This window comes from Bos mutus, chromosome 15, assembly GCF_027580195.1.
Source record: "Bos mutus isolate GX-2022 chromosome 15, NWIPB_WYAK_1.1, whole genome shotgun sequence".
NCBI classification, from domain to species: domain Eukaryota; kingdom Metazoa; phylum Chordata; class Mammalia; order Artiodactyla; family Bovidae; genus Bos; species Bos mutus.
In genome coordinates this window covers 2,977,943-3,047,368 of record NC_091631.1, presented here as the reverse complement: position 1 = coordinate 3,047,368, position 69,426 = coordinate 2,977,943, and the positions used below count along the sequence as shown (strand labels likewise).

At 56.8% G+C, this 69,426-nt stretch overlaps 2 protein-coding genes across 8 annotated transcripts; one reads left to right on the top strand and one right to left on the bottom strand.

The window, feature by feature from the left end:
- The first annotated feature begins 13,582 nt into the window (after positions 1 to 13,582).
- On the top strand, positions 13,583 to 25,629 carry RTN4RL2 (reticulon 4 receptor like 2). The gene is given in 5 exon segments (XM_070383241.1): positions 13,583 to 13,623; positions 14,923 to 14,988; positions 16,084 to 16,588; positions 24,306 to 24,864; positions 24,867 to 25,629. Coding segments are annotated over 5 exon segments (1,359 nt in total). The 3' UTR covers positions 25,055 to 25,629.
- Positions 25,630 to 31,957: 6,328 nt separating this feature from the next.
- On the bottom strand, positions 31,958 to 62,331 carry SLC43A1 (solute carrier family 43 member 1). 7 transcript variants are annotated; one of them, XM_070383312.1, is made up of 16 exons: positions 62,010 to 62,325; positions 61,423 to 61,523; positions 60,589 to 60,755; positions 48,775 to 48,952; positions 48,608 to 48,663; positions 48,337 to 48,413; positions 44,965 to 45,057; positions 42,808 to 42,941; positions 41,295 to 41,470; positions 39,131 to 39,277; positions 39,008 to 39,043; positions 38,589 to 38,671; positions 37,423 to 37,564; positions 36,876 to 36,949; positions 34,196 to 34,319; positions 31,958 to 32,640 (listed from the first exon to the last, which is right to left on the bottom strand). In XM_070383312.1, the coding sequence occupies exons 3-16, from the start codon at positions 60,740 to 60,742 to the stop codon at positions 32,387 to 32,389; spliced, it is 1,728 nt and encodes a 575-aa protein (XP_070239413.1). In that variant the 5' UTR covers positions 60,743 to 60,755; positions 61,423 to 61,523; positions 62,010 to 62,325; the 3' UTR covers positions 31,958 to 32,386. The 7 variants fall into 7 exon arrangements, with proteins under 7 accessions (XP_070239413.1, XP_070239412.1, XP_070239415.1 ...); XM_070383311.1 differs by lacking the exon at positions 61,423 to 61,523 and having other exon boundaries at positions 62,010 to 62,324; XM_070383314.1 differs by lacking the exon at positions 61,423 to 61,523 and having other exon boundaries at positions 38,589 to 38,706; positions 62,010 to 62,323.
- Between the last annotated feature and the right edge of the window lie 7,095 nt (positions 62,332 to 69,426).

Below are 69,426 nucleotides of genomic sequence, written 5' to 3'. Positions count from 1 at the left end.
GATGCCCTGAGGCTGGGAGCAGGAAGGGGATGCGGGGCAGGGCTGGGAGGAGCTTGGGGAGCTTGGCAGAGCCCTAGGAGGGGCTCCAGCCTCAGGAATGGCCCTAGCGGAAACAGCGGGAGCTGTGGGGGAAGTAAGACTGGAAGGGGAGACCGGGGCCAACTGTGGCAGAAGGTAGTTCATGTTTTTTTCCCCCAAGAGAGGTTTACAAGATGATCTCAGGTGATTTTTTTTTAATGCGATGAACACTTTTTTGTATTATTGCACATTGGAAAATACAACCAATACCTTTAACAGATGATTCCAAGGGGATTCTTGTTTAGGGAAATACCAGAGTAGGCATTCAAATGTTTAAAAATTGAGTTGATTTACATTTTATTTTTTGGCCACTCAGCAGGGCATGTGGGATCTTCGCTCCTCAGCCAGGGATTGAACCAGCACCCCCCTGCACTGGGAACATGGCGTCTTAACCTCTGGACTGCCGGGAAAGTCCCCTAAATTTTAAAATTAAGTACTTCACAGTACATGACGTATGAGCCACATGTGTGTGTGCTAAGTCAATCCAGTCGTGTCTGACTTTGTGTGACCCCATGGGCTGTAGCCCTCCAGGCTCCTCTGTCCATGGGATTCTCCAGCCAAGAATACTGGAGTGGGTTGCCGTGCCCTCCTCCAGGGGATCTTCCCGACCCAGGGATCGAACCTGCTCTTAAGCAGGACAGTTCTTTACTGCTAGTGCCACCTGGGAAGCCCGTACAAGCCACAGTTATTCCCAAATCATGATGGTGGGACACTAGTGACTGAAGTGCCTCAATACGTGACATACAAAAAGCCAATCAACGGCATTGAGCGCAAGCTGTGGAATCAGAGAGCCCTGGCTGTAAAGTGGTGCAGGTGGCCGAACGTCACAGGATCTCAGGTCCCTAATCTGTAAAGCAAGAATAATACTAGCTTTTATTCACAGGGTTGTCATGAAGCTCCAATGCAACCACATGGATGACTCACTCACTTCACTGCCTGGAATGTAGCAGACAACTAACAAATGTGATCACTATTTTTTAAATTATTTCATTATTAATTAAAATTTTTACATCCATTATTAATATTTAAGCAGTCATTATAGTGAGTGAAGGCTAAAGAGTTCTGGCTTTATTCTATAAGCCATAAAAACGGTTTTGTTTTTATCGTGTTCATTCTGTTGTGAAAACATTTCAACAACATTAACAAAGAATGATTCTTAAACAAAAAGGAAAACCACTCATCATTTCCCCAACCTTAAATAATTTTCAATTTTGCATATTCTCCTACAGACTTCGTCAACATGAATACTTACTATTCGTGGTTGCAATCACAGCGTTCATGCAAATTGTGTATCCTGCTTTTTCTCAACAAACATGATGTTATGAACAGTTTTCATGCTTCTGCGTATTCTTTATAATTATCATTTTTGTGGCAGCAGAATGTTGCATCGACTACATTAGGCATGGTTTTCTTAACCATCTCACTGCCTGGAGAAATACAGGCGAATAATGCCTATGACATGCCTGGAGCTTTTTTCTTCTGTTGAATTGTGCTCTTAAAATCAATTCCCAGGGGTGAGATTAATGGGTCAAAAGGTAATAATGTTTTCAAGGCTCTTGTTACATTGTACTAGATTGTTTTCCAGAGTTTTGCACACTGCTTCCAGAGAGGGAGGAAGACAGACTTCATCGAGCCCTGCCAGCACCGGGGGATGGGGGTTGTAAATTCTGCTAATTTAATAAGTATGAAATGCAATCTCCATACTGTTCTCGTTTGCATCTCTTTGATCACTAACCAGCTGAACTATTTTCCAAGTATTTGTTTACTCTCTGCTTATCCTCTTGGGTGGAGTACTGGTCCACATCCTTCACCAGCTTATCTGTTGGAGGCTTTTCTTATCCATTTGAATGAGCATTTCAGAGTCGATAAATTTAATCATTTGCCAGCCAGACTTGGCCACTGGAGCCTTCTGAGCAGGAGGGTGCGTGATCACACAACACCCTGGGAAGGATTCATTCTGAGATGAGCTGAGGAAAGTGGGCTGGGAGACCGAGAAAGCTGTCCGTGTGTGGGCTGCCGGGGCTTGATCCCAGAGTAGGGGTCTGAACGCCACCACAGGGCTGGGAACGGCACGAGGGTCTGTGTGCCCTGTCCTGGAGCTCATGGTTCCCTGCGTGGTCCCCCACAACGCCCTTCATGCTCCCTCACAAATTCAGTGGCTTTGGCCCACAGAATTGCTGGGGAAAGGGGCTGTTTTCGCTGTGCAGGTAAGTAAAGTGTGTGGTCCGCGGGGGAACACATGGTGAGGGGATGCCACGAACACCTCCCTCACCTGGGGTCCCCAAGGCCGGGGGGGAGCAGTTGGAGAATTAGGGCAACCAGGAAAGGGGAGTCCGGGGAGTCTTCTGTCTACAGCACGGGTGCCCAGGCTGATGGAGTCGAAGGCAACTCAGCCGATAGCCACCCCCCAGGCCAGGCTTCCTAGTCCTTCCCCACAGCCACCCTCCAACCCCGAGTTCTCACCTAAGGGAATGGCACCCCACTCCAGTACTCTTGCCTGGAAAATCCCATGGACGGAGGAGCCTGGTGGGCTGCAGTCCATGAGGTCGCTAAGAGTCGGACACGACTGAGCGACTTAGCAGCACCTGGGTATCAGCCCCGCAGCACCGTGTACCACGAGGGTTTACTAGCATCCACCTCACTAGTCGATGGTCCGACAGACCAGCCACATTTGCCAAGGGCCTCCTCCGGGCCGAGCTGTGCCAGGTGCATGGAACAGACAAAGTCAAAGACGACACGGAGCTCACAGTCTCGTGAGAAAGGGAGGCGCTCTTCACCGGGAAAGGCACTCCAGCAGACACGATGGGACAACCCGCTTTTTCTTTCAATAATTTTGTTTATTTCTTGGCCGTGCTGTGCTGTTGCTTTTCGCTCGTTGCCGTGGGCAGGGGCATCTCATTGTGGTGGCTTCTCTTGTGGAGAGCGGGCTTTAGGGTGTGTGGGCTTCGTAGTTTCTGCACGTGCGCTCAGTAGCTACGGGTCCCGGACTCTGGAACACAGGCTCAATGGTTGTAGTGCACGGGCTTAGCTGCTCTGAGGCCCATGGGATCTTCCCAGACCTGGGATCAAACCTGTGTCTTCTGCCTCGGCAGGTGGATTCTTTACCACTGAGCCAGCAGGGATGCTCAGGACCCAGGTTTCTAACCGAGAGAACCCCAGGGAGCCAACACTCTGACTGTTGCTCGGGACTGGCATGGAGCGTCGTGAAGGAAAGAAAGACTCCCACAGACCTGGATTCAGAGCCTGGCTCCAGGCTTCTTTGTCCTGACACCTCTGATGAAGCCACATGACCTCTTGGTCCAGCTGCCCTTCATCTTTGTAAACAGAGGCTCTGGTACCAAAGACTGGCAGGGTCCACGCCAGGCAGCCCCTGCCCATGAGGTACCCCCAGCCCTCTACCACACCGGTATCACTCTGTCATGTTCTTCAAAAGAACCTGACATTGGACGGCTAAGTTCAAGTTTAGAATGACTGACTTCTCAGAGCTCTCTACATTAATACAGCCAACTCTTCTTCCCAAACACAGCTCCATCCCAAGCCAGGGGCCTCACACAGATGTATCCTAACATTCCTCTTACATGTCCAAGCTCCACCCACAGCCCCTCCAAACAGCTGCCTCCTAGCCAATCTAGGGATACACACAGGGTGCAAAGGCAGATGGAGAAGCTGCCCACACAGGTCCTGGAAGTAGGCTCGGGTCATTTGATCAGGAGATCCCAGGGTTCTGGATACCCAAAGCATGGTTTCAAAGGGGAATCCAGGGAGTTCTCTTGTGGCTCCGCAGTCAGGATTCCAGGCTTTCTCTGCGATGGCCTGGGTTCAACCCCTGGTCAGTGAACTCAGACCCCGTAAGTCACACGGCACAGCTAAATAACTAATAAAAAGTAAAAGGGGAACACAGACTCTCCGAGGACACAGCTGCTTAGTTTCTGGACTTTCCCCCCATGGAAGGATGCTGGCTGGAGGAGGACCACAGCAAAACCCTCTACTGCACGAGACCCAGGGCAAGACCCCTCTCGCCCAGACCTAAAGGTAGTAGCACCTCTCCGAGTTTGTATCTCCATCTGTATAAAGCGGACATCGATAGACTCCCGGTGCATTGAGCTGCTCTGAATCTTAAATGAGCCAGTGCACATAAATTCGTGACACGAAGCAAGTCGTTAGTAAAGGCCAGTTATCAGCACAAGTGATGTAGATGAACAGAGACCCTAGAGGCCAAGCAGGGGAGAAGGCGCACTCTGATACCCTTGCCCTTTAAACAATCTAGTCTAGGTGTTGTCTCCCGTGTTTGTTTTGTGTATTTAGCGACACTGGGTCTTCGCTGAGGCTGAGGACTTCCCCAGTTTCGGTGTGTGGACTCTAGCGTGCACAGGCGCAACAACGTGGGGGATCTTGGTTCCCGGACTAGGGATGCAACCCACACCCCCTGCATTGAAAGGCAGATTCTTAACCTCCGGACCACCAGGGCAGTCTCCTTGTCTCCTGTTCCAGAAAGGATCCCTGTCCCCAGCACGCCAGGCAGAGGAGGACGCGGGACTCATTGGCAAGGGTTCTGGGTGCAAAGGGCAGGGGCAGCGGTTTCTCCCTCCCTCCAGAGTATGCGCTCACCAACCGCCGATCACCGACAGGGTCAGGGCAGGCCAGGCAGCCAGTGGGAGTGCCTGGGGGAGTGGGGATCCCTAGAAACTCTAATCTTCCTCTGGGGCCCCGTCACACCCCCAGGGCTGGGAGAGATGGGGGCAGCACGGAATCTAGCTGAGAGGCTTCATTTTCAGTAGCTTCTGATTCCAGAGTCACAATGGTGGGGTGTCACCCAGTCATGGCTTTGCGAGACTTTTCAAGAGTTCTGAGTCCAAGATGCACCTTTTGAAAGAAGGAGGAGCTGGAAGCCCAGGGACAATAGCCGTCTGTCCCACATCACACAGCCATTCAGAGGCAGGGTCCGAGCTAGAACCTAAGGCTTCTAATGCAGACCGGGCAAACAGCCCTGGTCTGTGGCTGGGGCAGGTGGACAGGCGGAGGTCAGACACGTGGGGTGGGACGTTCGAACTAAGAACTGACTCTCAGACCCGGCTCTGCCACTTGGGACCTCTGAGATTTCAGGTCATAACTTTACTGTCTGCGCCTGAAATGCAGCATCTATGTCTTCCAGTTGTTGTTAGGGAAGCAAGAAAATTAATACGAATGTTTTTAGAATTTATTGAGCATAGGATCAGGCTCTCTGTTAGGTTCTTTCATGCCTTGTCTCATTTAATCCTTAAACAACCCGATGAGCTGGGAGCGGCTATTGTTTTCCTTGTTTTTGTTCAGGTGCTAAATCGTGTCTGACTCTTGATGATCCCATGGATTGCAGCACGCCAGGTTTCCCTGATTTTTTTTTTTCCCATTAATTTCTTCTTTTTTTTTTTTTTTTTATTTTTGGCCGTGCTGGGTATTTGCTGTTGCTCCTGAGCTTTGTCCAGTTGCAGCGAGCAGGGGTCTACCCTCCAGCTGCAGTGTGCGGGCTTCTGATGGTGGTGGCTTCTCTTATTGCAAAGCAGGGCCTCACAGGCTTAGTTGCCACGAGGCATGTGGCATCTCTCCTGACCAGGGATTCAACCTGTGAGGCAGGCAGATTCTTAACCACTGGACCACCAGGGAAGCTCCGGGAACTACAATTGCTTGCTGCCCTCCTCCACCCCCATTTTTCGGAGGAGGAAACGGAAGCTTAGGAAATGTTAACTGCTAGCCCAAGGTCATCTAGCTGTGACTGCAGCAGAGCCAGGACAGCACCTGGCAAAGCTCTGCTCTGGACCACTGAGCCACCCCACCTTGTTGCCAAATAGGTGGAGAAAAAGAACCAGGAAGGTTCTGGTGAACTCACCAGATGGAGTTGCCCAGAAGGGGGATGGGGCCCTGGGGGTCACACTGAGAGTAGGCGTGATGTTGAAAGGAGGGCACTGGTTGATGAAGTCAAGACCCATCTAGTCTGTGTCGGTGTCCTGCTGCTTCTTCCAAGTGACCTCCTAGGTCTCCACCCAGGGAACCCTCCTTCCTGGGGCAGGGCAGAGGGGGTGGGGATCCATCCATCAGCCAATTTGCTTGAGCTCCTGGGTGTCCCTTGGGGCTGCAGATCCACCTAAGGCCACCAGAGGGCGGGCCAGCTCTGTGCCAAGTCCCGGGGACACAGCACCCCGCAGAGCCCTGCCAGGTGTCCAGATCGGCATAAGATGCCCCCTTTCACTTTGCCCCGAGGGCCATCAGCCTGGGCTTCCCCAATGGCTCAGTGAGCAAAGAATCCGCCTGCAAGGAGGGAGACCCGGGTTCCATCCCAAGGTGGGGAAGACCCCTGGAGGAGGAAAATGGCAACGCACTCCAGTATTCTTGCCTGAAAAATCCCATGGACAGAGGATCCTGGTGGGCCACTCATCCAAAAGGTCATAAAGAGTTAGACACCACTGAGCAACTAAGCAAGAGTACCCACATCAGCTTCCATCCCTTAGATCCTCAAACCTCGAACCGCAGAAGTTCAGTTCGATCCCACAGGGTGTCTGATTCTACTGAGATAAAGACCTTAAGGATCACCACCCAAACAGTAACGACAGCTGCTGCCACCACCAACACTAGGCAGAACCTCGTTTCACTAAGCCCTTTCTCATACCTTGACTTGCTGGAGACTTATTGGTAAGCTGAAGCATAACTGTGAGTGGTATACTCCCATCGTACAGATGAGGAAACTGAGGCCCCAGAAGAAGGAAGGCATTCTCTTTGGGTCACCTAGACGACTCTGGTCCTCCGGAAGAGCTGTTTCCAATTTCCTGCCTGTCTGTTAGAGAGGCTGGGGGTTGGGGGGACGGCCTAAGGGATGGGAGGAACAAGAGGTGGGAAAGCTCTCCTGGGAAGATGGTATTTCCTGTAAACTGAGACCCCACTGCCCACCCACGCGCCATTCATCCACCCGACCTGTTCATTGAGCACCTGCTGGGGATGCAAAGATGGATGAGGCGAATTTCCTGCCCTCAAAAAGCTGGAGGTTTAGTAGGGGAAAGTAGTGAGTCAGCAGATAATTATAGGCAACCGACGCCTGGGTAGTGGGGTACGTGAGCACAGGGAATGTTCACCGACTGGGACACACCCAAGTTCTAGGTGTCTCTTGGGGCTCCCAGGCCGGGATCATTGGCAGGGGCTCCCCCTTTCCTGCAAGTCACCCTGGGATGGGAGCTCCCCTCCCAGCTCCGGGACCCGCCAGTGTCGGGGGTCCTCCCGGGTACCCCCCAACCACCCCCTCTCCAAGAGCGCCGGCCCAGGGACCGATGACAGCGCACACCTGAGTCAGCCCGCCGCCCACCCGCCCCTCTGCGTCTGTCTCCGCCTCGTGTGATATTTCGCTCCCGGGAGCCAGCCCCACCGCGCTCCGGAGGCAGCTCGGCAAACAAACCCAGCGACAGATTGTGCCGCGGCTCATTCCGGGGAAGGCCGCCAAATCCCACCCTGCTTCCCCCAACACTCCCTCCCCGCCGCCCTCTGCGGGCCCCCCTCCCGGGCGCGGGCGCTCCGCGGGGTGGGCCCGGGGAAGCGCAGGGACCCTGCTTTCTAGAGATGGGTGTGTGGGGGGCGGTGGACAGGGGCCCCGGGGCCGTCCCTCTGCACTCCCACCCTACCCGAAGTCTGAGTCGCGGGGAGAGGAAATTTAGGTGCTGGGAGCCGGGGAAGGGCAGACAATGGAGCCAACTGGGGGGCGCCCGAGCGCCGAGGGGCAAGAGCGCTGGGAGCCCGCGACTGAAACCGGGTGGAAAGGGAGCTGACAGAGAGACACGAGACCCAGAGATGGAGAGACGGGGTCACGAGGACCGGAGGCGAGCGACAGACACACAGACAGAAAGGCGGACGCGGAAGGGGAGGGAGAGAGAAAGGAGACGGGGAAGGATGGGAGGGGACGGGGACCGGGACCGTGAAATGTAAGAGTCGGGGGAGAAAGGAGAGGAATCGGACGGGAACGAGGGACGCACGAGATTACGGACGGACCGAGAGTGAATGGAAAGATGAGATCAGCATTTATAGAGCGCCGACTGTATGCCAGGAGCCAAGCTGTTGTTCTGGCCCGGGAGGGAGAGGAGGAGCCCGGCGGAGCGCCGAGGGCATCTGTCGCTTTGCTCGCGGGCGGTGCCGTCCGGGATGCCTGCGGGTCCTGCGCCGCCCGCCTCGGTGGTACGCGCCGCGCTCACAGCCCCAGCCCGACCTGCGGCCCCGAAACGGCGACCCCGAGGGCCCCCCACCCGTCCCGCGCCGGGGCGCTCCCGAGCTCCAGGTGCCCTTCGCCCTGGAGCAGGTGAAGGCCGGGGTGAACCCCACCGCCGCCTTTATGAGAAGACGCTTCGGTGTCGGCCCCGCAGGGATCGCCCCGAACGAGGCCATGAGGGGCGCAAGGGGGTCCAGAAGAGGTTGGAATGCACCCCTCTTGAGAAGGAAGCCCGCGCGAGGGTTCCACCGCCCTCGCGGAGGAGAGCCTCGCGCACCCAAACTTGCCCCCGCTTGCGAGGGCATCAAGGGGCGTACACACGCCAGGGCACACACACCCCGGCCACCCCGGCCACAAGCTCGCCTGCACCCAAACTCCCCCGGCCCCAGGTTCCCCATTCGCGCGGACCGGCGCGCGGGGGAACACCCGGCGGCTCATCGGTTCGCCCACTCAGGTACCCGGGCCACCCCCCGGCCCGTAAGAAAGATCACGTGCCAGCCCTGTCACACCTGCACAAGCATCCTGGCTCGCGCGCGCTCACGTGGCCCGGAGCTTGCACCCACAAAGTCTTGCTGACACTGTTCTTACACACAGGGCTCGGGGTCTGGAAACAGAAACCAAGCGGGAATCTCGGAGTTCTCCCAGAGGGAGGAGTGTCCGAGGCCTGCGCTTAGGAGCCCCGGGCTGCGCAAGGCGGGCGGAGGTGACCCAGGAGCCCTTCGGGGGAGTTGGGGTGCGGGGGGGGAACTGGGCGAGTTCACGGGGTTCCCGAACACGACCGCACCCCCTCAGGCGGGGATTCCTCCACCAGCTGGGCGATCGAACACAGCCCAGCGGGGCGATCGAGCACAGCCCTCTGGGCCCCCCAGACAAGGGAGGGGGCCGGACTGCCGGGGGCCGGGGAGCCGCTCCGCCTCCTGGCGGCCAGGCAAGGGTTAAGCAGGCGAGCCGGGAGGCGAGGGCGGAGCCAGCGAGCGCGGGGAGGAGGCGGTGGGAAGAGCAGCCTCGCCGTCCGCACTCTAGCTCGGCGAGCGGCCGGGGCGCGCGGACCGACGGACTGACGGACGGGCCCGCGCGCTGCCTGCGCTCCTAGGGGCGCGGGCCCCGGGCGTCTACGGCCAGCCCTAGCCCTCCGCGCCCGGCCGCGCCCCGCTGAGCCCCGTCGGGGCCGATGGCTGCTCCCGAGGCTCGCAGCCCGGGGGGCGCGGGGTAGAGCGCCGCGGCCCGGCCACGCCGCGCGGGGCCCTCCCGGAGCCCCGCGGGGTCCCCCGCCGTCCGTCCGGCGGGCTCGGGGAGCCCGTGGAGGCGCCCTTCCCCCGCCGCCCCCCTCCCCCGAGCGTCGCGACAAGATGCTGCCCGGGCTCGGGAGCCTGCTGCCAGGTAGGGACCCACGCGGGCGGAGGGAAGCCGGACGCCCCGGCCCCCAGGGCGCGCGGGTGGGGCCGCCGTGCGGGTGGAGGGGAGCACGCAGCCCCGGGCCCCGCCCCCGCCCCCGGAGCCCGCCGGGCAGGGCGGGACGCTCCTGAGCGAGGGGGGACCCGGGCCGGGGCGGGGGGCGCTCTGGTCCCGCCGTCCCGGCCCCACCTGCTCCGGGCGATGCTGAGGGCTCCAGGCGGCCGGGCAGCGCCGACTCAGCAACTTCTGGCGCCCGGTGCCTCAGCACTTTCCAGTCGCCGGGGAAGACGGGGGGTGAAGGCAGGGCGCTGTCTGGGAGGGTCGGGGGCGCGGGGGGCGGGGGAGACCCCAACGGCCCTCCCCGGTAGGACAGCGCGGGGAGGGGGGTGTGTGTTAGAAAGGGCATCGCTCCACGGACAGGTGTGGCCGACCGACCAGGGTGTGGGCCAGGGACCGGGGGCTGAGCTGGGCTGGGAAGGGGCTGGCAGCGAGGGGCAGGCAAGGAGCAGCCAGAGATGGAGAGGGGTCCGCGGAGGGCAGCAAGGAGGGGGCGGAAGAAAGGTTAGACAGGAAAGCTGGGAGGGAAGGGGGACCCCAGTGAGGACGGAGGGGCGGGGGCGGGGAGAGGGGAGGCCGGGTCAGGGGCGAGGGGGGCAGACCACTAGGGTCAGGGCCCGGCTCCTGGGGGTGGGAGGGACGAGAAGGCGCTGAGGACTGCGATCTAGGGATGCCGAGGGCGCGGGGTGTGAGCAGACAGCCGGCGAGCAGAGGAGGACGGGGCGGTGGACGGAGGTGCGGGGTCAGGGACAGGGGACCGTGAGCTCCAGGCTTGGGTTTGGGAAACCAGAAAGGAGAGAGCGGTCGGGGTTGATCAGGACAGGGCCGAGGGCTGGGAAGGGCCGAGAGGAAGGAGGCAGAGGAAGGGGAGAGAGAGACAAAGAGACTTCTGGTGAGCACGTCCACGTGGGGAGCCCTCCATTTCCAAAGCGCCTGCCCGTCACACCGCTCCTCGCAGGGAGTGGCCGGCGGGCCAGCCCCTCGCCCCGGGCTCTGCGCTGCGGGGTCTGGGTGGGAAGGCAGCTGTGAGGGGGATTTGGGGGAGACACCTGTGTGGGGCGGCAGCCTCCATGGGTGGGCGCCCTGGCTGACCGCACGCTGCCATTTATACTTCTGGGCCCCTCCGGCCGTCGGAGGAGGAGGAGCCTGCCGTCTCCGCCACCACCGTGGCTGCTTATTTCGGGGTGTTACATTCTGGCAGAGTGAGAAGCTGTTTGCAGCGGCTCTAAACCTCCGTCACCCGCGCCAGTGCGTCCCGGGCCGTGCGTCACGCCATCGCCTCCCACCTCCTCGGCCCCTACCTCCTCAGCATCTGCCTGCAGGCCCCAGCCCTTTGCCGCCTTTTTGGGTGTCAGAACCCCAGGCCTGGACTCCCTCCCCAGGGAGCATTTTCCCTGGGGCCACTCTTCCCCACCTCCTCCTCCAGCTTCTTCTCTTGCATCGATCTCTGGACCAAAGGGTGATTCCTGGGCCTAGGACTTTGGGAGCCTTGACGCCCCAGGGCTATCGCCGGCGTCCTTGACAATGGGCCCTCGGTGAATGGATCATTTCTGGCTCTGGGCCCCTCTGCCTTCCGGGATCGGTGCCATGTTCCGATCTCTCTCCGTTCCCTCCCCGGGTCAGTTCTGGCCGCATCTTCTGGACACGGGCCTCTCTTCCCACCTCTCGGATGGGATGTCACCTCGAACAACCAGAGCCTGGAGCCCAGGGAGCCAAAGTTGCAGAAAGCCCGGCTTCCCCCTTCGCCTCGACCCTGGACAGGCAAACAGAACCAGCATCACTGCTGGCCCGGCCTTGTGCACCTGGGCTCAATTTCCATCCTCGCTTTCCCCCAAGCCCAGCAACTCTCACACACAGGGGTGGCTTCCGTGGCTGACGTGGGGTCTCCCAGAGAAAGGTCAGAGAGTCCCTTTAGACAGGAACTTGTCCCATCCAGGTCCTGCCTTGTACCAGCTGCACGACCCGAGGCAACTCATTTCACGTTTGAGAGCCTCCCTGTCCTCGCTTGCAAATGGGGGCCAGAATCTTGGTCTCACGGGGGTGATGCTGTGTTGATTCTGTGCACAAAGACGTGTCCAAATGCGGTGGCTGGCACACAGTAGGTGTTCAGTCACAGATGGTTTCTGCCCATCACTGCTCTATGCTCCCCTGCAACTTGAGCATCACCTACCTACTGACTTCAGTGAAAAATAAAAAAGAGAAAAGATAGGATGACATGAGCAGAGAGGGTGGGGGGAGCTGTTGGAATGGGCTTTCTTTGGCCCAGATAATGGTGGGGAGTCAGATGGAGCCTTGGAGAAAGGGGCTGAAGGCAGACTGAGATTCGGATGAGGGCCTGGGCTGCTCACTGATGGCGTGGCCACTGAGATAAGGGGTCAGCCCCTGATGGCTGACGAAGTGTCCGCCGTTCCTGCTCTGAGATTCTGTGCCTCTCGCCCCAGTGGTCACCAGGGATGCACGAGATGAGGCCCGGAGTGGACCTGTGGTCCTTGGGGGAGAAGGCGGGGCCTGCGGGGGGGATGGAGTGCTGGTGGGGAGAGGCAGGGGGCAGGGAGGGGGGTGGTGAGCCGGAGACCCGGAGCACGGGCTGCGGGGGGCAGAGGGGGGGAGAAAGACACCGCTCACCAGGCCCTGGGGGCAGAGAAGCCCAGAGCCCCCCAGCCTCCCCTGCGCCTGGCTTCCAGTGTGAGCCGCAGCCTGAATTATGGATGAGGCTCCTTGGGTTTCAGCTGCCTTGCATGGCGGCAGCCAGGGCCAGAAATGGCAACAGAGTCACTGTTAGGCAGCAGCTGTCACGGGGCCCCCTGCCCAGGGCCCTGCATCAGAGAGGCCACGGGGGCACCACTAGGCCATGGGGAGGTGGGCCGGGATGATGGGGGCGACGGGGGCCAGCAGCGGGGCAGGGAAGTGTGGGCTAGAGGGACTGAGGGGGTCCATGCTGAGCCCCCTGCCCCACCCCAGGCTGGAGGAGACCCTGGTGCCCTGGGGACTGGCCTATCTCTCCTGAGGCTTCTCTGCTCTCTCTGTCCCCCTGTTCTCTGGGGGTTCTCCTGTTCCCTCTGCCTTTCCTGGGGGAACAGTCGACCAGGAGGCTGGGGAAAGAGCTCCATAATCCTGGGGGGACAGGGGGTGGGGTGGGGGGTGGTGGCTGGCGGCTTTCTGAACACACACGCTGCGAGGTGATGGATCAGCCGCAGGATTAAGGGCTCAGCGAGGGATTTGGCTTTCTCTGGTGTCGAGTCCTTGGGGAAGGGAGCCGGAGGGGGACCCCACCAGGAAGGGAACGGCCCTGGCCGGCCGCGGGGCCCCTCCACTCCAGTGCTTGCCCCACTCTGCTGTGTGACCTTGGCCGAGGCACTGGGCCTCTCGGATCCCCGGCCGGCAGGTCAGCAGAACCAGAACCTGGATGAGCCTGGAGGGCTGCCCGGCTCTGAGCACCGCTGTCCTGGGCCCCAAAGCCCAGCCCTCGTGAAACCCCCTCCCCCCCAGGCTTCCACCCCTGCCTGGTGGGGCTGAGGGGCGAGAGACGCACCCCTGCAGCCCACGTGGCTCCCAGAAACCCCGGGAGGAGAGAGTGATCGTGAAACGCCGCTCGGGGGAGGGGTGAGAAGGGCCAGCAGCGCGGAGGTGGTGTGAACGAATGGAACAGCGGCGGCTGTGTCACTGAGTATTACATCACACCCGGCCCACACACGCACGGGGCCCGGCACTCACACACGCGGGGGGCCGCAGGCGCACACCTGCACGCTCGCGGGGGGCCGGGAGCCGGGGACGACCGCGCCTTTGCCATCCTCCAGGGAGGAGGCTTCACCAAGCATTCCTGACATCCGCGCCATGCACGTGGTCTGTGTGCCGTCCCGGGGCGTGCGTCGTGTGTGCGCCCTGCACCACCCCGTGTGTGTGTCGTGTGTGCGCCCGTGTGTGCGCTGTGTGCCACTCTGTGTGCGTGCGCGCTGTGTGCCATCCTGTGTGTGTGTGCCATGTGGACTCCGTGTGTGACGAGTGCCACCCTGCATGTGTGTGCCGTGTGCCATCCTGTGTATGTGTGTGCCGTGTGTACTCCATGTGTGTGCCGTGTGCCACCTCGTGTGTGCCGTATGCACTCCATGTACATGCCGTGTGCCACCCTGCGTGCGTGCTGTGTGCCACGCCATGTGTGTGCACCGTGTGCACTCCGTGTGTGCACCGTGTGCCACCCCGTGTGTGTGTGTGCCGAATGCCACCCTGCATGTGTGCCGTGTGTGCGTGCCGTATGCCACCCCGTGTGTGCGCGCCGTGTGCACTCCGTGTGTGCGCCGTGTGCCACCCTGTGTGTGTGTGTGCCGAATGCCACCCCGCATGTGTGCCGTGTGTGCGTGCTGTGTGCACTCCGTGTGCGTGCCGTGTGCCACCCTGTGTGTGTGCACCGTGTGTACTCCGTGTGTGCACCGTGTGTACTCCTTGTGTGCGCCGTGTGCCACCCCGTGTGTGTGCCGTATGCCACCCTGTGTGTGTGTGCCGTGTGCACTCATGTGCGCGCCGTGTGCCACCCCGGGCCCAGGAGTGCTACATGTACAGAGCACCTGGCTCACACACGCATTCACGCCTCTGACACCTGGGGTCAGCAGAAGGCATGGACCCCCTCAGTCTCTCCCCCCCACCCCAGGGCCCAGGATCTCAGATCCTTGCGTCCCAGGGAGCAGGTCTTCGGCCGTTCCAGGCCTAGCACACTGCCTGGAGCAGAGGGTGCCCTTTCCCTGTGTGCCCAGAGGATAAGCATCTGGCCTTTGGGGGCTGCAAAACCTGCCAGAAGAAAATCCCAAGAGTCGTCGGGAAGCCAGGATCAAGGGTAGAGGTCAAGGTGGCTCCAGAACTTCCTCAGCTGCAGTGAGGGTCAGTGTCAGAAGGCCAGGGTCAGGATGGGCGAGGGGCCCACCGCCCCGCTGGCACTCAGGGGCGTGGGGGTCTAGACGTGACTCTTTAGCCCCCAAGTCCCTGGGCCTGCCTCTCTGTCTGAATCATAGCCAAGCTTCAAGAGTTACTTTGAAAAAAACAATTTTTTTAAAGTTACTTTGAAGAAGAGCCTGGGGTGTAAAGTGAGGTTCCTGGGCTGTCCCCCTCGGGGCGCTGATTCTGCCCGGGCAGGGCCCAGAAGCGGCATTTCTTCCAGGACACCCACCCCCACTCTCCTGCAGGTGGCTGCTGGCCGCAGGGAGAGACCCCCTGCCCCTGGCCCCTGAGAGCCCTACCAGAGTGGAGAGGTGAGGAAGGAGGCCCGCGGTCACCAGGGGGCCAGAGGTCGTTAGACTCACTCGGTTTAGCTCCACCTGTTCCCAAATGGGGTCAGTTTTTCTTCCCAGGTGATACTGGCGATGATGCCTGGAGACCTTCTGGTTTTCGTAAGAGGGGACGAGTGTTGCATATCTAATGCGGAGAGGACAGGGCTGCTGCTAAAGCCCCGTGTAGCCGCCGTCCCCAGCCCTTTCGGCACCAGGGACGGTTTCATGGAAGACGGTTCTTCCACGGACCAGGAGAGGGGGTGGTCTGGGGATGATGCAAGCGCGTTAGGCTTGTCGTGCACTTAATTTCTGCTGTTGTTACATCAGCTCCACCTCAGATCATCAGGCCTTAGGTCCTCGGTGGGGACCCCTGCTGTATGGAACGTCATACAGGGCTGCCCCCCAACCCCCGGCCCACATAGCACTGGTCCTCACCTGACATTTGGGCCACTCTTGACGACTGGCCCAAGACCAGAGTCACCGCCAGACCCACCACAGTGAAAACGGGAAGGAAAGTAGATGCCCTTCACCAAACAACTTTCAACATAATCAGAGTGTCCTCTGAGCATTTATTTTAATGTACCGGGAGCCTCCAAAAGTGTAAGTGGCCAGAAAGTGAAGTTGCTCAGTCGTGTCTGACTCTTTGCGACCCCATGGACAATAGCCTACTAGGCTGCTCTGTCCATGGGATATTCCAGGCAACAGTACTGGAGTGGATTGCCATTTCCTTCTCCAGGGGATCTTCCCCACCCAGGGGATCGAACCCGGGTCTCCCTCATTGTAGACAGACGCTTTACCATCTGAGCCACCAGGGAAGTCCGTGGAAGTGACCAGGGCCTCCTGCAACTCTTGCACCCCGAATCCCAGCCTCCCCCAACCGAGGAAGGCAAGGCTCTCGGCCCAGGTCCGCTTAGGGGTAGGTGGGCCGGCGGGCCTGCGGCTGGCACCCCCCCTGGCAGCCTTCCCAACGCCCGCCCCCACCCCCTCCCATCCCCCACCTCCCCGTCTGCCCGCAGGTCCTCTTCCGGTAGGTGGGCGGGGTCTGCTAACCGCCCCCCCGCCTCCCCCGCCGGGCAGCCCGCCTAGCGCCTATTTGCTCGCAGGTCCCCCGGCCTGCGTCCTGCTGCTCCTCCTGGCCGCGGCCCCCGCCGCCGCCCGCTGCCCCATGCTCTGCACCTGCTACCCGGCGCCGCCCACCGTGAGCTGCCAGGCCAACAACTTCTCCGCGGTGCCGCGGGCCCTGCCGCCCGGCACGCAGCGCCTCTTCCTGCAGAACAACCTGATCGGCGCGCTGCGGCCCGGCTCCTTCGGGCCCAGCCTGCTCACCCTGTGGCTCTTCTCCAACAACCTCTCGGCCATCTACCCGGGCACCTTCCGCCACCTGCAGGCGCTCGAGGAGCTGGACCTGGGCGACAACCGGCACCTGCGCTCCCTGGAGCCCGACACCTTCCAGGGCCTGGAGCGGCTGCAGTCGCTGCACCTCTACCGCTGCCAGCTCAGCAGCCTGCCCGGCACCATCTTCCGCGGCCTGGTCAGCCTGCAGTACCTCTACCTCCAGGAGAACAGCCTGGTCCACCTACAGGTGAGCGCCTGGCGCGCGCAGACGCGAACACGGGAGTCCTCTCCTGCTCGCCTCTCTCCCCGGGACCCTCCCTACCTCGCGCCCAGCGCCTCCATTGCTCAGCATTTCCGTGTCTCACCATCTCCGTCCCAGTCTCACCCCCTCCCTCCGTGTCCCGGCCCCTTCCTCCGTGTCCCGGCCCCTCCCTCCGTGTCCCGCCCCCTCCCTCCGTGTCCCACCCTCTCCCTCCGTGTCTCGCCCCCTCCCGCCGTGTTCCACCCTCTCCCTCCGTGTCTCGCCCCCTCTCTCCGTGTCCCACCACCTCCTTCCGTGTCTCACCACCTCCCTCCGTGTCCCGGCCCCTCCCTCCGTGTCTCGTCCACTTCCTCTGTGTCCCGCCCCCTCCCTCCTTGTCCCGGCCCCTCCTTCTGTGTCTAAGCCCCTCCCTCCATTTCTCAGCATCTCGCTCCCCTCTGAAGGCTTCTGCTCTTCCCCCTGGTCCAGGGTTTTCCTTTGTCCCCTTCCATCTTTCTCTGCTTCCCCACTCCCCGTCTGACTAGCTGTCTGTCTGTCTCTCCCTCGCAGCCCCTCTCCATCTTGCTCACTGACTCGCCTCCCCCGTCTGTCTGCCTCTGCCTCTTCTGTCTGTCTCCCTTCACGCGCCCACTCCACACACACCCCCCCAAGTCTGTCTGGGTGGAGGTGTGTGTCTCTTCCCGTGATCTCTCCTCTCCCCCTTGCCTCCGGGGGACTCTGCCTTTTCGCGGGCAGTGCAGCCCGGAGGGGCATCGTGGCGGCTTTTCTCGCCCACCCACACGCCCTCCCACGTCACGGGCAGGGGGACACGGAGGGCACAGCCACTGCAGCTGGCACCCCACAGGAGGCTCCCGCTCACTGGGTGCCGAGACCAAGGGAAACCCTACCCTTCCTGGATCCCATCCCCCCAAACCTACTGTCTCAGCGCAATGGGAGAAGGAGACAATAAAGGGTGATGAGCTGTGAGGTTGCTGGGAAATGGATGCTCAGAAAAAGGAAGGAATAACAGTAATTGTTATTTATTGTTGTTATTATTGATCTATTGTTCCCTGTTGTTCTTATGCTGACTGTCTGACAGTCAAGTCCTCCCACTGTTTCCCCAGGAAGCAATAGCAGGCCCTGCAAACCATCCGAGGAGAAAAGCCTCCCTCTCAGTTTCAGGCCTCTGGATTTCCAGCTGCGACCCTCTCCCCACACCCACCTGGACGGCCCTTCTCCTTCCTCACCCCGGGCTGGGGCCTGACTGCCCAGCACCGTGCGCATCTGATGCTGATAGTGACAGTAACGATAGCAATAGTAATCCAGCATTTATTGAGCACCAAGTAAGTGCTTGCTGGTGAAAAAAGGGCAGTGTTAACAGAGGAAACTCCTGCCTTTGTGGAGAGCAGTCTAGGGGCGGGGAGAGACAGGAAGTAAAATAGATCGTGCGCTGGGAAAGTATGTTGTGTTTTATTCTTACTCCGTGTGCTGTGCTTAGTTGCTCAGTCGTGTCTGACCCTTTGTGACCTCGTGGACTGTAGCCCGCCAGACCCCTCTGTCCATGGGAGTCTCCAGGCAAGAATACTGGAGTGGGTTGCCATGCCCTCCTCCAGGGAATCTTCCCAACCCAGGTCTCCTGCATTGCAAGCATATTTATTGCATAAATACTGATAGTAGCAGCCCACTAGCCCTCAGCCTAGTGGCTCAGTGGTAAAGAAAGCGCCTGCCATTGCAGGAGACGTGGGTTCGATCCTTGGGTCGGGAGGATCCACTGGAAAAGGAAATGACAACCTACTCCAGTATTCTTGCCTGGGAAATCCCGTGGACAGAGGAGCCTGGCGGGCTACAGTCCATGGGGTCACAAAGAGTTGGATAGGACTTAGTGACTAAACAACAAGCCATTAGTGGGCACACTAAGTGTCGGGTGCTGTGCTAAGGACTTTACAGGTGTCAACTCCGTCATTTACAAGTGTGTGACGTTTATAACCTCCCTGAGCCTCAGTTTTCCCATCTGTAGAATTGGAGTAGTCATAGCATCCATCTCCTAGGGATTTCAGAAGCGTTAAGTGCATGAATAATTTGTAAAGCACTTAAGATAGGGCTTGGCATACGGTAAGCATGCTATAAATGCTTGTTAAGATACTATTTTAAAAAGAGAAACCCGCCTCATTGAATACTGGTCTCGGTGAAATGGCTCATCTTGGGCCCTATCCTGAAGATATGGGTCAACTTCAAGGATTCTGCTGAGACCACGGGTGGGTGCCAGAACACTCCTTTTTTTTTTTTCCTTCCTAACTTGGCACCTCACGGTTTCCTTCCTAACTTGGTCACCTCATCTCATTTCTGCAGCCCTGTTTGGGGATTGTTCACACCTCCTTACAGATAAGGCAGCTGAGACCGAGGGTCCCAAAGACTTTGTCCGAAAGTCTCGTAAACACTGTCCCAGTGCCTGGGGACTTGCGCGATCTCAGCCTCACAGGCCTCACAGCAAGCGGGGAGCAGGGGCACAGAATGACGTTTCTGAGGCTGCACCACCAGGAAGACCCGAGGAGCGCGAACCCTCGTGATCTGATGACATTTCAGGCTGTTCTCATCACTCAGAACTCTCCACGGGGGTCTGACCAGGTGTGGGGCGGTGGCACTCATAAGAGCAGCAGAGTGGGCTTATTTCTGAAAGCACACGCTTTAGAATCTGCCAGACCAGAGTTCAAATCCTGGAGCACATGTGACTTTGGACAAATTACTCAACCTTTCTCCACGTGCATTTCCTCTCTGGCAATCATGATACTACTTAATCATATCAATACTGATCTAAGAAGTTTTGTAAGGATTAAAATGTAGGGAATTCCTTGGCAGTCCAGTGCTTAACACTTAGCACTACCCTTCAAGGTGCACAGGTTCGATCCCTGGTCAGGGAACTAAGATCCTGTGTGCCACATGGTGCAGCCAAATAAGAGAAAATAAAATTTAGCACAGGGCCACATCAATATATGGGCACTATGATTATTATTGTTGCTAATTATTACTAGTGCGACAACCACTATTACTGAGACCCTGACCTCCTTATCAATATATGTCGGTTATGCCATGCAGGCTTTTAAAATGATCAAATCTTTTAATGATTAAATCTTTTTTAACGATTAAAAAAGAGCTGGGTGTCTCTACCATCCAGTTGCACTCCAGTAGGTTAGGGAATCTAGGGTCAGCAGACCTGAGTTTGCATCCTTGCTCTGTTATTTTCCAACTTGATTTCGGCAAGTTGGTGCCCCTGACTCTGAACCTCAGTTTTCCCAACTTTAAGATGGGACTAGTAAAAAAAATACCTTCCAAAAAAAAAAAGAATACCTTCCATCAACAGCTGTAACGAGTCAATGAACTCGTATTTGTAAAGTCCCGTGCTGAATCAGTTTGGTCGTCAAAGCCTGACCCGCCATCACAAATGGCAGCTGGGGCCAGGGGTCAGGAACGACCTGGGCAGGGGGCACCTTGAGGGGTGCTGGGCTCTTCTAAAATGGGGCATGCCGGTTCTGTACGCCCCTGGCCTGAATGGCACAGGCGTCATGGGAAGGAAATACCTGGCCCTTCACAAATGGGAAGGAGGCAGCCTCTGCCTGTGAATGGCCCGGAGAGACTAGCCCGGGAGATGCCACAGGCAGGTGGGGCGCACGCGTGGGGGTGAGGTCCCTACGGTGCAGGCGTGACCTGCGATGGTGCCGGGCCACCCAGGAGGGGTGCGCTGGTGGAGGGAAGAGGACCACAGCATCTCAGGAGGAGGGTGGTGGAGCTGGAAACGGGGTCGAGGGTTCTCCCTGATGTCCCACCCTGAGGCAGCCTGTGGCAGGCGCCTTGCTCACAGCTAACCGCTGAGCACACGCCAGGCTGCGTCCTGGGTGCCAGGGCTTCAGACGTGACCGAGGACAGGCTCCCTGCTCTCCTGCAGCGCCATTCCTACTGGAGTGGGACTGAGTGATAGACACACCGACCCTTTTTTGAATCATTAGAGCAGCCTGCGTGCCACAAAAGAGCAGTCTTTCCATCAGGCAGATCTCATTTGCCCTGTGGCTTTGGGCAAGTTACTTAACCACTCTGAGCCTCAACGGACCCATCCGTGAATCAGGGACAATGCCCTAAACCCCAGGAGTCTGTTGTGAGGATTAAAAGGGATGCTGCTTGAAAAGGGCTCCGCATGCCCAGTCCAATGAAGTGAAGTGAAAGTCGCTCAGTCAGTCCGACTCTTTGTGACCCCATGGACTATACAGTCCGTGGAATTCTCCAGGCCAGAATACTGGAGTGGGTAGCCTATTCCTTCTCCAGGGGGTCTTCCCAACCCAGGGATCGAACTGGGGTCTCCCGCATTGCAGGCGGAATCTTTACTCGCTGAGCCATCAGGGAAGCCCTGTCCAGAGTAAGCATCGTTCCTCTCACGCAATGGCTAAGGACACCGAAGCTCGGAGAAGTTAAGGCATCCCGTCAAAGGCTGCTCAGCCCATGAGCAGCACAGCCTAGAATCACTCGGGTCTGTCTCAGTCCAGAGTGCAGCTGTTCGGAGGCCTGGCTCCAGAGTTCACGTCTGCAAGGCACTTCCTATTGGGCATTGCACTAGGCCAGCCACTTGCCTTCTCCGAGCCTCCCTCCCCTAACCTCTGAAAGGGGGAGGATATTTTCTGCCTCACAGGGCTCTGAGGATCTGGTTACTACATGGGATCTGTGTAGCACAGAGCCTGGCACATGGTAAGCGCTCGGTTACTCAGCTGCTGACGCAAATGATGGTGATGATTCCCGGGGTAGATGGGTGAAGCCGTCCGTGGGGGTGCCTGGCACAGAGCAGACACTCAGCCAGCTTTGTTGGATGAATGAGGTACATTCCAGGACTCTTGCTCATTAATATCAGATGAGGATGGATCTTAATGATCAATGACCTCAAGTCCCTTGTTTCACCGATGGGGGTTAAAAAAAAAAAAAAAAAAACTTAGGCTCAGAGAGGTGCCTGCAGCTGCCAAGGTCACACCAGCCCAGCAGCTGATTGGAGGCTGGACCGGGGAGAGGCAAGGTTAAGAACAGGATGTTGACCAGGGAAGGGGGCAGGGACACTGCGCTGAGATTCCAAATGGATGCAGAGAGCTGTGAACCGGCCGGGGCGGGGCGGGGCGGGGCGGGGCGGGGCGGGGGGGTGGGGGTGTTGCGAGAGAAATGTGGTTTTTCCGAAATGGAAGAGGATGACTTTAGCAGATGCTCTCTGCCCAGAGGGAGGGGGTGAGAGGGAGGGTGGTGGGGGAGGGCGAGGGCTGTGAAAGTCAAGAGCTTATTAATGCACAGAGAACCGTTTTCACAGCGGGGAGGGGAAGGGCTGCATCTGAGAGCTGCAGCCTAGGAAGTGGCAGTGGGATTCGGCAACAGCTTGGATCGGGCGGGCGGGGGCGGCGGGTACCCCCCAAGGCTGGGTTTCAGAAAGGGCAGGGGCAGGACTTTCGGGGGGAAAGACAAAGAGACTGGATTCAGGGAATTCTGTAGCGGAAAACGGGCTGCGGGTCAAGGGTGCTTGAGTTCCCTGGGGTCTCTGAACTTGGGTCGCCCCTTCCGGACGTCCGGAAGCTTCCTAAGTGCCCATCACCTCTGCCCTCTGTACCCCTCCCTCCCATATCAATCCTTGGACCCGGCATCTCTGGGTCCATCTTACTCTTGCTGACGCTCCATTAAAAAGAGAAATGCTCATTAGGTGTTCCTTAGTGGAAGGCATTCAGCCCCCGCCCTGGGGGAGCCGAGAAGAGAAGGACAAAGACGCCAGGGCCCGCTGGACCAGGCTCGAGGCCCCTGGAGGGAGACCTGAGCGGGGCAGGGGGCGGGGCGGCGGCAGGGAGCCTCAAGGTGGAGGGGGGCGGATCTCGGTGCGGCCGAGAGGAGGGTTCTTGGCAGCCGCGGTTCCTGTAGCGGAGAGGGCGGAAGCCAGATGGGAGGGGGCGAGACAACGCGGGAGCACAGGAAGGTGGAGGCGGGGTGGGGGGGGGAGTGTGGGTTGGGAGTCATCGCCCGCCCCCCGCCTGAGAGCCTGAGACCCGGCGCCTGGCGGTGGGGTGGGGGGGTCATCTCAGTGGTAAAGCCACTGCCAGGAACCGGGAATCCAGGGGGAGCTGGCTTGAGGGTGTAGGATGCTCCTGTCCCCCAGAACCAGACCCCTTGTGTCTGCGGACCACAGTGGTGTCTTCCACAAGGTGGGGTACCTCAGGACTGGGGCTCTGGCCGCCTCTCTGGCGAGCCCTTCATCTGTCTGGGTATCCGTGCTCTCTGTAAAAAAAAAGGTAGGTTGGGCTGGTGCACCCAGAAGCAGTCACTCCCTAACCAGGTTGCCCATCACCAATACCTTGGTGAACTGGCTAAAATACAGAGCCCAGGCCCCTGCTAGCTCCCCTCCATGGAGCACACCCACCCCACCCTTCCCCTCCCGGAACCACAGTCAGGGCCCTTCCAGCACTAATAGGATCCGATTCAGAGACTCTCCAGCCTTGGGCAGGGGGCACAGCCCCTCTGTCCCTGTGGGGTGGAGCTGACATGGTCCCCTTAATGTCCCAGCCTAGTAGCAGAACTTTCAGGCTCCAGGAAGGTCCTCTGTTAAAGGACAGGGGATGGGACCTAATTCTAAGACCCTGTTGTCATAATGTTGTTCTTGTTTAGTAGCTAAAGTGACCCTGTGGACTGTAACCCACCAGGCTGGGATTCTCCAGGCAAGAATTCTGGAGTGGGCTGCCATTTCCTTCTCCAGGGGATCTTCCTGACCCAGGGATCGAACGTTTGTCTTCTGCGTTGGCAGGTGGATTCTTTATCACTGACTACCCAGGAAGCCCCCACTGTCATAATAACCATAATTTATTGATGGTGGTCTGTGTGCTGACTGGGTACCACATGGTTACCGGATCTCATGTAACCCCCCCCCCCTCAGTCTGCTGAAAGAGTTGTTCTTTTGAGTTATACACACTGAGGAAACAGGCTAAATAACTTGGGGAAGGTAACGCAGCTGCAAAGAGGGCAAAGCTGCATTTAAACCCGGACTTCACCCATCTCATCCGCACGTGGATTGTCTTCTTTAAGGCTCAGAACAAACCCAGGAGGAGGTACACTCACTCCCATTTTATGGATGAGGAGACATATTGCTGGCCAAGTTCACAATAATGGCTAACTCAGGCAATGCCCACCCCATATATCAATACCTGTTGTTTCATTTAACCACATCTTACAGACGAAGGACTGAGTCACAGGGATACTGAGTGACTTGCTCAAGGGTCAGTTAATAGTAGGGCCAGGATTTGGAGTCAGGAAGTCTGTAAGATGTGCAGATGAAATGAAACAAGGTAAATGCTCAACCAAATCGTAAGTTCCCGTCTCCAAGTGAGGCCCTCCCACCTGCAGCGTCTCCGTCACCTGGGAACTCGTGAAGACATGCAGCATCGCAGGGCTCCTGCCCCGACCCCAACCGCAGACCTGCTGAATCGGGAACTGGGGGGCGGGGCGGGGATCAGGGATCCGCAGGGGATTCTGATGCACCCCAAAGTTATAAGAACTACACTGCCTTCCCCACACAAGTAGGTTAGAGGAGGCAGGATTCGAACCCAGGACTCTAGAAGGCGGACCCTTTCCTGGTCTGCCACGCTGCTCCCCGCCCTTCCCTAACGCCCTCCGAGGCCGGCTCAGGCACACTCATCCGTCTTCTTCTCCCCCGTGCCCGCCCCAGGATGACCTGTTCGCGGACCTGGCCAACCTGAGCCACCTCTTCCTGCACGGGAACCGCCTGCGGCTGCTCACGGAGCACGTGTTCCGCGGCCTGGGCAGCTTGGACCGGCTGCTGCTGCACGGGAACCGGCTGCAGGGCGTGCACCGCGCGGCCTTCCGCGGCCTCGGCCGCCTCACCATCCTCTACCTGTTCAACAACAGCCTGGCCTCGCTGCCCGGCGAGGCGCTGGCCGACCTGCCGTCGCTCGAGTTCCTGCGGCTCAACGCCAACCCCTGGGCGTGCGACTGCCGCGCGCGGCCGCTCTGGGCCTGGTTCCAGCGCGCGCGCGTGTCCAGCTCCGACGTGACGTGCGCCTCGCCACCCGAGCGCCGGGGCCGCGACCTGCGCGCGCTCCGCGAGGCCGACTTCCAGGCCTGCCCGCCGGCCGCGCCCACGCGGCCCGGGGGCCGCGCGCGCGCCAACAGCTCCTCCAACCACCTGTACGGGGTGGCCGAGGCCGGGGCACCGCCGGCCGACCCCTCCACCCTCTACCGCGACCTGCCCGCCGAGGACGCGCGGGGAGCCCGGGTGGCGACGCGCCCACCGAGGAAGACTACTGGGGCGGCTACGGCAGCGAGGACCGGCGGGGCGAGCAGACGTGCCCCGGCGCCGCCTGCCAGGCGCCCCCGGACTCCCGCGCCCCTGCGCGCGCTCCCGGGCTCGCCGCCCCGCTGCTTTGCCTGTTGATCCTGGCGCCCCACCGCCTCTGACCGCGGTGCTGAGACTGAAGCAGCCAGCGTCTCCCCGGCCCCCCACCCCCGCCCCTCATCCTCCATCTCCAGTCCCCACCGCGGGCTGGCGGCCTGCCTTCTCCCAGTGCCTCGCATCCCCAGGGATCCGGCCACCTCTCCCCGCCTCCCGGGCCGCCGGCTGATGGCAGCCCCCGAGGCGCACATCTGGTGGCCCAGCCACCCGAAGACATGGCCAGGGTCTTCTCCCCATCTCCGGCCGTCAACCCGTGCCCATCCCGAGGCTGAGTGGGCACCCCGGGCCGCCGCGGACCCCGTCCTCCAGCGCCTATGGTAGACTCGAGAGGAGCTTTGTCTGCGGAGCAGCGCCCACCAGCAGAGCCCTCGTAAGCTCCGGGAAGGGCGCCGCTCCCCGGAGCCCTTTGGGGGGACGTCAGGCCAGCCCCAGGCCTCTGCTTATCCTCGCCCCTCGCCTCAACTTCCCGACACTGGAGAAATACTTTTCTCCTAAGTCTACCCTGGACACTTTTGAGGGTGCCTGGAGAGAACGTTCCTCTCCACCATGGCCCCTGTGTGGTGAAGATCAACAGACATTGTTTTGGGGGGAAAAAAGTTTATTAAAAAATTCTATTATTTTATCTCCTGTAAAGTTTATTGGCTCAGGATCTCGAAAGTGGGAGAAGGGCTTAGAACCATCACGCTTTCAGGGGCCGGGAGAGTTAGACAGCAGTCAGGAGCCATTCCACAGCATCCAAGTGCTTCCTGCTGTTTCCCCTACGAGAAGAAACTGAAAGGCAGAGGAAGAAGTGGGTGACTGTGGAGCCCCGGGCAGGTCAGGTGAAATCCGAAAGCCAGGAGTGTGCTGATCACACCTCGCCTCCTCATCTGTCCAGGAGAAGCGGCTGCAGCCGACCCTGAGTTGTCTGTGCCGATGAAGCCAGACCTGGGGAAGGCCTCCAGCCTGGCTAATGGTTATCTCCCAGGCCCTGTTCCTTCAGGAAGGAAAAAGCAGCATCTCACTTTCCCCTGCAAGGAGGAGTGATAACATGGGCAGCGATGGTCACAGCCAGCCCAAACATGGCTTTGGGTAAACCTGAAAAAGACACCTCTTCCTTAGGGCGACACAGCTTCAGACTGCAGCAAACACTTTAGCAAACAGCAAAAAGCTGGAGTTCAGCTCACACTCAGCCCTTGTGCAGAGTGCAACCTGCACAGCTATACACAGCAACCCTGTAGGCCAATGGGCTTTTCCCCTTGGCTCCTGTGAGGCAGAAGACATCAGGGAGGAATCCGGTCAGAGAGGCAGTTCTCCAAGAGGGTTAGTGGAAAAGCCGAGGGATTTTAGTGATCAGAGGGATGAGAATCCCAAGTCGGGGTGTCTTGCTCACTTGAGGTATGATGAGAAGCTTCTTCTTTCCGGTGTGTGGAGGAGAGGCTAGGGAAAGGGGAGAGCCTTGGCTGAGGACTTGGGTGAGTCTCGTCTGCCAGAAGCAATTGGGGGAGACTTGGATGGTTTAAATTTAGGGTTAAGAATGTAACTTGGAAGCTGGGGATGGAAAGAGGATACCGTGGTGCCAGGGCTTAAGGATACTGAGGGCCTGTGGCCTTGGCCAGGGGTCCCAGAAGGCTGGCAGAGAGCGGAGGATGGAACAGGAGTTACCATCTGAGGCCTGAAGCAGGCAGACTTTGGATAAAGGTGTGAGGCTGGGGTGCAGTGGAGAGTGCTGAATCTGGGGTCTCACGGGGGCGCCTGTCATGCTGGCTTTGAGGAGGCTGATGAGTGGGCTTAGGGGGCCAGCCTGCAAGAGCTCTGAAGGAGGAGAGACCACTGGGGCCTGGGCAGGGAGGGGGAGGGGGGAGGATGCTGGTAAATCAGAAGCAGGCTGTCCAGGTCACAGAATTATCGTCGTGAAATATTCATGGGCTTTTGGTCCAGATGCTATTTCAGAACGGTGAAAGCGAGGGGGGTGTGTGAGCCTCGGGAGAAAGCCGACAGCAAGGCCACTTTCCCCCACCCCCGCCCCCACCCGCCCAGACAGACCCACGGACGCCCATCACGTGTACACCCACGCTCACACGCTCGCTCACACACACTTGCACCAACGCGGAGCGAGAGAGAGCACGTGCAGGCACGCCAACACCCACGGGCCCCACAAACAGGCAGATGCACCCCAAATACTGACGGCATGCACAGCCACTCCCGTGAGTGCCCGCACAGAGACCACCCCGAGATCTCACATGCCCAGACCCCAGCCTCCCCAGACAACACAGACAGATAAGCCTGAGCCCCACACTCTGAGACCGGAGGGCCTTGCAAGGCCCTCCGGTCCACCCCCCAGGGATGCTCCGAGGAGGGCAGTGGAGGCCCACTCAGAGAGGGGAGGGGGTTTGTGCAACACTTCCCAGCCCGGAGAGGAACCTCCTGGACCCCCCCCCCACCGAGTGCCCACCCCCAGCCCGTGTTCCCTGCTTTCTGTGTTCTCCGGCTGCCCGACACCCATGGCGGTGAGCTCCTCCGTTTCTTCCTTGAATCTCCCATCAGCTCACCCACCCGGTCCCCCCGCAGCCCCCGCCCAGCCCTTCCTTCCCATTCCCGCCCCCCCACAGCCCCGGCTCCCTGCCTGATGCGTCTCCTCATTACCTCATGCCTAGAATGTGGAAGAAAATAGCAGTAACCTCCTCTCCCGATTTCCTGCATTCGATCTCTCCCTGCCTCCCACTCCACGGGCCCATGTTGGCCAGATCCATCAGACCAGAACTCGCATTATGTCATTGTGTTACTCAGGCACGTACCACGGGCTCCCTGTTCCCCTGCAAGTTAAAGATAAAATGTCTTAGCAAAGCCTCGGAGGCCCTGCAGCGTCCGGTCCTCGCTTTCTATCTTTTCCTCTCCTGCCCTCCCCCCGACACCTTCACTCCAGCTGGAAAGATTGCGCCATGTGGGCCCTCCATTACCATGAATGTGAACACCACAAATCCACTTTGCACCTCTCCTAAAGTTCCTTAGTCTTCCCCAGACATGGGACCCTCGCCCCCTGCCTCAGATAACAGAGTCCAGAGCCCCTCCCCAAGGCCAAATCTCCATCTTGCTGACCTTAGCCGTGGGGTTCTGTTCTCCTCCTTCAAAGCTGCTGGGAGAGGCTCAGGCTAGGGCCGGCTCCCAGGAGGTGGCTGCCCCTTACCGGCCACTGTGGGTATCACAGTCAGGCGCAGGAATCCTAACCTGAGTGTGAGCATCTCTCCGCCTGGGTGGGGAGAGGCAGAGAAGGACACCAGATGACAAGGTCCGTAAGCCCTTAAACCTCTAAGGTTCTTACACTCAGAGTGGGGGGAGGGTTGTCAGCCCTGCTTTTTGAGCTGCTGACTCCCGATGTTAGCTCCCAAATCCATGAGAGAACCCCTCTCCTACGAAAGGCAAAGACTTGCGGGGTGAGGGTGGGAGGGGGCTCCCAGGACCCTGTGGAAGTGACATTTGTCCATCAGGCTCTGAGAGGCCGCCAGGTGGGGACAGTCCAGGTGGTAGGCCCAAGGTCCAGCCGGGGTCAGGTTTCTAGATGAATTTTTAATGCTTCCAGCCAGACTTATCAGATGTTCCCCTTTCATCTCTGCACGGTCCCCTCTCCTGTCCCCACAGCCCCCGGGGGTGGGGCAGGTAGGGCAGGCAGGGCAGGCCTGGGGCACCTCCCAGCAACCTCCTGAGAAAGGCTCTGGGAGACGTAGAAGTGTGAATGACCGAGTTATTTTCCCACTTGCAGTGTGACCTTGAGCAAGTCACTTAACCTCTCTGAGCATCCCTCGTTTGGTTTTGCATTTACAACCTGGGGGCGACAGCGCCTGCCTAAAGGGAGTTGTCGTGGGGAGTAAGTGCAAGGCCCTTGAAGGCCACCCATCTGTTTGCTGTTATCTTTCTCCGAGCCCTGCCCGCCTCCTCTGGTTTTTCTTTCAATCCCAGGGGTGCTTTTGCCTCTTTCTTGGGGAGGTGGGGACTCGGGCTCTGCCGTTCCCTCCTAAGACCCAAACGGCCCATCCCAGGAGCCTTTGGCCTTCCTAGAAACTTCAGATGAGGTGGGGAAGGGAAGGGAGATAGTGAGGCAAGGCTGGTGGCCTGATTGAGGACGGCTCCCCGCTGCGGCAGAGGGCCGGGCACAGAGAGAGGAAGGCTAAGGAAGGCACAGCTCAGAGAGGGAGCAGCAGGCACAGACTCGCTGCTTCCTCCTTCCTCCTCCCTCCCTGCTTCCTTCTGTCCTTCCCGGCACCTTTTTGTCCCCTGGAAGCCCAGGTGACTACACCGAGCAGAGGGGAGGGCAGGATCCTGCAAGAGAGGTTGCGAGTGGCCGTTGAGGGAGGCTTATCCAGGCTTCCCAGTCCCTGCCCAGTGTTTCTGAAAGTGAAGGTCTTTCCTATCAGATTCGGGTGGGAAACAGCTAAGACGCAGGTTCTCAAGCCCCTCAGACCCACTGGACCAGTTTCTCCCTGAGCCCTGGAATCTGCATTTTAACACGTGGGGTTGGGTTAGGAAGGTCTCTGAAGGCGGAGAAACAGCTCCTCGGAGGTGCGGTGGTCCCGAGGGAGGGGGGCAGACAGGAGAAAGCAAAGAGAGAAAAGTTAGATCCTGGCGGAAGCCACGGGCAACACTCTTGCGTGGACAGGGGTGATGCTGCAGATAGGGGCGGAGAAGGATGCAGGAGACAGACGGGGCGGGGCCGCGGTGAGGGTCGCGCCCGAGGAGAGCCTCGTTCTTCTGGGGCGCAGGGTCGGGGGGCGGCCTCCTCTGCAGAGACCCGCGGGCCTCCGTGGCGGTCCCCATCACTGCCCTGGCCGGAGCCCCCAGCCCGCCCCTCGGGTCCCTCGCCCACCGACCCCCGCCCTGTGCCCCGATCCCAGCCCCCACCTCAGCTCATCTGCGTGACGTTCCAATTGGCACATTTCCCCCCAGAAGTCTCGCCCCGCGTCCCGCCGCCCCCTCGCCCCTCGGAGCGGGGGTGGGGACCCCCATTAACCCTTGCGTCCCGGCGGCCTGGACGCCGCCCACTCTGGGGGTCCCGGGGATGAGGGGCGCGCCCCCAGGGGGACGGTGGGGTCTGCGGGGGGGGGTCTTGGGGGGGGGGAGAAAGGGCAGGCGCTTGCCCGCCCCCTCTTTCTGGGAAGAGGTGGGGAGGGGCGCTTCTCCCGGGAGACTCGGGGCGTCGAAATCCCGCGTTCCTCAGCCCCCGGCCCCCGCAGCCTCCTCCTCCCCGCCACGTACCCTCTCCCCCCCTCCCAGCCATCTGTTCCACTCGGCGGCGCCGCGACAAACAGGCTCCAGCTCACGGCCGCCCCCCGCCAGCCCCCTCCCCAAGCGCCCCCGCCCCGGGGACGCGGGGCGAGAAGACACCCCACCCCAAGAGGCCGAGATCCCTGCCTGCGTCCCCCACCCGGTCCCACGCCCTCTGGGCAGGGGCGGGGGCGCGATCGAGGCCCCCTCTTTCAGCCTCGAGGGTCGGTGGCGCCGTGGTCGGGGGGCACGGGGCTGTCTTAGGGGAGGGGTCTGGAGATACGACCCAGGAGAGGCGGACGAGCCGGCAGGGACTGTCGAGGGAGGGTGTGGGGTCCCCCCTGGCTCCCTCAACCCCGTCCCAGCCGCAGCCACGCAGCGCCGCCTGCGGAGCGCAGAGTGCGGGCCGCACAGCCCGGCTCCCTCCGCCCGCCCCTCTCCAGACGGAAAGTCAAGGTCCCCGGGCACAGAGTGGAGCGAGACCCAGGCAAGGCTGCTGGGAGCCCGTCCAACCCGTTGGCGGATGCGGTCCAAATCTGGTTTCCTACTTTGCGTAAAGGACACCGTGGGAAGCCAGGAGCCTGGGCTGTGAGCAGCCAGGGCTGCGCCGTGTGGCTTAGCCGCGTCTCCAGACCCCGCTGGACATCCGTCAGATGGTGGAGTCAGGCTACCGAATCCGCTTCTAAAGAGAACTGCAGACAAAGGGAGGCCTCCTCTGCAATACTGTCCTCCACGGCCATTATTTCGGGGTTCTCCTAGGTTTTTTGGGAGTAGGGTGGTACATAAGGCCTTTGTGGTTCCTCTCCGCCCTGAGAGGGCAGCAGAGAGGTGGGCTGACAAATCTCAGAACCTCCTGGATTCTGCTGATTGCATCGGCAGACCTGAGCTTCGCACTCAGCAGCCACAACGCCCAGCCCCACCACCTGCCAGCTCTGTGCCTTGGGTCTTGTGCCTTAACCTGTCTGAGCCTTTCTCTCTCTACAAAACGACCCGGAGACACCGACCTCTAGGGTGAGGATACAGTGAGGGGCCTGTGTAGCTGGGACAGGCAGAGCATGGACACACAGGCCCCTCCCTGCCGCGTCCCTCCCCTCTGTGAGTTCCAGGTTTATGTCCCAGGACAGAAAGAGAGGCAGGAGTGGGATAAATGAGGTATAGCTTCCTGGAAGGCCCCTTGCCCTCAAAGACGGTGTCTTCCCTTGATGCAGGTAACTTTTAAAGTCTCCCTTTATTCCTGAAAGTAAATATAAATATAGCACAAGATGAAGCTCGAAATTTGCATGAAGTTTTAAGATAAAACACGACACCCGCCCCCCAAAAAATGTTACTTTCAACAGACCTCCAGAGACGCATGACAAGAAAGTTCAAGAGGCACGCCTTAGCATTTTTTCCAAAGCCTTGATCGTCAGTAGGGAGAAAGGCCAACCTCCCTGCCAGATGTACCCCAAACCCTGAGAAGTGGGGAGGCGGGTGGGAGCAGAGGGCAGGACCTCCACCCGCTCCAGGGCACGGCAAATAACAAGGAGCTGAGGCAGGCAGCTGGGGGTGGATGGGCTGGCACCTTAAGTGTCCTAGTTAATGCCCAGCTGAGCCTGGGTGAGGAAGGGGGATGGAGGTGTGGGAAGACACCGCCCCCCCCCAACCCCAGACACAGGCAGGCACACCGCAGCCAGTCTCTCACTTCCCTTTTTATTTCCTCTGAGATCTACAGGCAGCAGCGTCAGGGAGAGAACCTGCCCTTCAGGCCCCAGGAGGGGCTTCGCTCCCAAGCCGAGGCCTCAGGACACGACCGGCACACCTCGGCCCCTTTCCCTGGAGGAGAAGGGAGTTCCACACGCGATCACATGTACCCTGGGCCCTGCACAGCTGAGGGGTCACTTGTTCGCTGACCCCACAGGCCCCCAGAAGGCACCAGCAGGTAGGCTCCTCAGACGAGGCCCAGAGGAAGTGCAGGGCTGCACCCTGGGCCCTCCAACCCCAGGCTCGAGAAGGTGCGATCCTGGCACAGGGGGCGTCTTCGGTCAATGGAGCATGGCTTTGGGATTTCTTTTTTTTTTCTTTCTTTTCCACACGTCCCCACAAAAATAGAACTTCTCCCGTTATTTATAAATCCGTGGTCCCTGGCGCTGTGCGGAGGTCACAGGGAGAGACAGTGCCTCTGTGCAGGCCACGGCCGCCTGTGGTCCAGGCCCGGGACTCGGGGGGCCTAGGCTGCCACCTTGGGGCCGCCGTGCGTCTTCAGGGGCCCCCCCCAGCAGGCGACATCTGCCCTCTGGAGCCGGGCACGGCAGCAGAAGAGGTAGGATGGTAGCAGGAACCCCAGGAGTGAGAAGAGCAGGAGGCCCAGATTCACCTGCAGGGCCGGGAGAGAGAAAGAGAAAAAAGAGGCAATCTGTCCACCCTCCTCACCCTCGGGGGCCACTCAGCCTCCCTCATGGAGGAGAAGGCAGCCATCTGCACCCCGGGTCCTCTTCAGTGCAGTGCAGTTCAGTTCAGTTCAGTCACTCAGTCATGTCCGACTCCTTGCGACCCCATGGACCGCAGCACGCCAGGCCTCCCTGTCCATCACCAACTCCCAGAGTTAACTCAAACTCATGTTCATTGAGTCGGTGATGCCATCCAACCATCTCATCCTCTGTCATCCCCTTCTCCTCCTGCCCTCAGTCTTTCCCAGCATCAGGGTCTTTTCCAGTGAGTCAGCTCTTCACATCAGGTGGCCAAAGTATTGGAGTTTCAGCTTCAGCATCAGTCCTTCCAGTGAATACTCAGGACTGATCTCCTTTAGGGGGTACTGGTTCTGGGCCGGAAGATACACAGAGCGAGCCCTTGCTGTGGGCAGCCGCTCTCTGCTAGCATCTCACGGGATGCCCATAAAGCTCCAGAGCCGGGTCTGAACCCCACCTGACACCAGGGCCCAAATGACCTGGTGTGGGTTGGGAGCCTGGGCCTCTGAGGACGTGGGCAGTGGGGTCCCGTGGCAGGGTGGTGGCGGGTAAGTGTGGGTGCCCTGTGCAGCGGGGGCAGGAGGCCCGGGAGGCCCCGCTCAGACCCTGCACACAGCCCACCCCATTCCTCACGGGGCGGCTCACGGGCCAGTCACCTCGAGTCTACATCCCCCATCCTCTGGGCCATGGTGGCCATGTTCAGTGTAAATACACTAAGGACTGAGGCTGAAGCTGAAGCTCCAGTATTCTGGCCACCTGATGCGAACAACTGACTCGCTGGAAAAGACCCTGATGCTGGGAAAGACTGAGGGGAGGAGGAGAAGGGGACGACAGAGGATGAGATGGCTGGATGGCACCACTGACTCGATGGACATGAGTATGGGTAAACTCCGGGAGTTGGCGATGGACAGGGAGGCCTGGCGTGCTGCGGTCCATGGGGTCGCAAAGAGTCAGACACAACTGAGCCACTGAACTGCACTGATGTACTTATAAGCGCCTGGTGAGCACTCGGGACACAGTGGCTGTCATGCTCTGGCGGGAGGGTTGAGGGGAGTGCGTGGATCCCTGGGGCAGATGTCAGTTTTAGGGAGGTGGGATCAGTTCAAAGCGAGGAAAAGCCTTTCCAACAAGACCAACAGCTGGTGCCCCAGCATGGGGGGTGTTTGAGCTCAGAGGGTTTGGAGGAGCCCTTTCTAGGAGAGAAGGTCCCTGCCTTGGATCAGGACTGGGCCAATCCCCAGGTCACCTGGGAGCTTATTACAGCGTCCTGGGCCCAGGCTGGGGCGTCTATAAGGAGGTCTGACCGACCACCAGTTGGGAACCCCCAGATGAGCGACCTCCACGGTGCCTCCTGGCTGAGACGAGAATGAAAGATTCCACCACCTGCGAGAGCCCCCCACCCCCAGCTCCTCAGCTGCACCCAGGCAGGGGGGTCCCATGGCCCCCACGCCCCCTGCCACTCACCCAGAAGGGCTCTCCTTTCAGGGGCCCCACCATGGCCATGAAGAGCGGCTGCTGCAGCAGGGCAAACACGGCACTGAGGAGGGACTGCAGGCCCGTCAGCGTCCCGAAGTGTTTGGACGGGTACCTGCCGAAGAGAAGGGGGCCCCGCGTGAGGGGCGCGCGCCCCTCTCCAGCCCAGCTTGTGTCCTCCAGCCCTGGACATCACGCTCTGTCCACTAGGCAAGGCAGAGGTTAAAAGTTCCGGCTCAGGATGGGCCTGACAGTCCAATGCTAAAGACCGCGCTCCCAGGGCTGGAGGCGAGGGTTCCATCCCAAGTGGCACGGCAAAAACTTTTAAAAAGTCTCAGGCTCTCTGCATATGCCCTGGCCTCGAGGGTATATGCTATGATTTGAAGGCTACAGAACCGGTTTCTGACACCTACTAGCTGTGTGATGGGCTTCCGTCGAAGCTCAGTTGGTAAAGACTCTGCCTACAGTGCAGGAGACCAGGGTTCGATCCAGTCGGGAAGATCCCCTGGAGAAGGAAATGGTAACCCGCTCCAGTATTCTTGCCTGGGAAAGCCCACGGACAGAGGAGCCTGGCAGACTACAGTCCATGAGGTCACAGGAGTCGGACACGACTGAGTGACTAAACCACCACCACCGGCTGTGTGATAACAGCAAGTAACTCAGCCTCTCTGAACTTCACTTCCTTCCCTAAAAACAGGGAGAGTGCTAACCTCACTGGGCTGTTTTTATTCTTCTGACACATTACTTATTGAGCTCCTACCATGCGCCAGGCACTGTTCTAGGTGCGTGGAGAGAGAGCAAAGAACCAGAGCTGGAGGTGGCATTCTGGGTGGCTGGGTAGTGATCACACAACAGGCGAGATAGACACGTAGTGCGGACTTCCTGGTGGTCCAGCGGTTCGGGTTCCCAGCTCCCACTTCAGGGGGACACAGGTTCCGTCCCTGGTCAGGGAATTAAGATCGCGCGTGGTGCGGCCGAAAACCAAGAAAGCACCGCATGTCAGAAGGTGGCGGTGCTGAGGAACAGAGGTGAGCAGAGCAGGGGGTGCTTCTAGGGAGGTGGGCAAGGCTCAGAAGAGGCCTCTGGGGAAAGCCCCGAGCAAGGAGCGACAGCTGGCTGGTGGACGTCTGGGGGAAGAACCAGCCGGGAAGAGGCGCACGAGGTTTCTGCAGCACGAGGCAGCTGCAGCGGGAGACGGGGTGAGCGCGGTGGGGAGGGAAGGGAGAGGCCCCCGGGGGCCAGACCCTGTGGAGTCTCTTCATTTATGTTAATATATTTATCTATTTGGCTACAGCGGGTCTCGGTCGGGTTCGCGGGATCTTGGCTGCGTGCTTCACTGTGGCGCACGGACCCTCCGGTCGTGACGTGGGGCTGAGCTGCTCCACAGCTTCTGGGATCTCAGTTCCCTGCCCGGGGATCGAACGCACATCCCCTGCACCGCAAGGCAGATTCTTAACCACTGGACGCCCAGGGACGTCCCCCGGCAGGACGTTTTGAGCCATAACAGAGCCTTTGGCTTTTTCTCAATGTGAGACGAGAGGCAGCCGTGGAGAGATGGGAAGAGATGTATGTCCTAACGGGACAGCTCCTGCGTTAGAAATACCGGGGAGGCAAGGGCAGATGGGGGAGGCTGCTGGGAGGCGGCGGCAGCCACGAGCCAGGACGCGCGTGCCATCGCCAGGGATGCCGAGAAGGGCCACGCGTGGCGTCTGCGGAGCGTGGAGCATGACCTGGGCTGTGAGCAATGAGCATGCGGAATCCAGGGTGACCTCTGGCCCAGGTGCAGCTGCCCCGAGGTCTGGATAAGGGAGGGGGTCAGCGTCTCACCCTGCACCCACCGTGGAGTAAGCGCTCCACGGCCGTTAGGGTGTCGTCACCCCTCTTTCCCCATCACACGGACAGCAGAGACACTCGGCATGGAAACCAGAAGCCACAGAGGAAGGGGAACGCGGTGCCAGGGGAGGGGAGGTCGCCCCACATGAAGCAGGCATGTTATGAGGCAAAGAGACTGCGGTCTGGAGATTCCAGCAGGGCTGACGGGGGCAGAGGGGCCACTGCGGGAAGGGGAGCGGGCGTTATGGAGGGAGATGCAGGGCCAAACCAAGGATGTCAGCTGCCCCTAAGGGAGGACGCTCTGACGGTGGAGTCGTCCCAAGAGGGCTGCCTTGGAGGCAGGGAGCTCCCCGTCACTAGGGAGCTGGGAGAGGGCAATGAGCTGGACCACCTCCAGATCCTCACCTACCCTGCAGCTGCTGCTGCTGCTGCTAAGTCGCTCAGTCGTGTCTGACTTTTTGTGACCCTGTGAACCACAGGAGTCCCCAGGCTCCTCTGTCCATGGGATTCTCCAGGCTCGACTACTGGAGGGGTTGCCATGCCCTCCTCCAGGGGATCTTCCCCATCCAGGGATCGAACCCAGGTCTCCCGCATTGTAGATGGATTCTTTACCGACTGAGAAACCAGGGAAGCCCAAGAATACTTGAGGGGGTTGCCATGCCTGCCTCTGGAGGATCTTCCCCATCCAGGGATCGAACCCGCGTCTCTGACATCTCTAGCACTGGCAGGCAGGGTCTTTACCAAGGAGCGCCACAGACGCCAGCATTCCAGGGACGGAGGCTGGGGAGGGGTGCGCCAAGGGGAGCCCTCGGGAAGGCCATCCGCCAGGCTGACTCACCAAGCGGCGTACAGGCCTCCACAGGCCGAGTGGTAGAAGCCGCGCACCACGGTGTGCAGGACGAAGGTCATAAACTGACACGGAAAGGAGAGAGGGCAGAGGTGAAGGGTGGTGGGGGCGGAGCGGGGGTGTGGAGGGGGGAGGGGGCAGAGGGGAGGGGCGGTGGGGGCGGGAGCGGGGGTGCGGAGAGGGGAGGGGTGGAGGTGGAGGGGGCGGAGGGGAGGAGGGGAGGGGGCGGAGGGGAGGAGGGGAAGGGGCGGAGGGGAGGAGGGTAGGGGGCAGAGCGGGGGTGTGGAGAGGGGAGGGGGCGAAGGTGAGGGGCGGTGGGGGCGGGAGCGGAGGTGCAGAGAGGCGGGGAAGGGGACAGAGCCCACGGGGCGGTCTCCTCGCCCACCCGACCTCCCGGAGACACCTCCTGGAGAACAGGGCAAGTAGACCCATAGGATGGGGACCCCGCCGCCGGAGGCTGGTGCCGGGGAGACCACCATGAGGCATGCCGGGGAGACCACCATGAGGCAGGGAGCGTGGGGCGCATGGAAGTTGGTACCTGGAGGTGTAGGTTGTTGATGAGGCAGGTGATGCCGAAACCCACGAGCAGCAGGTTGGTCAGGGTGAAGGCGTTGATGGCGTTGGTGAGCTTCTGGATCTCGCGGTAAGGTGGTCTGACGGACTTGGTGGCCGCCCCGTCCCTGCGCAGGACAGGCCGTCACTGGCCCCAACTTCCTCAGCGGCCCGCCCTCCCATTTCAGGGCACCAGGAAAGGAAGAAAGTCTCTCTTCTAGCCATGTGCTTCTCAAAGCATGGCTCCTCCAGCACCATCTGGTGTGCGTGCGTGCGTGCTCAGTCCTGTCTGACTCTCTGGGACCCCTTGGACTGTACCCCGCCAGGCTCCTCTGCCCATGGGATTCTCCAGGCAAGAATACTGGAGTGGGTTGCCATGCCCTCCTCCAGGGGATCTTTCCCACCAGGGATCGAACCCAGGTCTCCGGCTTTGCAGGTGGACTCTTTACCGTCTGAGCCACAAGTTCTATGGGATGATAATGAGAAATATGCCGCCTTGAAGAAGGCCCTCACCCACCCATGCTGGCACCCCGCTCTTGCACTTCCAGCCTCCAGAACTATAAGAAATAAATTTCCACCGACCCCAAGCTACTTTGTCTGCTATTTTGTTACACCAGTCTGAACAGACTCAAAAAGACTCTGAGCCAAAACCACCCAGCTAAGTCATTCCCAGATTCTTGTCTCTCAGAAAGGATGAGATAATAAATATTGTTTAAAGATGCAAAGTTTGAGAGTACTTTGTTACACAGTAGTAGATATCTAATACACTGGATCGATCTCTTCCTAACCTTAAGAAGGCTCCAGAGTGTGCTCATCATGACAAAGGCTCTGGAACCTCCTACTAAAAGCTGCATGATCTTGGGTAAGTTCCTGAACCTTTCTGCGTCTCGGCTGCCCTGTGAAGCGAGCATAATAATGTGTGTACCTAGCTCAGGGAGCCGGCGCAAGGTTAAATAGGACAGTGCAGGTGCCTGGGGCACAGGCAGCGTTTACTGCCAGCTGTGCTCATTTTCAAGGCAGCCACGTCCCCTCCTGGTCTCAGTTTCCTCATCTGTAAAATGCATGGGCCCCTCCTCTCCCAGGTCCTTGGGAGAATGGAATAAGACACTGGGTGTGAAAGCACAGAGCCGTCCCCACCCCGGGGCAGGTCACCTGGGAGTGGGGGTGTCCACGCAGTCCTTGATCCGCCAGTCCATGACGTAGCCGATGAGAGGGCAGGTGAGAAGGCACAACAGCTGCAAGGCCCCAAAGACAGAGGAGTAGAACTCCACTGGGCGGGCGGGAGGGGAGCGGGGTCAGGGGCTGGCGGGCGGGGACCCGGCAGCGTAGCCTCACAGAGGGCAGACGCCAAGATCTCCCCCTCTGACCCCCAGATTCTCAGATCCCCCACACGGCCAGGCAGCCCAGTGGGTACTGTCACCCACCTCCAGCAGAGGCAGGGGAACGCCAAGATCTCCCCCTCTGACCCCCAGATTCTCAGATCCCCCACACGGCCAGGCTGGACGACCCAAGGATGGGTCACCCAACGACAGGGAGGGTAAGGGTCCAGGCCCAAGCTTTTGTCCTCCTACCTGTCTCTGTGGCCCTCTGCTTCAGGTCATCCGTCTCTGTTGGGGGGCGGAAGCTAGGGTGAGGGGAGCTCGGCCAGCGTGCCCCCCACACCTCCAGCCCCCGGGGGCTCAGCAGCACCTCACCATGCTCCTGGCCGCCCGTCACCACGTACTCCAGCATCTTGTTCATGGCGGCCATGTAGAAGATGATGCGCAGCTGGGTCATGCCCATGGTGAGGAGGCTCCACAGGAAAATGGGGGAGCAGAGGCTCCTGCGCAGGGGCACAGACTCTGGGGGGATAGCGGGGGGCGCCCCTGAGCCCCAGGGCTCCAGTGTGCGGCATCCCAGGGGGTGCCGTTCTGGTGGGCACTGCTGCAGTGACCTCGGAGAGGGGCTGCTTCAGCCTCTCCGGCCTCCGAGTCGCCCAGCTCTGTAACTATCTCACTAGGAGACTTTTTTTTTTCTGGCCACGCTGCGTGGCTTGTGGGATCTCAGCTCTCTGACCAGGGTTCGAGCCCAAGATCTAACCACTGGACTACTAGGGAATTCCCTCACCAGAACATTCTCAGGTGATCTCCAGGTGTGTATCCTAGGCTTGCTGTTGCTGCTGCTAGGTCGCTTCAGTCATGTCGGACTCTGTGCGACCCCATAGACGGCAGCCCACGAGACTCCCCCGTCCCCGGGATTATCCAGGCAAGAATACTGGAGTGGGTTGCCATTTCCTTCTCCAATGCATGAAAGTGAAAAGTGAAAGTGAAGTCGCGCAGTCGTGTCCGACTCTTTGCGACCGCATGGACCACAGCCTACCAGGCTCCTCTATCCATGGGATTTTCCAGGCAAGAGTACTGGAGTGGGGGTGCCATTGCCTTCTCCGCCTGGTAATAACTCTGGCTACTATTTACTAGGCATTTGCTGTGTGCTGCACACCTGACATGCATCATCCCATGTTATGAAACTGTGCTGTGCTTAGTCGCTCAGTAGTGTCCAACTCTTTGCAACCCCACAGACTATGTCCCACCAGGCTCCTGTCCGTGGGATTCTCCAGGCAAGAATACTGGAGTGGGTTGCCTTGCCCTCCTCCAGGGGATCTTTCCAACCCAGGGAGTGAACCCAGGTCTCCCGCATTGCAGGTGGATTCTTTATTGTCTGAGCCACCAGGGAAGCCCAAGAATATTGGAGTGGGTAGCCTATCCCTTTTCCAGGGGATCACCTAGACCCAGGGATCGAACTCAGGTCTCCTGCACTACAGGCGGCTTCTGTACTACAGCCCAGTGTGCCGCACATCAGACAGATGGGGAACTGCAGCTCAGAACAGCCATTGACCTGCCCAAGGTCCCAGGGCTGGGAGCTGCAGGTCAGACGGACTCAGCTCAAGCCCGTAACAGCTCTGCCTGGGGGACCCATCAGTGGGGACCACCTCAGAACCTCACAGCATGCCTCAGTTTACAGAGAGCTCATGTTCCTCCCTTCGTTCAATCCTCCCAACTAACTTCCCTGTGAGGTGGGTGTTCTCAGTTCAGTTCAGTCGCTCAGTCCTGTCCGACTCTTTGCGACCCCATGGACTGCAGCTCGCCAGGCCTCCCTGTCCATCACCAACTCCCGTAGTTTGCTCAAACTCATGTCCATTGAGTCGGTGATGCCATCCAACCATCTCATGCTCTGCCGTTCCCTTCTCCTCCCGCCTTCAATCATTCCCAGCATCAGGGTGTTCTTCGTGCTAGCTTAAGGGACGGGGGAAGTGGAGTTAAGCGACCCACCCAAGTCACGTGGCCTGGAACCGAGGAGCTGGACTCAAATCCCCATCTCGGGACTCCCATCCGCTTCCCCATCCGCTTCCCCGCACCTCTGGCTGACGCCCCGCCAAGCGGCCGGGCGGGAGGCAGGCGCAGCTCCCCGACGCGGCCAGCAGGGGCGCCAACCAACCGGGGCGCGCGGACCCAACCTGGTGGCTGGCTCCCCCGGGGGCGTCTGACCCAAGAGGCTTGGAGGTTGCAGGGAGCCCAGCGCAAAGAAACCCGCTCTCCCACAGGCCTGGAAGGGACCTGCCCCATTCCGGAAGCGGCCCGGCCGAGGACCCATGAACCCGAGCATCCTGGAGTTCTCTGAGCTTCGACTTTGCCCCCGTTCTAGAAACGGGAGGCGGGCCCACCTGTCCGACGAGGGAGGCGGGGAGGGGGACGCGGGGGGGAGGGGAACGGGTGTTGTGAGAACTCAGGAGGGAAAATGAGCACCCAGGCAAGGGTGCTCACTCCCCGTGAGGCCCTGGCCTCTCCACCCGCCGAGGCCGGCCCGGGACCGGCGACTCACTCTCAGCAGAGCTCTCTGCGCCGCCGCGCACGTCCTGGGATGAGATAAAGAGGACCCCCTCCTCCAGGCTGGGGGCCTTCTGGCTCAGCCGCTGGCCCACCGTGCTGACGTAGGAGTAGAAGCGGTCCCCGGTCACCCTGTGGTCCAGGGCCAGCTCTCTGAGCTTGGTCTTCTCCCTGCCGGGAGCCGGGCAGCAGCTCGTGGGAAGCAGCCCCACGGAGCCCTACCTCCGCATCCTGCCTCTGGCGGGTGCTGTCCTGGGGGTGCCAAGTCCCCTGCACCCAGCACTGACGTGCTCTGCAGCGCGGGGCTTCTGTCTGCGCGGCTCAGCACCCGCTAAGTGAAGGGTGGATGAAGCCGCTTTCCACTTAGGCTGTTGCCTTGGAGGCCGCCCTAAGGACCCAGATTCTGGCGAGGGACTGGGCAGAGGGAAGGATAGATTAGGAGTCTGGGATTCACATATACACACTGCTCTACCTCAACATAAAACAGAGAACCAGCAGAGACCCACTGCCTAGTACAGGAAAACAGATCCAATATTTTATAACAACCTAGCAGGGAAGAGAATCAGAAAAAGAGTAGATGTGTATCTGAATTACCCTGCTGTACACCTGAAACCAACACACCATTGTAAACCAACTATACTTCAATAAACACATTTTTTAAAAAGAGGAACTCAGACTCTGAAGTTCTTTCTTCCTTTTGGCTGCACCATGCAGCTTGTGGGATCTTGATTCTATGACCAAGGATTGAACTCAGGCCCTTGGAAATGAAGGCATGGAATCCAGGGGAGTCCCAGGTTCTGGAGTCCTGATCCCAACCTTAGAGTCACCGTGCGGCCCCCACCCCCGCCCCGCTCGAATGGTGTGACTCCAGGAAAGTGACTGTGTGCCCCTGCGCCTGTTAGGAATGGAGTTAATATCAGAACCCACGTCCTGAGTCTGAGAATGGCCACTGGGCGCAGGGCCTGGCACACAGAGGGCGCTCGATCAGTGTCAGCTATTTGACTGGCGCCCGAGATGCTTGGTTGCGGAGCATCACCCCAGTACCCTGGGGAACTGACAGGGGCGGTGTGTGTGTGTGTGAACTGACAGGGCGAGGTGTGTGTGTGTGTGTGAACAGATGGGGCGGGGTGTGTGTGTGTGTATAAGTTGACCTTGGGTTGCCCCACAAGGGGTGGGACATCATTCCTTTGCAGACCCCTTTTCTGGGTCCCCATGGCATGTGGCACTGTGGCAAGCGTCCCTGCCACTCTGACCCCATCCTCCAGCCTGGACAGAAGGATAGCACTCCCCAGCGTCATGCCCCAGCCATGCAGAACACCTGCAGGGGGGTCAGATCGGGCCCGAGGTTCAGGTGAGAAAGCAGAGCTCGGAAAGCTCAGGTAGTCCGCAGAGCTGGGTTTCCCTGACTCCCGAGCTGCTTCTAGCATCACGTCACCACACCCGGCTTCCAGGTCTGCAGGTGGGGTCCCCTCCCATCTCCCCCTCCCCCTACCCCCACGGTTGCTCACTTGTAGTTGACTTCCTCGGGGGAGGGAAAGGCTTCCCTGGGCCAGTTGAAGGCACAGTTCAGAAAGATGAGGCAGGCCAGGCCCGACCAGGCGAACATAATGGCCATGAAGGACACACCGGCATTGTAGATCAGCTGTGGGGGGAGCAGGGAGGCCCGTGGCAGAAGCTGCCGGGCCCCAGGCCCACCCCCTCCAGCCAGAGCCGTAACCCGGGCCCCAGAGGCCTCCGGGAAGGTCTTTTCGAGCCCACCCCATGTGCCCAATTCTCAGATGAAAACACCAAGGGCAGACGCTAAGACCGGATCTAGAAGCCCCACTGCCCTCTCCCTTTTTCATCCCCATCCCTCCCAAGAGTGACGTGGTTCCCAGCAGATGCCGAAGAGGCTGGCCACAAGCTCAACACGTCTTTGGAATCTCAATTTTTATCTTAAGAAGATACACCAGTGTTGCCTTTGACTCCACACACGTGCTCGTTTTCACACACGTTTCATTTTCATCGACAAGAGAGGAGAGTGGAAGCTCCCAGTCGTGTTTGTCCTGCCCCTTCCTGCCGCCCTCCCTGGGGGAAAGACAAAACCTCCACCGGAGAAGTCTTAGCTCAGCTCTCACAGGTGTGGCGACCCGGGAGGTGGGGGAGCAGGATGCTGTGCAGCCTCAGGGCCAGCAGGCTCTGTCCTGACCAATTCTGTGTCCATGGGTCAGCCCCGCGGGTGAGGCAGCTGGGCAGGCGGAGCTGTCCTGCCTGCCACCCTCTGCCCAGGAGGACCGCTGTCTGCCCTGGTCCCAGGTCCCTGCTCTGAGCTCTGGCTCTGCCAGGGAAAACTGCTCCTCCTGGGCTCCAGCTTCAGGGCTCTTTTCTCCCCGGGAGCAGGACAGAGCTTCAAAGGGCCACACCCCAAGGGTCTGGCTCCTCAAATCGCTCTGCCTTAGTGGAGGGAAAGGAGACCTCCCCCCTTCCAGGCCTGGTCCTGCCTGAACAACTGTCAGCCACCCCATCAGTGCAGACTGCACCACCACTGGGACGGAGGCTGAGCAAAAAGTGAAGGTGCTCAGTGGTGTCAGACTCTTTGCGACCCCATGGATTGCAGCACACCAGGCCTCCCTGTCCATCACCAACTCCCAGAGTTTACTCAAACTCAAGTCCATCAAGTCGGTGATGCCATCCAACCATGGCATCTTGCCTGTTCACGCGATGCCAGCTACTGCCCTGTCCTATGGTGCTTTTCCAGCTACTCCACTATAAGATTAAAAATGGTGTTCTTTCTTTTTTGTGTTTGCTTGTTTTTTAATGTGTTATTTATGTGAGAAGTATCATAGACCTATTACACACCTGTTACGTTATATACAAATAGTGTCAGTCCTATTTCACATACAGCCGATTGTATTAGTTGGGTATGGAGGCTAACTTTTTTGGCCTTGCAAACAAATAGGACTTACACACAGGCTCTTGGAATGGAACTCACTCCTTTGCAGGGGACTTACTATAATAAATTAACTCCCCGGAGCAGACTCTAAAGAGCATGCTTTGGCCCAGCTGAGAAGGTCATTTGACATCAGAGGCAGGAAGGAGGCTCCAGGTTTGCCCAGAGTGAGAACTCAGGCCTTTTGGCTCTAGGTAGACCTGTCTTGCAGCTGGCCTCGCTTGGACTAGCTTGGCGACCTCAGGACCCAAATCGCCCAGCCTCTCCAGGACAGGGAAAGGAGATGTGACGTGAAAAGTGGGGTGATGTCCAAGAGCCCAGGGCCTGGAAGGCATGTAAAGGGGTTGTTTTTGATTCCGCAGGTGAGAGAGCAGGTGGGTGAGCTAGTTCTCCATCTAAAATCATTCTGGAAATCATGCAGATGATTGCTCAGAGAGGGAAAACACTGGAGGCAGGGAGACTGGCTGAGAAAGCACTGGCCTGGGAGGCAGCATGAAGGCCTGGACTCAGATGACGGGAAAGGAAAGGATAACAGAGACCCGCTGGTCTGCAGCAGCACGGGGCTCTTTCTACAACGCCCCGGGGCTTGTCCCTGTGGAGGCGGGAGCTGACCTCCGCCTGGCCGGAGATGGGTCACCAGACATACCAGCCACCAAGCACCTAGTTCTTGTCTCAAGGCAGAAAGAAGACCAAGCAACCTCACGGACCACCACCCACTCCCTGAGCAGCCTCATACCTTGATTCCTGGGTACGTGATGGCAGAAGAGGCGTAGGAGCCGATCATGAGGGCCATGAACGTGGAGCGCAGGCTCCCAAACATGTTGGGCAGCTGAGAGAGGAGATGAGTGCCCGTGAGCTGGGGAGACCCTGATACCCGCCCAGGGCTCCCCTTCCCCTGCTTGGAAAAGCTTGGAAGCCTCTAATCCCAGCAGTCCTCAAAGCAAGCTCCAGGAACATGTGCCCGAGTCACAACAGAAAAGTTCTAAGGCAAAATCAATGAGGGAAACTGCTATAACCCTCTCCCACACACAGCACGTGTGCTAAGTCACTCAGTCGCGTCTGACTGTTTGCGATCCTATGGACTGCAGCCCACCAGGCTCCTCTGTTCTTGGGACTCTCCAAGCAAGGATACTGAAGCGAGTTACCATGCCCTCCTCCAGGGAATCTTCCCGACTCAGGGACCAAACCCGTGTCGCCTGTGTCTCCTGCATTGGCAGGCAGGTTCTTTACCACTGAGCCACCTGGGAAGCCCTCCCCTGCCACCCTACACACACACAGACACACACACACACACACACACACACAGACACACACACACACACAGACACACACACACACACGGAAGTGCCTGCAAGGAGAAATTCTGTTTAACCCCAGGGTTTCCTAAGTTGGGTACTTATGGAGTCCCTTAATCATGACTTGCCTCTTAATAAGCCATGGTTAGGTATTTAAGAAATACCAATCTAGAGCAACTCCTTTGATAGCTGAGCACTGGGACTCAGAAAGGGAAAGAAATGTACTTAAGTTCACAGAGCTCATTAGTGACTTTCTCCCCAGTTCTGGCCATACAAGCTCTATCCCAGACCCCAAGGTTGTGACTACCAGGATGGTGCCTTTTAACCTTCTCAGTAGCCCCAAAGGCCACAGTCCATGGTTTCAACTGAGCCAGGACAGGTAACAGGAGGGCTTGGGAGTGGATGATGGGAGTAAGGGAGGGGATAGGGCCAGGGCCAGGGCCAGGCCTGTGTCCAGAAGAGGAAGCTCTGACACACCAAGCAAGCCCAGAATTCCCACCGGTAGAGAACTGGTCGTGCTTTTTCCAGTAAGCAGCCTGAGGTAACCTCTAAAAATGGTGCGCTATTCTCTTGACCCAGAAAACCCCACAAAATCATGCAAATCAGGAAGTTCAGATCCGCAATTCACTTTAAGAACACTCATGAAACTGCCCAGGCCATTAAGGGTATGCACATCTGAAAAGCCCTCAAGTATCTGAAGGATGTCACTTTAAAGAAGCAATGTGTGCCATTCTGTCGTTACAGTGGTGGAGTTGGTAGATGTCCATGGGCCAAACGGTGGGGCTGGACTCGGGGTCGGTGGCCCCACAAGAGTGCTGAATTTTTACTGCACGTGCTCAAAAATGCAGAGAGTAATGCTGAACTGCAGGGCTTAGGTGTAGATTTTCTGGTCACTGAGCACATTCAGGTGAACAAAGCCCCAAGGATGTAGCAAAGGACTTACAGAGCTCATGGTCGGATCAACCCATACACGAGCTCTCCTTGCCACACTGAGAAGATCCTTACTGAAAAAGAACAGATGGTTCCTAAAACGAAAGAGGAGGCTGCACAGAAGGAAAAAAATATCTGAGGAGAAACTGAAGAAAAAAAAGGCCAAAAGCTTATGGCCTGGGGAATAAATGCCACAAAAAATAAATGCAAATAATAGTTAAAAAAAAAAAAAGGAGAACGACTGGTTTTCTGTTTACTGGCCTGAGCCAGAGTCCGAGCACCTGGAAGGAGGGGAAAGCAGAGTCGGGGATCCCCCACCCCGAACCCTACTCCTCACTGCCAGTCCACAGAAACCCCCGGCTGGAACAGTCTTAGATGCCACACAGGGCTAAAACCCTCTCCGCAGAGGGGAAAACGTGAGGCTCAGAACGGATCTGAAACAGCTCTGGAGAGGAAGGGGAATAAACACAGAGACATCCACAATCTCCATCAACCTCCACGCGTCTGGGAAACAGAGGCGGGGCCGGGATGACCCTACTCGGGCAGGGGTTTCCCCGGCAGCCTGGCTCTGCAAGGCACGCTTGCCAAGGACGCTAGAGAAAGCGCCAGGGCCGGGCGAGTGGCCCGCGCCGCGGCGCTCCCCTGTCGTGCCCTCCCACCCGCCTCCCGCCAGAGTCCGAGCGCCGTCTCCGCCCAGCACGGCCTGGGCCGGCCTAGCTAAGCCGACGCTGCACTGGACTTCCGGCCGGGATCCGCGCGGGCGAGCCAGCTCCAAGGCCGGGGTTGGAACCCGGCCCTCCCATTGGCTGGAGATTACTAAAGGCGGGACGGGGGCGTGGCCGGATCCGGCCCTGCCATTGGCTGGAAAATTACTAACAGCGGGGCGGGGTGGGGGCGGGGCCGAAGTCGGGCCCTACCATTGGCTGGAGATTACTAACGGCGGGACGGGGGCGTGGCGTCCCCTGGGCCCCCGGGCAGGGTTCGAGGTCAAGCCCCAAGGGCAGGGGAGAGGAGGGTTTCGGGGCCCTGAGCCAAGCTGCATGGAGTGGAAGAGGGGCTGCGTAGTCCTGCGGGGAGGAGGGGACCCGCTTCCTCAGGGAGTTGTGAAATGTCCTGGGCTGGAATTAAAGGCAGCTGCTGGGTGCGGTGAAATTCAGCCAGAACACCCAGTCTGGTGGTCAGGCGCTCTCCTCTAAGATAAACAGCCCGGGGCAGCCCAGTCTGCAGCCCCTCCCAGCACCACGGAGGCTACCCATAAGCCTCCATCCCTTCTGCTCACTCATTCACACACACACACACACACACACACACTCAGAGTGACACACACCAAGCACCCCCGTACGAGGCCGAGCCAGGCAAAAAGGCCCTCTTTGAAAGTCGAGCACCGTCAAGCGTCGGCAATTTTGCATGGTTCAGTCTAACAAACCGACAAACACATTAACCTGCCACAGACCGCACGGTACGTACACCATGTGGCAAACATACACCCGTAGTCTCAAGCTGCGGGCCCCTCTTACTTCCTTCCAGCATTCAGGACAGCCCGCATTAGTTTACTTGTTTTTAGGGTTGTCTGTTCCCCCAACCCCTGAACGTAAAGTTCCAGAAGGGGAAGTTATCAATTCTGTCTGTGCCATGGCCCCAGTGCCTAGGATGGAATTCGACAGATGTATGGGCTTGGGAAACACACACACACATACACACACATCCAGAATCCACACTGACAGCCTCATCTACACACACAGCCTCACACCCACCCTTCTCTGATACACACACACACACACACACACACACACACACACGTCTTTGATCTGCGTCCCTCTTGCTCTTACCGCCCACTCCACTCCTGGGTACCTTGCTGCCAAGTCAGGGCCTGTCATACTCACTGTGAGTGAAGAGAAGGTTAGGCAGATGCCACCGAAACCATTCATGGACAGTGCCAGGAATATCAGCGGAGACAGAACTGGGAAGGGGAGAGAGACGGATGAGGGTCTCTGGGGAGCTGGGGGAGGCTAAAAGCAGGAGCTGGGGCACCGTCCACCTTCATCCCACCCATTTTCCTCTTGTGCCCACCTTCATCCCACCCATTTTCCTCTTGTGCCCCCCTTCATCCCACCCATTTCCTCCTGTGGGGGCACAAGATGCCAGACATCTCACCTTTGGTGTTCCAGGAAGCCAGGGCCATGAGGGAGCAGGACGCAGCGAAGCAGGCACTATGGAGAAGCAGGGAAAGGGGAGCGGTTGCCTCCCTCCCCCTGCAGCACCATCCCACCCTCCAGCCCCTCGCAGCCCCTTCCAGCTCCCCCACAGCCCAACCGCCTTACCTGCCCATCAGCCGCGTGGGCCGGGGGCCAAAGCGGTCCATGAGGACCCCCAGCGGCAGGGTGGTGGCGCTGAGCATGAAGGAGCCAATGGTGAAGCCCAGGTTGAGCATCTCTTCCTGCTGGTTGCAGCTGGGCCACCCATGCGGCTCGTCCTGGGTGGTGTTGGTGGTGTTCTCAGCTGAGGAGGGGGGAGGAGAGGCAGCACGTGACCGCGGGAACCATCCCAGGAGCACGTGCTGGGATCAGGGGTCCGGCCCCCCAGTGCCCGGGCCTCTGCTTGCCTGCTGACCAGGGGACTTTGGAATCATACCTACTCTGATGGGGAAGGGGCTCCATAAATGGTAGCAACAGGTACTGGGCTTCCCTGGTGGCTCAGTGGTAAAGAATCTGCCTGCCAATGAAGGAGACCTGGGTTTGATCTCTGGGTCAGGAAGATCCCCTGGAGTAGGGACAGGCTACCCACTTCAATATTCTTGCCTGGAGAATTCAATGGACAGAGGAGCCTGGTGGGCTATAGTCCATGCAGTCGCAAAGAGTCAGACACGACTGAGTAGGCATGCATGCAGTATATGACCCAGGGTGGGTCACACATCCAACCTGAGGCCTCAACTAGCTTGAACAGGATAACACACATCGAAGTATTTACTGCACTGAAATATTCACTCAGTGTCCAAGGTTAGGGGGTGGTAGATCCGCAACAGGAAGCACCTGTGAGTCTGGAACAGCTTCAGTGAGTGACATTCGAATGATATAACAAGAATTCCCTTAAAACTTAGAGGTTCCTTTCCCCAAAAATGCATTCTGATAAAATAATAGCTCGTATTTTTAGATTAATTAATTTGGCTGCGCTGGGTTCCCTGACCTCGGATTGAACCTGGCCCTCCTGCAGTAGGAGCATAGAGTCTTAGCCACTGGACCTCTGGGGAAGTCCCCCAAGAGCTAATATTTGTTGAGCATTTAACCATGTTCTAGGCATATTCTCAACAGTCACTGTATTAACTCATGACAGTCCCAGCAGTTAGCTAATTAAGTTATCTCCACTCTCCAGATAAGGAAACCAAGATACAGAATTTGGAGCATGGCACTGCCCTACAGGACTCCTCCAGAAGTCATCCCCCAGGTAAGATGCCACCTGGGAGCTGTGACAGGTTAGAGAGAAAGGCTGATGGTGGGGGAAGGAGTGGGTTTTCACTTCATTCAAGGTTCAGTGAACTGTGAGGCTGGGACTCCCCTCCATCCTATTTTCACCGAGGCATCGTGGCCAAGGGCAGAGTCAGGGTGCTCCTGGAGGGCAGACAGACCAGGGTCTGAATTCCCACCCCATCCCCCACTGGCTGTGCAACCTTGGGCAAGTGACTTCCTCTCTTTGAGGCTCAGGCCCCTTGCCTGAAACAGGGAGCGGAGAATGGCTAACCCAGGCTCCTTAGGAGATTCAGCTGGAGAAGGGGGGCAAAGAGCTCTGTACTCGGCCTGGCCCCAAGAAGATGCTCCCGGAACAGCTGATGAAGGGGTCAATGGTGGTCCACAATCTGGGAGCCTCTCCTCCATGTGCTGGAGACCCCACAGTGAATAAGACAGCTCTCAGCTCTCACAGGGTTTGTACTAGATAATAATCAAGTGGATGCTGACATACAGAAAGTCCCCGACAAACAAACCTCAAGTTGCGAACGTGTGTTCCGTAAATGTCAGGCGTGAGTGACCTTGCAGCTCGCCCTCTGTCTCCTACTGCTGACGACCCTTCAGCTACACCATCTCCCACCTTTTCTCCCTCCTCCAGTCAGTAGCTTTCTTGCCTGTTCACTCGATGCCAGCCCGTGTGCCAGCTGTTGTTCTGTACACTGCACTTTTCAAGCGCGGTGCTGTGCTAAGTCCTTCCAGCCGTGTTCAACTCTTTGCCACCCTATGGACTGTAGCCCGCCAGGATTTTCCAGACAAGACTACTGGAGTGGGTTGCCATGCCCTCCTCCGGGGGATCTTCCCGACCCAGAGATTGAACCCACGTCTCTCATGCCTCCTGCATTGGCAGGCGGGTTCTTTACCACTGGCGCCACCTGTACTGTAAACATTTAAAGTATTTTCTATTTTGTGTTTGTTTTTAATGTATTATTTGTGTGAAAAGTATTACAAACCTATTACACACAGTACTACATAGCCGACTGTGTTGGCTGGGTACCTAGGCTAAGTTTTTGGACCTACTAACAAATAGACTTAAGAACATGCTCTCAGAACAGAACTCGGTGGTATGTAGGGGGTTCTTGTAAAGAGCAACAGGTGCTGTGCGTGCTAAGTTGCTTCAGTTGTGTCTGACTCTATGTGACCCCACAGGCTGTAGCCCCCCAGGCTCCTCCGTTCATGGGCTTCTCCCGGCAAGAATACTGGAGTGGGTTGCCATTCCCTTCCCCAGGGGATCCTCCAGGCCCCGGGGCTGAGCCCGCCTCTCTATGCCTCCTGCATTGGCAGGCGGTTCTGCACCACTAGCACCAGCTGGGAAGCCCCTCTGGGGTTCAGGCTAGCCCCCCAATTTAGTGATCTTCATTGCCACTGTTTACTTCTCCACTGGGTTGCTCTGCACCTGTCCGTTCCACCTCCACACACTTCAGTGACGTCTACTACACAAAAGCACCGTGATCTGACAGTAGGTAACACTGATGATTTAGGCCAGAGGCTGCGAAGAGGGGACCAGCAAGGAGCCCTGCAGGTGTTTTGCTTGGCTTGCAAATTTTAACTGGGGGCCGTTTATTTATTCATCTAGCTGCACCAGATCTTAGTGGCGACCTGTGGGATCGAGCTCTCTGACAGTCACTGAAGCTGACACCCCTGCACTGGAGGTGTGGCGGCGTCTTGACCACTGGACGACTAGGGAAGTCCCCGGGTGCCAGTTTAAAATCAGGAGCTATCATCTAAAAATCCCGAAGTCTGGCTTTTCTTTACCACGTCAGAAAATCTGGCCACTGCTGGAGGCAAGTGGCGGCCACTCCTTTTCGTCAGGGCCTGCCCTCTCTAAGTCACCTCCCTATCAGCTCCCCACCGTTCACCATCCTGTAGCTGCCCCGATTGGCCTAATTATTATTATGGTTTTCATTGAAGTATACTTGACACATAATACATCAGTTTCACGTGTACAACACAGTAATTTGACATTTATATATACTGCAAAACGATCATCTAGTTACCAACCGCCACCATACAAAGTTAATGTACTATTAGTAGCTGTATTCGCCTGCTGGATATTAACGCCCAACTGTTATTAACTGCCAGGCCTCTGAGTCTGCAGCCCCTGAATTAGACACGGGCCCTGCTCCTAAGTCTTTCACAATCGAATGATACTTTCTCTCACTAGCTCTCAGCTAATCAACATTGTGCCAGGCTTTTCCACGTAGTATATCATTTAATCTTCATAACCCTAAGAAGTGAGTGCAGTGACCCCACAGATGGTGAAGCTCTGAGAAACAAAGCAAGTCACACAGCTTCTTACAGGCAGGCCGAGTTCCAGCTCAAGACCTTCTCCAAAGTCAACACTTCCTGGTTGCTCCACCGGGCTGCTCTCTCCCAAACACAGCAACTTAGTAAGTTTCTGAACCCAACGCTAGCGCTGGGAAGGACGTGCGTTCTTCCATGCGCGGAGAATTCTGGCCCAGAGGACAGCAAATAACTGAAGGTCCATTAATGCATTCACTTCTCTGGTTTCAGTCGGTCTGCCTCTTGTGAGTTTGACTCACAGGAGCTAGTTGCTGGATGGATAAAGCCAGACGTTTTTTTTTTATAATGTATTTTTTATGGCAGTATAATTGAGTTAGTTTCTGCTGTATAACAAAGTGAATCAGCTATACATATATCCACTCTTTATTTTTAAATCCCATATAGGTCATTACAGAGTATTGAGTTGAGTTCTCTGTGCTGTACAGTAGCTATCTATTTTATATATAGTACTGTGTATAAATCGATTCCAATTTCCCAATTTACCCCCTGCCAACCCTTTCTCCCTGGTAGTGGCGAGTTTGTTTTCTACAGCTATGACCCTATTTCTGTTTTGTAAATGAGTTTGTTTATACCACTGTTTTAGATTAAGCCAGACTTCTGAAGCAAGAGGGGAGCCAGCCCAGGGTGCAAAGACCTCTTAGACCTCTGTCTGTGTCAGTTACAACAGGAGAGGTCTTTGAAATCTAATGTCTCCCATTTTACAGACAAGCAAAGCATGAGTGTGATGAAAGGAACGTATGCAGGAAGTTAATGACCGAGTTGGGCTCTGAAGTCAGAGAAAACAGTGTTTCCCCAGTGTGGTACGCATGGCGTGTGCACACTCAAGTGGGCTTTAGAGGTACAGTTGACCCTTGAGCCACAGGGGGTTGGGGCCTTAACCCGTCCTCCTCGAGTTAGAAAATCTGCCTGTAATTGAGTCAGCCCGACCTACTCGGGGTCCCTCTGTATCTGCGTTTCTGCAGCTGCAGATTCAACCCACCAGGAAGTGTGCAACCTTGTACGATTTACTACTGAAAACAATCCTGAGCGCTTCAAACCTGTGCTGTTCAGGGGTTAACTGTACAGGTTTCACAGTGTTAGTTATTTGAAAGTGTATCTTTTTTTATAGATATTATTCGAAAGTATATCAAACACACACATGTACATACGTACACATATGGAAATACACATCCCTTCATGGGTCACAGCCTCGCCCTGGGAAAGGGGCTTGTGTAACTCAGTGAAGCTATGCGCCATGCCATGCAGGGCCACCCAAGACAGACGGGCAACCTGATGCCAAGAGTCGACTCATCAGAAAAGACCCTGATGCTGGGAAAGACTGAGGGCGGGAGGAGAAGAGGGCAACAGAGGACGACATGGTTGGGTGGCATCACTGACTCGATGGACATGAGTTTGAGCAAGTTCTAGGAGATAGTGAAGGACACAGGACCCTGGCAGTCTACCAGGCCACAAAGAGTCAGACACGACTTGGTAACGGAACAACAGCAAAGAGATATATATGTATGACATGCATCTGTGAGTAACATCAAACCCAAGGTTCCAAGAACATCACACTTTAAACTGCGGCTTTTTAGGGGGCTTCCCTGGTGGTGCAGTGATGACAAGTCTGCTTTTCCAATGCAGGGAGTGTGGGTTCAATCCCTGGCTGCAGAACTAGGATCCCACAGGCAGCGTGGCCAAAAATCAATAAATAAAATGAGGCTTTTTAGTATTACACATAGCTGATTCACTTCGCTGTACATCGGAAACTAACACAACCTTGTTAAGCAACTATATATACTCCAGCAAAAAATAATTTAACAAAGGAAAAGAAAATGTGGCTTTAAAAACTTTTTTTGTTTGTTTTCATGAGGCTTTTTAAGTGGACTGATTTAAAAGGGAATAGGAAGTAAATAATAGTACCTATGGCACACGAATTGTAAAATCATGCAGGTGAACTGCAAATGAGAGGTCTGGGAAACACCGGGGATGATTGTTTCTGGCTCCACTAGCTGAGCGGCCGAACCTCTGAGGCTCTGTTATCCCATCTGTGAAATGGGTTCAGTGGTTGCAACTGTAGAGGAGGGCTGTAGGGACTGCTGCGCACACACAATACTCACAGAAAGATCCCATTGTCTTTGTCTCCTGGGTCTGTGAGCCCTTCCTCACCTTCACCCCCTCCCCCCAGCCCCAAGATTCCCCGCCCTGCAGCTAACACCCACAGTCCCAAACACCCCCAGGTCTGGGCTCTGGCTGGCCGTCTTGTCTGTAACAGGACTCCCACAGGAGGACTCTTGAGCTAAAGCCCATGGGGAAAGATTCTGGGGTCCGATCTGAGGCTGAACACTCACTCTGCTCCTTATTTATTCGCTGTGTGACCTGGGGCAAATTACTTACCATCTCTGAGCTTCAGCTTTCTCCTCTTTGTTTTTAATATTTATTTTGTGCTTGTGTGCTCAGTCATGTCCAATTCTTTGCGACCCATGGACTATATATAGCCCCCCAGGCTCCATTTTATCTGGCTGTGCCAGGTCTTAGCTGGGGCATAAAAGATATTTAGCGGCAGCATTAATTGAAGTATTTGAGATCTAGTTCCCCAACCAGGGGTCAGACCCAGACTCCCTGCACGGGAAGCACGGAGTCTTAGCCACTGGACCAGCAGGAAGCTCCGGCTGCTCTGCTACAAACGCAGAGCTGCTGTGAGGGCCTCACAACATTGTGTGACCTCTGAAGATCTCACTAGCAGTCAGTGCTCGGTGAGCGCTGGCTGCTGCTTCACTGTGTGGCATTTATGCGGCATATGCAGTTGTGTGTCGGCAACTGAATCGCCTCTGCCCACCTTCTGAGTAACAGAGTCCGCTTTAGCTGCGGTGCCCCTGTGGGGGGTGAGCCATCCACCGAAGCTGAGAGGAAAGAAAGGGGTGGTCAGGGAGCCCCAAAGCCAAGGCTAATAAGCGCCTCGATGACGAACTCAACGTCTGTTAAACGGCATCGTTGGTCCTCATGTCATTTCCCTGAAGCGAGAGGGATGAGGGCTGTCCACTCCATGGCACAGACTGAGACACAGAGATCCAGAGAGGCCAAGGAACTCGCCTAAGGTCACACAGCAAATGCTGGGAGAGCTGGGCGCAGAACAAAAGAAGAATGCACGCCTGGAGTCTGAAACGTTTGCTGGCTCTCATTTCACTTTCCCAACAGCCTCGTGAGGTAGGGACTGTCGGTCCTACTTTATATACAGGGTAACGGAGATATTAGTAGGCTTCCCGGGCGGCTCAGGGGTAAAGAATCTGCCTGCCAAGGCAGGAGATGTGGATTCGATCCCTGGGTTGGGAAGATCCCCTGGAGAAGGAAAGGACAACCCACTCCAGGATTCTTGCCTGGGAAATCCCATGGACAGAGGAGTCTGGTGGGCTACGGTCCATAGGGTCGCAAAAGAGTGGGACATGACATAGCGATTCAAAAACAACAACAATATTAAGAAGGGTGAGTAACTGGCTCCAGTCAGCCAAGCAGCACAGAGCAGATCGGGAAGCCGCACCGTCTGCCTCCTCCCACACACAGTGGGGACGCAGAGTCCCGGCCTGAGTCTGTGTTCTTGGGACCCTGTCGAGGGAAGCTTCAAGAGGCAGAAAGCAGGTGCGCTGGGCAGAGCAGCAGGTACAGCAGCCCCCAGGAGCCAGACGTCTGGAGGCTGAAGTCCTCTGAATGAAAGAGAGCCCGTTGTTCCCGCTTATCAGAGTGTTCATAAAGTTCTGAAACAAGGAGGGGTCACTCTGGTCACCACTAGTGATCCCAAGGAACCAGCCTCCAACACACACTCACGTCCGGGCAACCGGAAACACCAGATGGCTACCTGACACCGTCCACAAAAAGTAAGTTCAGATGGATTAGAAATCTAAATGTGACAGCTAAAACGGTAAAACTCCTAGAAGAAAACACAGATGTGAATCTTGGTGATCTTAGATGAGGCGATGGTTTCTTAAACATGACACCAAAGCACAAGTGTCCAAAGAGAAGATAGTTTGCACTTCACCAGTATTAAAACCTTTCACGCTCCAGACCAAATTTAGGGTTACCAAAGGGGAATGCGGGAGCAGGGAGAGGGATGAATTAAGAGTATGGGATTAGCAGCTACACACTACTATCTACAAAACGGATAAACAACAAGGACCTACTGAATAGCACAGGGAACTATATATTGAATATCTTGTAATAAACCATCATGGAAAATAAAATGAAAAGTAATTACACATATATACGAGTGTATGTATTAACAGATAAAACTGCATCACTTTGCTGTACACCAGAAAGGAACAAAACACTATAAATCAGCTCTACTTCAGTTAAACAAAAAAAGTTCTGTGCTCGGAAGAACACCATAAAGAATGTGAAAAGAGGGCTTCTCTGGTGAGTCAGGGATAAAGAATCTGCCTGCCAGTGCAGAAGACACGCGTTTGATCCCTGGGGGTGGAAGATTCCACCTGCGAGGAGCAGCTAAGCCCGTGTGCGCGGTGACTATGGAGACTGTGCTCCAAAGCCCAGGAGCTGGAACTACTGAGCCCACACATCCCAGAGCCTGTGCTCTGCAACGTCCCTGAAGTGAGAAGCTCCTATATCTGGTAAGGGACTTGCACCTATAATACAAGGAACTCTTATAACTCAGGAATAAAATATAACCCACTTCAAAAATGTCTCCAAGAAAAGATACATTAGTGGCCGAGAATACATGAGAAAGATGTTCAACCGTCATTAGCCGCCGCCGCCACTGCTAAATCACTTCAGTCGAGTCCGACTCTGTGCGACCCCATAGACGGCAGCCCACCAGGCTCCCTCGTCCCCGGGATTTTCCAGGCAAGAGTACTGAAGTGGGGTGCCATTGCCTTCTCCGTAGCCGCTAGGGAAATGCAAATCAAAACCACAGAAAGATAGCACTGTCCACAATAAAACAGATGAGAAATAACAAACATTGTCTAGGATATGGAGAAGTTGGAACACTCGTGCACTGCTGATAGGAATGGAAAATGGCAAACAGCTGGCAGTTCCCCCAATGTTAGAGTTACTCTGTGGCCCAGCAATTCCATACGGAAGGAAAGCACATGTCCACCCAGGACTTGAGCATGAGTGTTCACAGGAGCATCACCATAATAACCCCCAAATGGAAACAACCCAATGTCTAGCAACTGTTGAAGGGAGAAATAAAATGTGGTGGCAAAGGACTTGGAAAGGAACCACGTCTTGATACCTTTGCCAACACGAAAAAACCTTGAAAACATCATGCTAACAGGAACTAAAAAGCCTCTTGATGAAAGTGAAAGTGGAGAGTGAAAAAGTTGGCTTAAAGCTCAACATTCAGAAAACGAAGATCATGGCATCTGGTCCCATCACTTCATGGGAAATAGATGGGGAAACAGTGGAAACAGTGTCAGACTTTATTTTTGGGGGCTCCAAAATCACTGCAGATGGTGACTGCAGCCATGAAATTAAAAGACGCTTACTCCTTGGAAGCAAAGTTATGACCAACCTAGATAGCATATTCAAAAGCAGAGACATTACTTTGCCAACAAAGGTCCATCTGATAGTCAAGGTTATGGTTTTTCCAGTGGTCATGTATGGATGTGAGAGTTGGACTATAAAGAAAGCTGAGCACCCAAGAATTGATGCTTTTGAACTGTGGTGTTGGAGAAGACTCTTGAGAGTCCCTTGGACTGCAAGGAGATCCAACCAGTTCATTCTAAAGGAGATCAGTCCTGGGTGTTCATTGGTAGGAATGATGCTAAAGCTGAAACTCCAGTACTTTGGCCACCTCATGTGAAGAGTTGACTCATTGGAAAAGACTCTGATGCTGAGAGGGATTGGGGGCAGGAGGAGAAGGGGACAACAGAGGATGAGATGGCTGGATGGCATCACCGACTCGATGGACATGAGTTTGAGTGAACTCTGGGAGTTGGTGATGGACAGGGAGGCCTGGCGTGCTGTGATTCATGGGGTCGCAAAGAATCGGACACAACTGAGTGACTGAACTGAACTGAACTGAACCCTAACACAAGATCACCTGTTATAAGATGCAATTTACATGAAACATTCAGAATAAGCAAGTCTGTGTCTGTTATAGCAAATCTGTAACAGAAAGTAGATGAGGGGTTGCCTCGTGCTGGGGAGGTGAAAGAAGAGGCAGTGGGGAGTGGGTACTGCTGTTGGATCCAGGGTGACTTTAGGGGGCAAAGAAAATGTTCTAAAAGTGGTTGTGGTGATGGTGGAACAACTCTGAATAAATTAAAAACCACTAACTTGTATCCTTTTTTTTTCCTGGCCATGTTGGGTCCTCGTGGCTGCACGCAGGCTTCCTCTGGATGTGGTGAACAGTGGTTACTCGAGTGGCCGTGCGGGGCTTCTCTCTGCAGTGGCTTCTCTTTGGGGAGCAGAGGCTCTAGAGGCTCTAGGCCCACCTGCCCCACAGTATGCGGGATCTTCCTGGACCAAGGATGGAACCTGTGTCCTCTGCATTGGCAGACGGATTCTTAACCACTGGACCACCCAGGAAGCCCCAACTTGTGTACTTTCAATGGGTGAAATGTAAGCCATGAGACTTCTATCTTAATCAACCTCTATCCATATTTTTGAAAAGCTGGACAATAGGCAGCAAGAGGGAAGGAGTTTTGCAGGTGACGGAAATACTCTAAATATTGAATGTGGTGATGGTTCCTAACGTGTATAAATTTGTCCAACCTCATCAGAATGTGTGATGTAAATTAATCTTCAATAAAGTTGATTAAAAAAAAAAAAAAAACAGGTGCAGAGGGCTGGAAGAAGCCACTGGACAGGCAGAGACAGGCATCAAGGCCAGGAGGCAGCAAAGGGCAGGTCTCCTCGGTGTCCAGGGCAAACAGCTCAGCGCAGACCTGGACACCTGGCCTCCCCTGGCACAGGGATGCCCCGGCCCTCTGCCTGGCTCTTCCAGCCACCCTGGGATGCCCAGCACACCACCCCAAGCCAGCACCTCCTGACCCAGCCTGCCCTTCCTAGCCAGCTGCCAGCTTGAATCCCCACCTCCTCAGGCCCCCCATCAGGCTGTGCATGCCCACGCATCCTGCACCCCACCTGCCGCTTACGGATTAGTCCGGCAGGGTGCAGAAATCAAGGACGCCCCAGCTCCACTCCCGCAAAGGCAACAGTTTTCTCCCACAGCCAAGGCAGGCTGCAGGGAGTGAAGTCAGGAGCTGCGAGAAGCCAGGAAGGACACTCACACGGATCACGTACTGTTCCCTCTCATTGCATAGACACTGCTTTTCTTCCCACTTTGCAGACCAGGTGTCTAAAGCTCAATGGTTTAGCCTGTGTTCGTGCTCTCTGCAGTCATGCCCAGCTCTCTGCAACCCCATGGACTGTGGCCCGCCAGGATCCTCTGTCCATGGGATTCTCCAGACAAGAATACTGGAGTGGGTTGCCATGCCCTCCTCCAGGGGATCTTCCCAACCAGGTATCAAACTCTTGCCTCTTACTTATGTCTCCTGCATTGGCAGGCGGGCTCTTTACCACTAGTGCCACCCAGGAAGCGCTCAGCACTTTAGAGACCTTGCCAGTGTCAGCCAGCTCCTGGGATTCTAACCCAAGCTGGCCCTCCTCCAAAGCCAGTTCCTCAGCCAGGTGTTTGGAGGAAGAGGATAAGCAGGCCAGGGCCAAACTCCACATCCCTCCAGCTCCTTGGGCTGAGCCTGTCAGTTCAGCACCCTCCTTCCCAGAAAAGAAAGATCCCTATGTCAGACAGGAGGAGAAACTCAACTCCCAGGCAGCAGGAGGGGCAACTCCTTGTCTCCTGGCACTTGAAGACAGCCAGCGTTCCCCACGATTGCTAGAATTGTCACTCCAGCCTTCAGGGCCCCTCATACAAAGCCCAGGTGACCAAAATGGGAAACAGAGACCCCCATGAGCTGGGGCCCTAGAGGAAATGGGCTACTCACTTTGTATAAGAGGTGACTTAGGGCCTCCAAGAGCCTGGAAAAGGAGGCGCACCAACCCCCACCCTCCACCACCTTGACGATCAAATCCAGCTTGAAGACTCTCCTTTGCCTCCTTCAGCCTGACAATAGCCCCAGCAAGAAAACCCTCACTCAGCTAGTAGCTGCACTGCGGTCTTGCCCTAGACCTGAGATTGCCATAGGCTCCCACCCGGAACCTGGATGCCGGCAGGATGCCTGGGTTTGAGTGCAAACGGAATTTGGTTAGTGGGTTCTTCTCTAGAGAAAGTTTGGAGGACACGTGGGGGTGCCCAAGCCCCTGCGGGGTGCTGGGTCTCCGGCCTCGGCCAGCGCCCCCCCGTCGCCGTCTGCCGCCCCCGCTGGTCCCTTCTTGGGGTACCTGAGCACATGCTGGAGTAGAAGCCCTCCTTCTTGAGCATGATCAGCAGGGAGCTCCAGCCCAGGAGCACTGCGGAGAAGAAGAGGTTCTCCAGCACCGCGGTGCAGGCCATCCACCAGCGTCTCCGGTACGCCTGCTCCAGCGTGGGGGCCATCCCGGTGGCCAGCCTGCCGGGGCACAGAGGACTAAGCCAAGCGCCCAGAGGACCCCGAGAAGCATCCTTTATCGTGGGGGCTCTAGAGACCCACCTTGAGCCCGCCCGCTAAAGGGGGACGCCCTTCACGGAGGCCCCCATCGCGTCCTGGGCTTCCCAGAGGGTCTCGCCGAGCTGGGTCTGGGCGCAGGGGCAGCGCCGGAGGCGCTGGGGTCCCCCATGCCCCCCGGGTCACTATCAGGGACCGGAAGGTCCTGTCTGCGCGCTACGGACTCCTGGCGCGCCTCCAGGCTTCTCCACCGAGGCCCAGGCACGCGGTGCCCGGCTCCCGGCGTCCAAACCCGCGCTTCCCCGAGTCCCCAGAGGTCAGCAAGGGGCAAGGCGCGCTCTGAAGCCGCCGCCGGCCGCCAGCCAGCCTCCAGCTCCAGGAAGGACCCCCCGAGGAGAGCAGGAGGAGGAAGGGGAAGTCCGATAGCAGCCCCAGGACACCCCCCGCCTCCCTCCGTCTTCCCGTGGCCCCGGGGAGACCACTCCTCTCCCCCGGGGCCCGGCTCCCGCGGGCCCTGCCCCTTCCCGCGCCGGGCCACCCAAGCGCCCGCGGGCTCTCGCTCCCGGCCCGCAGTTGCCACGTGGAAGGCGCCCCAGGCGGGCCCTGCGCGACCCCCGCGCCCCCCTCTCACCCGAGGCGCCCGCTCGTCCTCTCCTGTCCGGGGACGGGGCTCGGGTTCCCGCAGGAAGTCCGGCGGCTGCTGACTCAATAAGGGCCTGGGCGGCGGAGGGGCTGGGGAGCGGGCGTGTTTACCAAAGGGAGACAAGCCGCCCGCGCTCCCCCCGCCCTGCCCCCGCCCCAGCCTCGGGCACGGCCGCCGCCGCGGGAGGGGACAGCATGCGGGCGGCGCCGGGGCGGAGAGCGGCCGGGACTAGGGGGAAGGAGAGCCCGAGGAAATCGCAGAGGAGAGGGGCGGGCCGGGCCGCAGAGCTGGGGGAGGCGCGAGTGCCTGCCCCCGGGAGCCTCAGTATTCCCATCTGTGAAATGGGCCTGGGCCTTCGGGCGCGTCCGCAGGTCCGCACGGCCTCCGACGCGAGTGTGGCCCAGAGCGGAGGAAGGGCCGCCGGAGAGGGGCAGAGGGGCCAGACCGAAGGGGCGGGAGCCGCGCGCTCAGGTGACAGGGTTTCTTGGGGAGCCTGGAAGAATCGGCAGGAGCCACCCGGGGACCCCCGGTTCTCAGGGACCCCCCAGCCCAGCCCAGCCCCGCCGGCTGCTCACCTCTGATCCGGGCAGACGCGCCTCGCGTGGCCGCGGACCCGTCGGCGTCCGGCGTCCGGTGTCCGGTGTCCGGCGGGCCCAGCTCGGGACCGTCCCGGCGCTCGCGGCCTCGGAGATTCCGCCTGGGGCTCTCACCGCCCCTGTTCCATTGGAGGAGGTCGGGGGACACAACGCCTCCGGGCGGCCCCCCGTCCGCGCGGCGAGGGTAGGACGAGGTGAATCGACGGAACGAGCCAACCGCTGTATTGACGCCCGTCCGGGGCTGCGCCCCGAGCTGGGGGCGGGGGTTCCCTCCCCAAACCCTGCCCCTAGGTCGAGTTTCACGAGCACGTGACTCGATCCCGGATACCCAGACACCCTCCCCGGCACACGGCCCTGCGCCTAAAATGTCCACCCATCTCCCTCCCCCTAGCCTCTGCCTCGGCCCCCAAGGAGAACCAGGCAGCCCTCTCTGTATCCTCGGCCACAGCAAAGAACATCTCGGCTGGAGCGTGCTGACCGCGATGCCGGGCCGGCGGCCGATGGGGGCGGGGCGGGGGGCGGGGGGCGGGGGTACGGGTGGGGTTTTGAATTGTGCAGCTGGGGAACAGAGTTTTCCGAGAGAGGCAGAGTGACACGGATTTCCTTGTAGAGGTAGTCAGATTGAGCTCTGAGAGTGGACGTGAACGCTGTCCTGCGCTACCTTGAGCGAGTTGCTTGGCCTCTCTGAGCCTCGGTTTCCTTCTCTAAGTTGTACCAACAGCACCTGCCTTACAATGGTACCTATGGTAGGACTGCTGGAGAGCTGGGGGCTGGAGTTGGGCGTTCTGAGACAGGCAAAATGCTCACGGCCGCTCTTGGCACAAAGGAAGCATAGTCAGAGTTCACTGTGGTTATTACTGCTGCCACTGCCATTATTGCTACAGAAGATGTGGTCATGGGAGCCCTCCAGACAGCCTCTGGACCTCCCTGAGCCTCAGCGTCCTCATCTGTAAAACAGAGGGTGAGCTGTGGTGTGGACTCATGGGATGAGGGCGAGGGCCCATCAGTACAGATGTGAGTTTACTGGGGGGTCTGGAGAGTGATGCTGATGATGTTCGAAAAGCTCTTTGGGCTTGTGAGCAGCTGCCCAGGATGTTCCAGGCCCCAGACAAGAGGGACTCTCTAAACAGCTGAGCCACTTCACTATGAGAGGAACTCACATTTGATGAGTGGCTAATGTATGCTGGGCACTTTCCAGGCAAAGTGTTTGTCGGTCGCTCAGTCGTGTCCAACTCTTTGCGACCCCACGGACTGTAGACCTCCAGGCTCCTCTGTCCATGGGATTCTTCAGGCAAGGATACTGGAGTGGGTATCCATTCCCTTCTCCAGGGGGTCTTCCTGACCCAGGGATCAAACCAGGGTCTACCACATTGCAGGAAGACTCTTTACTGTCTGAGCCTCCAGGGAAGCCCATATTTTTCCAAGCAAAAGTTATCATTAAATCCTCAAAACATCACAGGCTCATTTAAACCTTGGAGCTTGTCACAGGCGGACAGGCCTGGGGGCTAGCAGCTGGAAAACGGTAGGTCTAAAGGGGATGCAAAGTCAGCCTGGCTGGCTTTGAAGGGTGGTCCTTCCCATTCCTCCAGGTCGGGAGGAAACAGCGAAAGCAGAATCTTAGCAGCTGAAAAGGCACGAGGACTTCTCTGTGGCAGGGGTGCAGTGGGTGTCAGGCACTGAAGGTTTCGCTTCTCAAAATTCACGACTGGCTCCCAGAACTTCCAGATCAAGGTCAAATTCCTTAGCTTCGCACCAGGGGCCCTAGAATAAGGACCCCATGACCCAAGGCAGTCATGGACAGGTCGCTTCGAGAATGTAATAAAATGCTGAGACCACTCCCTGTGAACAGGCCCGTGTGACCATGCAGACACATGTATTTCTACATTCAAATTCCAGGGGTTTTGTGGACCCGGCTCCACAGACTCTAGGGGTCCACTGCTCCCCTGTGGCTGTTAATGCTCGCCTTTCTCTCCAACCCACATTTGCATCTTTTCGCCTGGGGACCTGTCAGCTGCATGGGGACAGGGCTCTGGTCTGCTGTGTGCACTGCGGTGTCTCCAGAGCCAGAAACAGCCCCTGGCAGCTAAGAGCACTGGAGAAGCACCTGTGGAATGAAGTGTGAAGCCGCTGCTTCCACATCGCCTTCCCTTTGCATCTGCGATTGCATCTTGCGGGAAAGACAGATTCCCTCCTTCATCTTCGATGTACTCGTCCTTCGCAACTCTCCTCCAGTTTCCCCTTTTGGCAGGAAGCTCTGATCTCCTAGGCTGGGTTAGAGGTGCTCCCCTGGCCCCCGCCGGCCTGCTCAATGCTATTCTATCCTGAGATGAAGTGCTCACCCTGATCTAGAATCAGCAGTATCTTGCCTGCTCCCTCCCCAGGAGCTAGAACTCCCTGGAGGGCAGGCACCAAGGGAACCACGTTGTGGCTGGTTTGTATTATGCCTGCAACCTATCCCAGGACCTGACCTGTAACTGCCACTGGTAAATGTCTATCCAATAACGGGAAGAGCAGAGTGAGAAAGGGAGCTGGAAAGGATGGTTGGGGTCAGTTTGGAAGGACCTCTGCCAGGCCAAGGATTTCCCACTTTGTGAAATCAGTCAGTTGAGTTCAGTTCAGTCGCTCAGTCGTGTCCGACTCTTTGCAACTCCAAGGACTGCAGCATGCCAGGGCTCCCTGTCCATCACCAACTCCCAGAGTTTACTCAAATTCATGTCCATCCAGTTGGTGATGCCATCCAACCATCTCATCCTCTGTCGTCCCCTTCTCCTCTGGCCTTCAGTCTTTCCCAGCATCAGGGTCTTTTCCAGTGAGCCAGTTCTTTGAAGCAGGTGGCCAAAGTATTGGAGTTTCAGCTTCAGCATCAGTCCTTTCAATGAATATTCAGGACTGATTTCCTTTAGGATGGACTGGTTGGATCTCCTTGCAGTCCAAGGGACTCTCAAGAGTCTTCTCCAACACCACAGCTCAGAAGTGTCAATTCTTTGCCACTCAGCTTTCTTTATAGTCCAACTCTCACATCTCTACATGACTACTGGAAAAAACATAGCTTTGACTAGATGGACCTTTGTTGGTAAAGTAATGTCTCTGCTTTTTAATATGCTGTCTAGGTGGTCATAACTTTCCTTCCAAGGAGCAAGCGTCTTAATTTCATGCCTGCAGTCACCATCTGTAGTGATTTTGATGCCCAAAAAAATAAAGTCTGCCACTGTTTCCCCATCTATTTGCCATGAAGTGATGGGACAGGATTCCATGATCTTCGTTTTCTGAATGTTGAGTTTTAAGACAACTTTTTCACTCTCCACTTTCATTTTCATCAAGAGGCTCTTTAGTTCTTCTTCACCATAAGGGTGCCATAAGGGTGGTGTCATCTGCATATCTGAGGTTATTGATATTTCTCCCAGAAATCTTGATTCCAGCTTGTGCTTCTTCCAGTCCAGCATTTCTCATGATGTACTCTGCATATAGGTTAAATAAGCAGGGTGACAATATACAGCCTTGACGAACTCCTTTTCCTATTTGGAACCAGTCTGTTGTTCCATGTCCAGTTCTAACTGTTGCCTCTTGACCTGCATACAGATTTCTCAAGAGGTAGGTCAGGTGGTCTGGTATTCCCATATCTTTAAGAATTTTCCACAGTTTATCGTGATCCACACAGTCAAAGGCTTTGGCATAGTCAATAAAGCAGAAATAGATGTTTTTCTGGAACTCTCTTGCTTTTTTGATGATCCAGTGGATGTTGGCAATTTGATTTCTGGTTCCTCTGCCTTTTCTAAATCCAGCTTGAACATCTGAAATTTCATGGTTCACATACTGTTGAAGCCTGGCTTGGAGAATTTTGAGCATTACTTTGCTAGCGTGTGAAATGAGTTCAATTGTGTGGTAGTTTGAGCATTCTTTGGCATTGCTTTTTTTGGGGATTGGAATGAAAACTGACCTTTTCCAGTTCTATGGCCACTGCTGAATTTTCCAAATTTGCTGGCATATTGAGTGTAGCACTTTCACAGCATCATCTTTCAGGATTTGAAGTAGCTCAACTGGAATTCCATAACCTCCATTAGCTTTGTTCATAGTGATGCTTCCTAAGGCCCACTTGACTTCACATTCCAGGATGTTTGGCTCTAGGTGAGCGATCATACCATCGTGATTATCTGGGTCATGAAGATCTTTTTTGTATAGTTCTTCTGTGCATTCTTGCCACCTCTTCTTAATATCTTCTGCTTCATACCATTTCTGTCCTTTTTTTGTGCTCATCTTTGCATGAAATGTTCCCTTAGTATCCCTAATTTTTTGAAGAGATGTTTCCCATTCTATTGTTTTCCTCTATTTCTTTTCACTGATCGCTGAGGAAGGCTTTCTTATCTCTCCTTGCTATTCTTTGGAACTCTGCATTCAATTTGGTATATCTTTCTTTTTCTCCTTTGCCCTTCTCATCTGTTCTTTTCACAGCTATTTGTAAGGCCTCCTCAGACAACCATTTTGCCTTTTTGCATTTCTTTTTCTTGGGGATGGTCTTGCTCCCTGTCTCCTGTACAATGTCACGAACCTCTGTCCATAGTTTTTCAGGCACTCTGTCTATCAGATTTAATCCCCTGAATCTATTTCTCACTTCCACTGTATAATCATAAGGGATTTGATTTAGGTCATATCTAAATGGTCTAGTGGTTTTCTCCACTTTCTTCAATTTCAGTCTGAATTTGGCAATAAGGAGTTCATGATCTGAGCCACAGTCAGCTTCCGGTCTTGTTTTTCCTGACTGTATAGAGCTTCTCTATCTTTGGCTGCAAAGAATATAATCAGTCTGATTTTGGTGTTGACCATCTGGTGATGTCCATGTGTAGAGTCTTCTCTTGTGAGAAGTCTTACTCTGTGAGATAGGTGATTGGAACTCCCAGATTTTGTTTTCTTTTGATTTAGTTTGTCTGTTTTTTAAGGAAGGAGATAGATATGGTCGGGTTTCTGTGTTTAAGGAATGGAAAGAAGAGGGACTTGAGAGCAGTTAAGAAGCCAGTGTAATGGTTCAGATAATAATAATAAAAAAAAATAGGACTTCTCTGGCCGTCCAGGGGTCGAGAGCCTGCCTGCGCACATGGGAGACACAGGTTCGATCCCTGGTCTGGGAAGATCCCACTTGCCAAGGAGGAAATAGGCCCCTGGGCCACAGCTGCTGAAGCCCGCATGCCCAGAGCCGCTGCTCTGAGACAAGAGGAGCCGCTGCGATGAGAAGCCCTTACACAATCAGGGAGTAGCCGCTGCCTCAGCCCGAGAAGACCCGCTCACAGCACTGGAGATCCAGCGCAGCCAAAAATCAGTAAATGCGTTTTGAAAAGAGAGAGACTTTAAGGCAATGGCACCCCACTCCAGTACTCTTGCCTGGAAAACCCATGGACAGAGGAGCCTGGTGGGCTGTAGTCCATGGGGTCGCTAGGAGTCGGACACGACTGAGGGACTTCACTTTCACTTTTCATTTTCATGCATTGGAGAAGGAAATGGCAATCCACTCCAGTGTTCTTACCTGGAGAATCCCAGGGACGGGGCAGCCTGGTGGGCTGCCATCTGTGGGGTCGCACAGAGTCGGACACGACTGAAGCGACTTAGCAGCAGCAGCAGCAGCAGGGGGCCCATGAGAATGGCATGTAGGGTCCTAGTTCCCAGACCAGGAATTAACCCTCTCCCCCTGCAGTGGAAGCCTGGAGTCTTAACCACGAGGACCCCTGAGAAAGTCTCAGAGACCAGAGACCCACCCCCGTATCAGAGTCACAGGATTCACCTGCCCCGACAGTAACCCCTCTCTAGACTCTGTCCCAGAGCGGAGGACAACAGGGCTGTTGCCTTGCGTGTCCTGTGAGCTGCTGGCCCGCCCGCCTCCCGCTGGGGTGTCAGGACTGCGTTCCCAGGTCACAGCCGGAGGCCCCTTCCCGCCCTGCTTCCGGTCACGTGTGCTGGTCTGCCTGAGGCACTCGCAGGGCTGAGCCTCCCTCTTCCAGGAGGTAACAGTATCCAGCTCACGGTGGAGACATGATTTATTCAGCCCCACAAATAGTCACGGTCAACCTTTGCATGAGGAATGTAAATAAAATGGTGCAGCGACTTTGGAAAAATGGTTTGGCCGAGCCTCAAATAGTTCCAGAGTCAGCACTGAAACCCAGCAGTTCCTCTCCTAGGTATATACTGCAGAGAACTGAGAACTTTCAGTTCAGTTCAGTCACTCAGTCATGCTCTTTGCAACCCCATGGACTGCAGCACACCAGGCCTCCCTGTCCATCACCAATTCCCAGAGTTTACTCAGACCCATGTCCATCCAGTTGGTGATGCCATCCAACCATCTCATCCTCTGTCATCCCCTTCTCCTCCTGCCCTCAATCTTTCCCAGCATCAGGGTCTTTTCCAGTGAGTCAGCTCTTCGCATCAGGTGGCCAAAGTATTGGAGTTTCAGCTTCAATATCAGTCCTTCCAGTGAACACCCAGGACTGATCTCCTTTAGGATGGACTGGTTGGATCTCCTTGCAGTCCAAGGGACTCTCAAGAGTCTTCTCCAACACCACAGTTCAAGCATCAATTCTTCGGCACTCAGCTTTCTTTATAGTCCAACTCTCACATCCATACATGACCACTGGAAAAACCATAGCTTTGACTAGACGGACCTTTGTTGACAAAGTAATGTCTCTGCTTTTTAATATGCTGTCTAGGTTGGTCATAGCTTTTCTTCCAAGGAGTAACTGTCTTTTAATTTCATGACAGCAATCACCATCTGCAGTGATTTTAGAACCCAAAACCATTATGTGGACACAAAAACTTAGACACAAATGTTCATGGCCCTGTTATCCATAAAAGCCAAGAAGTGCAAACTACTCAATTGTCCTGGAATAAATGGACAAATAAAAATGTGTGTCGCGGGAGTCCCTGGGGGTTCAGTGGTTAGGACATGCCTTGCTGAGGGCCTGGGTTTGATCCTTGGTTGGGGAACTAAGATCCTACATGCCCTGCACGGTGACCAAAGCTAAACTAAAATAAAAAATGCATAAGTAATATTCAACGTATTATTATTTGGTCATAAAAAGGTCCTGATATATGCTACAACATGGACGAAAGTTGAAAACATCATGCTGAAGGAAAGAAGCCAGACGCAAAACATTGCATATTATAGGACTGCATGCATACGAAATGCCGAAAACGGGCAGATACCTTGAGACTGAAGGTTAGTCGTCAAAAACCAACAAGGAAAAAAAAAAAAAAAAAAAAAAGAAACCAACAAGGACCAACAGTAACAACAGGGGAGGGAGAAATGGGGGGGGGGGTGTGAAGAAAATGAGCAATTAAATAGTGGTGGTGATTGTACAGCTTTGTGCATGTACTAGCATTCACTGAAGCGAACACTTCAAAAGAGTGGATTTTC

Coding starts and splice junctions, on each gene's coding strand:
- SLC43A1 (XM_070383312.1), bottom strand. CDS start 60,742: ATGGCCCCCACGCTGGAGCAGGCGTACCGGAGACGCTGGTGGATGGCC. Junction 37,565..38,588: donor GTGGACACCCCCACTCCCAG/GTGACCTGCCCC, acceptor TGTCCTGCGCAG/GGACGGGGCGGCCACCAAGT. Junction 36,950..37,422: donor TCAACAACCTACACCTCCAG/GTACCAACTTCC, acceptor TTTCCGTGTCAG/TTTATGACCTTCGTCCTGCA.